The sequence below is a fragment of the Ziziphus jujuba genome, chromosome 3 (genome assembly GCF_031755915.1).
Source record: "Ziziphus jujuba cultivar Dongzao chromosome 3, ASM3175591v1".
Classification (NCBI taxonomy): Eukaryota; Viridiplantae; Streptophyta; class Magnoliopsida; order Rosales; family Rhamnaceae; genus Ziziphus; species Ziziphus jujuba.
In genome coordinates this window covers 6,004,084-6,076,172 of record NC_083381.1, presented here as the reverse complement: position 1 = coordinate 6,076,172, position 72,089 = coordinate 6,004,084, and the positions used below count along the sequence as shown (strand labels likewise).

At 31.3% G+C, this 72,089-nt stretch overlaps 6 protein-coding genes and 1 long non-coding RNA gene across 14 annotated transcripts; 5 read left to right on the top strand and 2 right to left on the bottom strand.

Annotated features, from left to right (window-relative positions):
• The first annotated feature begins 5,949 nt into the window (after positions 1 to 5,949).
• LOC107422018 (pentatricopeptide repeat-containing protein At5g16860) lies at positions 5,950 to 10,609 on the top strand. Its single transcript, XM_060816068.1, has 3 exons — positions 5,950 to 9,415; positions 9,575 to 9,690; positions 9,775 to 10,609. Exon 1 carries the CDS (start codon positions 5,957 to 5,959, stop codon positions 8,540 to 8,542), a length of 2,586 nt encoding a protein of 861 aa, XP_060672051.1. The 5' UTR covers positions 5,950 to 5,956; the 3' UTR covers positions 8,543 to 9,415; positions 9,575 to 9,690; positions 9,775 to 10,609.
• A 5,250-nt stretch (positions 10,610 to 15,859) lies between these two features.
• Positions 15,860 to 19,182, top strand: LOC125423154 (uncharacterized). 6 transcript variants are annotated; one of them, XR_009638158.1, is made up of 6 exons: positions 15,860 to 16,174; positions 16,252 to 16,332; positions 16,444 to 16,501; positions 16,775 to 16,981; positions 17,284 to 18,689; positions 18,887 to 19,182. It is a non-coding gene; the product is annotated as an uncharacterized LOC125423154 (long non-coding RNA). The 6 variants fall into 6 exon arrangements; XR_009638156.1 differs by adding an exon at positions 16,605 to 16,636 and having other exon boundaries at positions 15,872 to 16,174; positions 17,284 to 19,182; XR_009638159.1 differs by having other exon boundaries at positions 15,872 to 16,174; positions 17,284 to 17,358; positions 17,993 to 19,179.
• A 4,857-nt stretch (positions 19,183 to 24,039) lies between these two features.
• On the bottom strand, positions 24,040 to 28,440 carry LOC107422028 (putative disease resistance protein At3g14460). 3 transcript variants are annotated; one of them, XM_060815891.1, is made up of 4 exons: positions 25,672 to 28,440; positions 25,058 to 25,149; positions 24,864 to 24,981; positions 24,040 to 24,543 (listed from the first exon to the last, which is right to left on the bottom strand). In XM_060815891.1, exon 1 carries the CDS (start codon positions 28,381 to 28,383, stop codon positions 26,584 to 26,586), a length of 1,800 nt encoding a protein of 599 aa, XP_060671874.1. In that variant the 5' UTR covers positions 28,384 to 28,440; the 3' UTR covers positions 24,040 to 24,543; positions 24,864 to 24,981; positions 25,058 to 25,149; positions 25,672 to 26,583. The 3 variants fall into 3 exon arrangements, with proteins under 3 accessions (XP_060671874.1, XP_060671873.1, XP_060671872.1); XM_060815890.1 differs by having other exon boundaries at positions 25,081 to 25,149; XM_060815889.1 differs by having other exon boundaries at positions 24,864 to 25,149.
• On the bottom strand, positions 24,040 to 29,448 carry LOC132803279 (putative disease resistance RPP13-like protein 1). Its single transcript, XM_060815892.1, has 3 exons — positions 28,965 to 29,448; positions 24,445 to 24,514; positions 24,040 to 24,339 (listed from the first exon to the last, which is right to left on the bottom strand). The coding sequence occupies exons 1-3, from the start codon at positions 29,283 to 29,285 to the stop codon at positions 24,239 to 24,241; spliced, it is 492 nt and encodes a 163-aa protein (XP_060671875.1). The 5' UTR covers positions 29,286 to 29,448; the 3' UTR covers positions 24,040 to 24,238.
• Positions 29,449 to 50,440: 20,992 nt separating this feature from the next.
• Positions 50,441 to 52,830, top strand: LOC107422016 (large ribosomal subunit protein eL8y). Its single transcript, XM_016031396.4, has 7 exons — positions 50,441 to 50,586; positions 51,018 to 51,065; positions 51,201 to 51,402; positions 51,568 to 51,737; positions 52,012 to 52,140; positions 52,257 to 52,349; positions 52,471 to 52,830. The coding sequence occupies exons 1-7, from the start codon at positions 50,584 to 50,586 to the stop codon at positions 52,600 to 52,602; spliced, it is 777 nt and encodes a 258-aa protein (XP_015886882.1). The 5' UTR covers positions 50,441 to 50,583; the 3' UTR covers positions 52,603 to 52,830.
• Positions 52,831 to 55,517: 2,687 nt separating this feature from the next.
• Positions 55,518 to 55,991, top strand: LOC125423158 (caltractin). The gene has a single exon (XM_048476767.2). It carries the CDS (start codon positions 55,518 to 55,520, stop codon positions 55,989 to 55,991), a length of 474 nt encoding a protein of 157 aa, XP_048332724.2.
• A 12,899-nt stretch (positions 55,992 to 68,890) lies between these two features.
• LOC107422020 (uncharacterized) lies at positions 68,891 to 70,791 on the top strand. Its single transcript, XM_048478066.2, has 2 exons — positions 68,891 to 69,421; positions 70,539 to 70,791. Exons 1-2 carry the CDS (start codon positions 68,966 to 68,968, stop codon positions 70,638 to 70,640), a joined length of 558 nt encoding a protein of 185 aa, XP_048334023.2. The 5' UTR covers positions 68,891 to 68,965; the 3' UTR covers positions 70,641 to 70,791.
• Positions 70,792 to 72,089: the final 1,298 nt, after the last annotated feature.

Here is a 72,089-nt window from a genome sequence, read left to right as displayed (position 1 = left end):
CAACATCGCTTTTGTCCATTCCAATAAGGTTCTATTCATCCATTCTGCTACTCCATTTTGTAGTAGAGTGTACACCATCATGAACTGCCTCTTGATACCTTCTTGTTCACAGAAGCTATCAAATTCTGCACTAGTATATTCTCCTCCATTGTCCGTCCTCAAACACTTGATTTTCTTCTCAGATTCAAGTTCCACTAGCGCTTTAAATATTTTGAAAACTGAAAATACATCCGCTTTCCTTTTGATTGGATACACCCAACATCTCTTAGAGTAATCATCAATAAAAGATACAAAGTATCTTGCACCTCCTAATGATAGAACTAGTGCTTACCAAACATCGGAGTGGATCAGCTCTAAGATAGCTTTGCTTCTAGCATTATTGCTATTAAACTTTAATCTATGCTGCTTACTAATAATACAATGCTCACAAAATGGTAATGAAACCTTTTTGAGCCCTGGAAAAAGCTTTTGTTCAGAAGGAATCTTCAAACCTCGTTCCGACATGTGGCCTACCTTACAGTGCCACATCATCATTGATTCTTCTGGAGAGCCTCCTGACGCTGTAGATGTTTCTCCTTCTTGTAGTGTTTCTCCTTTAAGCATGTCCAAATTTGCAGCTATCTTTTCCGCTTTCATCACCACAAGCACGCCTTTAACTATTTTCATGATTTCATCTTGAATATGGGTTTTGCACCCACTATTATCTAACTGTCCTAAAGACAATAGATTTTTCTTTAGGCCTTTCACGTGTCGTACCTTCTAAATGGTGCGAACTGTACTATCATACATCTTCAATTTGAAGGTACCAATACCAGCGATCGTCAAGGCATGATCGTCTCCCATGAACACAGATCCTCCTGAGATAGGTTCATATTGGTGGAACCATTCTTTACGGGTGGTCATATGCCATGTTGCTCCTAAGTCCATAAGCCAGACATCAGCAACATTTCTTCTACCTTAAGTAACTATTGTTGCTTCCCTATGTAAAATGACCATCATCCAAGGTACTCGCCATCAACCTTGTACTTTTGATAACTCAACACCTTTTATTTTGGCTTCTTCATTCTTCTTGAGATGCCAACACTCCCTTTTGTAGTGCCTTTTCTTGCCACAGTAATGACATTTGACATTCTTCTTACTTCTGGATTTTGATCTATTCTGATTTTGACTCCCACTGGAGCCACGTTTTGTTGATCTCCCTCTCGTCATCGTCAAAGCTTTAACTTGATGTGAGCTTTCCGATCTGTCTTCTTTACTTTTGCACCGAATTTCTTCTTCAAGAACCACAGCTGCAATATCATCGAAGACTAAAATTTCTACGTTGTTGGTTATGTTGACAATGAGTTGATCATATGAATTTGGTAGACTTTGAAGCAAAATTTTGGCACATTCACCAGTATCGATGTTATGTCCCATTGCTATGAGCTGTGAAAATAAAGTATTGAGGGTGTTGATGTGGTCTATCACAGTCATTGACTCCATCATCCGAATAGTGTAAAGCCTTCTCTTGAAGAAAATTTTGTTGTGCAGTGATTTGGCCTTGTATAATTTTGTGAGAGTGTCCCAAATTTCTTTTGTTGTCCCTTTCTCCGTCGCACTGGACAATACTTCATCAGCTAGTGCTAGATGCAGATTAGCAATAGCATTTCCTTCCATCTCGTTCCACTTGTCATCGTCAAGGAACTCGGCGGGCCTTTAACCAATTGCCGCCAAGCAGTTATATTTTCTTAAAACTGCTTTCATTCTCATTTTCCACAATGAGAAATTATTCTCATTGAAATTTTCTATTTTGTACTTCTCACCATTGTTGTAGATACCTATGAACCAAGCTCTGATACCATTGTTAGGAAATCGAGGTACAGACCACACAATTGCAGTTGAAGTGGAAATGAAAAAATGAAAAATTTGTGTGTAAAATATTCAACTAAAATACACACAAAATAATTGGCAATTGTAGAAAGATTTTATTATAGCAAAAGAATAAAATAATTTCTCTCTAAAATAAGAATAGCACAATTGATAATATCCTTTCTCTTTTAGTAGGAGAAAAAACACATTCTCTCTCATACAAAGGAAAGACACAAATATTTAGGAGAAAATCCCCTTAATAGTTCTCTCTTTAATACTCTCCTCTTTCTCTTTGTTTTCTATATTTCTTTCTCACCAAAATAGACTCACAGTCTATATGAGATGGAATCAATTGACAAGATATGGAAATACATATATATAGAGGTGCATTAGGAGGTTAAAGAGGATGAGGCGGTGCAATTGGTAGAATTCAATTTGAATTTTACTCTTATCATGACAGCTTATTAATTGGTGTCACTTTCACTTCCTTAGTCAAATATAGTGGCTTTAAAAGAGAAATGGCTTTACTACCATCTTAGAAAATCTAGAAAACTATTAATAATCTTGGCAACCAGTGTGGCTTCACAAGGAGAGTATCGAATGAGAGACTCCAAATTCATTTTTGCAATTGTCTGATCAAGTGTTTGAGGGCGAGCATTATATGAATGCTTCCTCTAGGCTAATTCTTTTACAAGCTCACTTTGATGATTTCCATCAAAATCTTTATAGACCACCACAAGTTAGAGTTTTCCTAGCCGCAATGTCTCAAATATACTTCCTGACCCTGCACCATATTTTACAGTCAAAATGCATCTTAGGACTTATAAACAATAATCAAGCCTTGGAAGAAGGTGGCTTTGAACCAACAAATTCTTTTTCACATATTTCATTTAGGGTTTAACAAGTTTTTTTCTATACTAATAAAATAACATTCTTTAAACAAAGAAGAAAATGAAATATCATTAAGATGAGAAATGGCCATGGAGAGAAATTTGAACCAGACTATTCAAATTAAGAACAATTGATAATATAGTGATTTACCTACAAAGGTTTACCTGCATGAGTGATTGCAAGTTTATGTCTGCATTGCTTGATGAAAAAGTAAAGTGGTCTGTTGCTATGGACCCATCTCCTCCTTCAGACTGCAAAAGAAATTAGTACAAGGGACAGAGCTTTAGATTATTCAATCTAATAGACCTGTTGAAATGCAAGCTAATCAGTTAAACTTGCAGATAATTTACAATGATAGGATTGCTTGGACAACAACTTTGATGGATAAATTTGACAAATTTTCACAATCATCCTTTTGCTATGTCCAATTTCTTCCAGAAAATATAATGAAAGAATCTATTTCTTAATGCTTTTTCCATAATAAAGTGTACAGGCAATTTTCTGAATTTGATCTAAGAAGCTAGATAGCTACCCTAGAGTTTTATTACTAGAAACTTCTCATTGTTTTAATAATTTTTAGCATCGCAACATTTGATTTGACTTGACAAATGCCTTATCTAAAATGACTTGATGGGGGGTTGTAGCATGTAACAATGTGCACTGTGCATGTATCCACAAAAACTAGATAGAATATAAATGACTTCCAGTTGATGCCTAAATTTATGATCATTTAATTTAAGATTAGACATGCCAAACTTTGATTCATGAATCTTAGTGTTTAATCCGACAGACCCTTAGGCACCCTTATGCCTTGACAATATCAAACAGTATAACACTTTTTTTGGCAATACAGACAGTAGAACCTGAAAAGGAACACAAACTAAGATTGAGAACTTTTTATAACTTGAAATATTTATGATGAGGACAAGACTAGGGCTATCCAATGGAACAAAAATCCATTAGAGTTTATTCAAGAACCTATCACAAGATCCCAAGCGAAGAGGTTCAAAGAGGTACTCAACCGGTTGGTACAAGAATTGTTTTCAATGGTTGTAAATCCTAACATCACTGTTGAAGGTGATCAAACCATGGTCAACTTACTTCAAGTATGTGACACAAACATGGAAGATACCATCGAGAACATGCCCGTATGATGTTCTGATGACACAAGAGAGAGAGAAAGACACCTACCATTTTTTGGTGAAATAGTTGGTGGAATGTATTCAATGTCAAATAGGACTAGAATCATTGTAGAAAAGCTGGTGGAATGTATTTAACATCAAATAGGATTAGATTCATCGAAATAGGTTGTGGAATGTATTTAATGTCAAATAGGACTAGATTCATTATCCTAGGTCAAATTTAACCATGCATAGCTTTCTTTGCATTTTTATTGTTTCCTTGTATTTTTCTAAGCCTATATATTGAACAAAATTCATACCTTGAATTTGAAGAAATATTGTTATTGTGAGAAAATTATTCTCTTTATTTTTTGTGAACATTTGTGGACTTATCAATTTTGGTTTGTGGTGTTCTTAGACTTATCAATTGGTTCTTTCATAACAACAACACAGCTTCTCAAGCTTTTCGCTTAAGGTTACAGGAACTTTTATACAAAAACCATGACATACAATGTCAGAAGTGCAAATCCAAGATGAAGAAATACCTTCAAGGAGCATAGGATCCACTGTGGGTCTAGCCTCTTCTGAATAATACTTCTTTTAACTGCTTGAGTGTCGACTGCTCCAACAAGAGCATCAAAACAAGTTGTTCCCACGATGACAAAAGCTATCTTCTTAGGCTTTATGTCATCCTCAGTATCTCCCCTTTACAGTTGGAGTGTTTCTTCAAAATCTTACAGCCTAATTCATTATTAATCACAAGCAATGAAAGTTATTATTAGGACAAAAAATAACTAGGTTTATTGTCAGTTCACAATAAAACAAAAAGCAGATTTCATTTAGACAACATCAAGTATGCCATTTAGACATTTTGCTACCACTTTTTTAAAATTCAACAATAAACCTCCCAAGGATTAAGTAATTCTATTATATTGCCCCTTACCATGTAAAAACAAACAGTTTTATCATGTTTAACTAATAAAAAGTCAAAGCTTGATGATTAAGAAGGAATGTGATACACTTCAATAATGAGAAGATAGATAACAGCAAAAGCCTATTAAAATAAAATAATAAAAAACTAAAATTTTTAAACCTTACGTATAAAAACATATAGACACCCACACAAACACACATACACATATAAATTAGATTATAACATTCACAAATCACAAATAAAGAAGAAACCAAATGATTTACCTGTAGAGTATAAAATTAAAAAATCTCATCAGTACTGTGCGTTTAAATGGCACAATTTAATTGGTGAAACTTGAAAATTCCATGTTCTAGCCATGTTATTTGCAATTAGTAGTTTAAAGTTCAATTCATTATGTGATCAGTTTTCTAGCTATCAAATACTGAACTGAATTTTTTTCAGTAAAGGAGATGTCTAAAAAATATCTCATTAACTCAACAACAAGCTGTTTATTTTTAATAATAATAAAACTTGATTTTATACATGTATTTGCTTTTGTTTTGGTATCTTTAATGTTGAAAAATGATATTATAATTGAGTACAGGTTCTACTTAAATTTATAAATAACACATTTAAGCGAATTATCAAACCCCCATTTCCAAATGCACCATCAAATGTAGACCAGAAACCAAACATTACCAAGTTCAAAACAAGTACATTGCCACAACCAAGCAGCAAAATCTGAGTAAATTTATAAATAAATAAAAACTGATAATGTAGGAGACAAAATGCGTACCCAGATCGACCTCGGAGGCTAGATTTTGTGGGTTCAAGATGTGAGTGAGTCCATGGGCCAAGTGGAAGCTCCAAGAAACAGAGAAAGAAAGAGATACAGGATGAGATAGATTTGCGAAGGACGAAAAGGGATGGCCAACGGGACTGAACCCAAAATTGATTTTTATAAGTTTGCGAACATGTCCCTGTAGTTTTTACATAGTTAGAAAAGACACCCTTATATTGTCATATATATATATAAGCATTGTATCAATGTCACACAACTAGGTGCTCAACTGCAGTGCTTAATTCTACTTTAAATTTGTTTGTGGTCCCAATTTTGGGATGTTTTTTCATTCAAAGTTTCAAAACATTTCCAACCAACGGGCATGTACGGTTCGTAACTAGCATGCCCATCTTCTTATTTCGTCTAAATTCAAACCATCAGCATTTCCTTAAACCACTCTCAGCTACCATCGGCAGTAACACTGCTTTCTTCTCTACTGCACCACCACCAACCACTATACCTCTCATCACAACCACACTCCTGAAACAATGCAAGTCCCTAATTCATGCCAAGACCATCCATCAACAAATCCTAGTCCAAGGCCTCACAAACTATATCACTCACCTTATTGGAACTTATATTGCTGCCAATGCTCCACAACATGCCATGTCATTGCTCGAAAGCCTCCAGCCATCTCCACCCACTGTGTTCTGGTGGAATGCGTTGATGAGGCAAGCTGTGCGTTCTGGGTTGCTTAAGGAAGTGCTCAATCTCTACCACCGGATGTTGGTACTTGGGTGGAAGCCTGATCACTACACCTTCCCTTTTGTTCTCAAAGCTTGCGGTGAGCTTCCCTCGTTTCGACGAGGCACGTCGTTCCATGGTGTTGTATGTTCAAATGGGTACGAGGAGAATGTGTTTGTTTGCAATGCAATTGTCACAATGTATGGTCGATGTGGTGCGTTGGATGATGCACGCAAAATGTTTGAGGAATCGTTTAAAAGAGGGATAAGTGATGTTGTTTCATGGAACTCCATCGTGGCTGCTTATGTCCAGAATGGTGATTCCAAGAATGCACTTGAAATGTTTGGTCAAATGACCAAGGACCTTAGTATATGTCCGGATGCTGTTAGTCTCGTGAATGTCCTTCCTGCTTGTGGTGCTACGGGCATGTGGAAGTGGGGTAAGCAGATTCATGGCTTTTCTGTTCGAAGTGGATTGTTTGAAGATGTGTTTGTGGGTAATGCTGTGGTGGACATGTATGCTAAGTGTGGGATGATGGATGATGCAAGCAAGGTTTTTGAGCGCATGAAAGTTAAGGATGTAGTATCTTGGAATGCCATGGTTACTGGGTTTTCTCAAATTGGCAGATTTGAGGATGTTTTTGATTTGTATAAAAGGATGCAGGTTGAGATGATTGAACTGAATGTTGTGACTTGGAGTGCTGTAATTGCAGGGTATGCTCAAAGGGCATATGGTTATGAAGCGTTGAATGTGTTTCGTAAAATGCAGGCTGGTGCATCCAAGCCTAATGTTGTCACCCTTGTGTCTCTTCTTTCAGGTTGTGCGTCTGTTGGAGCATTGCTTAATGGAAAAGAGACCCATTGTTATGCCATAAAATCAATCTTGAACCTGGATGGGGGAGATCCAGGGGAGAACCTAATGGTGATTAATGGTCTAATTGATATGTATGCTAAATGTAAAGGTATTGAAGTTGCAAGGAAGATGTTTGATTTAGTAGCTCTGAAGGAGAGGAATGTGGTGACTTGGACAGTCATGATTGGTGGATATGCTCAGCATGGGGAAGCCAATGACGCACTAGAACTTTTCTCCCAGATGGTTTCACACTACACAAAGCCAAATGCTTTTACTATATCTTGTGCCCTGATAGCATGTGCTCGTTTGGCTGCACTAAGGTTTGGTAAACAAATTCATGCATATGTAATGCGCAACCATTATGATTCCACGATGCTTTTTGTGTCTAATTGCTTTATTGATATGTACACCAAATCTGGAGACATTGATGCTGCTCGACTTGTGTTTGATAGCATGGAACAGCGAAATGCTGTATCTTGGACATCTTTAATGACTGGTTATGGAATGCATGGCCGTGGAAAAGAAGCTATTCAGGTTTTTGATGAGATGAGAAAGGTGGGTTTTGTGCCTGATGGTATAACCTTTGTCGTTGTCCTTTATGCTTGCAGCCATTCTGGAATGATTGATGAAGGAATGAAATACTTTAATGGCATGAGTACCGATTATGGAGTTCCTCCTGGGGTGGAACACTATGCTTGCATGGTTGACCTCCTGGGTCGTGCTGGTCGCCTGGGTGAAGCCTTGAATTTGATTAAAGGCATGCCTGTGGAACCAACTCCAATAATCTGGTTTGCACTACTTAGTGCTTGCAGGACCCATGCAAACATTGAACTTGGTGAATTTGCTGCAAATAAATTGTTAGAGTCGGAGTCGGTGAATGATGGATCATATACACTGCTATCAAACATATATGCCAATGCTAGACGTTGGAAAGATGTGGCCAGGATTAGATCTTTAATGAAACATACAGGGATCAAGAAGAGACCTGGTTGCAGTTGGGTGCAAGATAAAAAAGGCACAGTAAGCTTTTTCGTAGGCGATAGGAGGCATCCTCAGTCTCAACAAATATATGAATTACTTGCTAAGTTGATCGAACGCATCAAAGCCATTGGGTATGTTCCTGAGACAAAATTTGCACTCCATGATGTGGATGATGAGGAGAAAGGTGATCTTCTTTATGAACATAGTGAAAAGTTGGCTCTTGCCTATTGCATCCTAACATCTCCTCCAGGTGTACCAATCCGGATCACCAAGAACTTGCGTGTCTGCGGCGATTGCCACAGTGCCATCACCTACATATCCATGATTATTGAAAATGAAATCATCTTGAGAGACTCTAGTCGCTTCCATCATTTTAAGAATGGATCTTGCTCATGCCGAGGCTATTGGTAATATCATGTAATTATTCAACATAATTTATATTGAGAATCTGTAACATAACAATTTTAGCTCTTCAGAAAATTTGACAAAACATTTTGGGAACAATGCATTTGGTTTTATCATTATTTTATCTTTACTTTTGATCTCCATCCCTCTTAATTTGTGTGTCTATTCCTTCATACCCAATCTTTGAAGAATTTGAGATGCAATAGGTATTTTTAAGAGATAAAATTTAGAGATAAATTTTATTATAATTTAAAGAAAATTTTTCACTTTAAATGTGTTAAATAAAACCTTATTCGTAATTAGTCTACTTTCTAAAGGTTCAAAATTTTGAGTATTCTGAATAAAATTTTAAATTTTCTGATCAAACATTGAAAACGGTGGCAACTTAGCTAGCTGATATACTGGTTTATTTGTTTGAGTCTCAAGTTCAAGTGTATAATCAAATTCTGCATTTGCAATTTCCATGGGAGCTAATAAGTTATTTGCACAAAACATGAGACTGGAAGTGGGTTCAATCTCTCTCCTATAGTTGGGGGAACTGCTTACTAGGTACAAAGACAATATTCACTATCTTTTGCACATGATAGTGGCAGCCTTCAGATATACTCCAATGTCCCTGTGGGAGTTGATGCTGTTCCTAATATGACTGCTGAGAAAGTTAAAAAGTTGAATTCTGGTATCCTTAGCAATAAGGTTTATGCTTGTCTCAACCCAGAATTTCCACTATAATTTTTATAAGAAGACAGTCTGTGCATTAGCCTTACAGCAGATGTGAAATTGGGTGGTGATGCCATTAGAAATGGTGATTCTGAAGGAGCTGAGCAGAGCTTGGCATCTGAGGGTGGCATTTTAGAAAGCGCCAATCCATCAAGATTTAAGGTATTGTTGCTCAGTGGCTAGTTACTGCTTTTGCATTCTACTCTTTCTGGTCTAGCAGCTGGTCTTTTAATTCTTATTATCTATGGGGAATTTTGGATTTGGAATTTTTGAGCAGCCTGGTACTCAAAACTATGAACAACATCATTGTGTCCTCTGTAGGACGTGTTTATTGTTATGCTGACTATCTGGCTTACATGGAATGGATATGGAAAATACATTCTGTTGGTCCTGCTGTCGTATTATTTAATAGAACTTGTCTTCTCCCAATGAAGCAGGTAATTACATCTTTTTCTTCTGTATTGTAATTTTAAGAGTTCTGTTTTTCAGTCTTTTCTCTTTAACTCACATTCCTTTTCCAGCTTGGCTATATCTTCGAGGTTTGCTTCAGGTTCCGTTTCCAAAGCAAACAATGTTAGCTACGGATGATGCTGTAGAGAATGCAGTATCTGCTGGCTGTGGCGTCTGATTCAGCTGGTGGAAATGCTCAAGTCATGATTGAAGAAGATTCTATTACTTCACCCATGTAATACTGTTGTGATGGTTGCTCATTGCTCTGCTGTTTCTATACCCAGAAGGTGATGGCATTGTACTGTTTGTCCTAATTTTGATTTATGTAAGGCATGCTACGTAGTGCTGGAAGCAGACAGGCTTCGTCCACCATGCTCGAGAGATTATCCTTTTGAGAGCAGTTACAATTGAAAATTGAAATAGAATAATTAGAAGGAGATGGCAATGAGTTTCACTTCACACCCGATTATGCAAAATGATTCAAGCATGTTTCCTGCCATGTTTGATTATATGGTCCAAAATTCAGCTCCATCAATTCACATCCTAGACACAATGTATCCGGAGAGTTTTCTGGCTCGGCAAATGACACTTCCAGTTTCTGCTTCAGAACAGCAGATTCCTTACCTCAAACCCAGGACCAGGAAAGGATTTTAAAGAGAGGATTTTTCCAATTTTAAGCGAAGTAGGAAGTACATCCTTACATATAAAACATCAGAAAGCCAAGGAGGGCCTTCTTCAACCCAAATTAATATATTTTGGCAACGTAGAGCAAACTTGGCTAACTGGTCGGCCGAGCCATTGGCTTCTCTTGGACAGTGAACAGGAGTAACCATCAAGAACAAAGCAAGCAAATGCTGAAGATCTTCAATTTGGAAACAACCCTCGATAAGTGCAATTGTAGTTTGACAAAGCCATTGCAGAAGATGAATCACCTAAAAAAAGAAAATCATGGAAACCCATGTTAACGCCTAACTCCAAACCCACCCCCGTAGTCAACTTACCATTCCTAATAATCACGCCGACCTCCAAAACCTTTGCATCATTGTCAAAAGCAGCACTATTAACATTGACAATAATAGTCTCTTGCCATTGCTGCAACCACCTGATTATAATTTGTAAATTTAGTTTAGAAATTCATATAAAAAAGAAAACGCCACGAAATGCATATATAAATAGAATTGCCTTCTGATATTTAATTTGCAAAGAAACAAAAGCAGAGAAAAAAATTAATTTTTCGAATGGGGGGATGGTGCCTCCTGCATTGCTCCACAAATGTTCCACTTTTTTAAATTTTTTTACTAAAAAAAAAAAAAAAAAAAAAAAAAAAAAAAAAAAAAAAAAACCCAGATGGCAAGATTTTTAAAAATTAAGGTGGCAAAAAGTGTTTAGATGACAATTTTTTGGTCCAGTTGGCAAAGTTTAAATTGGGTGGCAAATAAGCTAGGTGGTACTAAATCATTGACCAAAGTGGAAAAAAAAATGTAAAAATGCTTGTAAAAGTTTTAGAAAACTCAGAAAAATAATTTTAAATTCCAAAAATCAATTTATCAAGAAAAAGCACAATACGAGGATGTCAAAAAAAAGCCAAACAAGCAAAGTTTTCTTTAAAAAAAAAAGATTTTAAAAGCTTAGATGGCAAAAGGGTTTACGGGCATTTTTCAGTCTAGTTGGCAAATTTTAAATTAAGGGGAACTAAATCATGGGACAAAGTGGAAAAATGAGGAAAATGCTTGGAAAAAAATCTAGGAAAAATAATTTTAAGAACCCAAAATTAAATAACCCAAGAAAAGTAAATATTGGTTTAAACAAAAATAATTCTGGTTGTTACACTTATCGTGCAATACATTGAAGTTTAGGAGTTTAAGTGTCAAAAAAAAATAATAAAAAAATAAGGGATCAAAATGAAATGATACAATATTATTTTGGCATCTCATGCTAAATACCCTAATTTTATTGGAGATGAAATTTTTGAACTCAGGATTGTTAACCCGATAAAATAGTAGATTCGCCATAATTTAGGCGTGTCTCATGCTAATTATAGTAATTTTTATATTTTACGTCTGGAATTTTGAATATAAGATCATTGTTTAATAAAACAATAGATTTACACATAACTATCTCAAACGGCAAAAATTAATAATTTAGCATAAAGCATTTAAGTCAAAGAATGCATGTATATCTACTTTAGGGTATGTTTGGTAACCGGGACAAAGGAGAACAGAATTAAAATTTAGCTCGTGCTTGGTTTTTCAATTTCATGGGATTTAGAAATTCCACTTACCAAAATAATTTGGTGCATGCCGAATAATTATCTGATCCAAGATTTAAAATTTTGATATTTATAAAAATATCAAAGATTTAAAATATCAAAATATTTATGAAAATATCAAATATTAATAAAATTTTATAAAAAATATAGAATTGATGAATTTTTTTATTAAAACTTTATAATTAACTTATTTAGTCAATTACTTATCAAATTAACTATAAAAATTATTAAAATATTGAATGAATATTACATTTCTCTTAATTAATTTATTTATAATAAATATTAATGATTATAAATAAATTATTGTTAATAAAAATATGTATATATATATTTGATAAAATTATTATTAATTAATATATATAAAACAATCATTATAGTTACATAATATTTCACATATATTATTTTAATACTATATAAAACTTTTAAGCAGTTGAAAATTGTTATTATCTTTTTTATTTTTATTTTGAAACATAAAATGTAAAAAGTAATTATTCAATTATATATCATTTTAATAATTTTGTATGTTATTGTTAATATATTAACATATAAACTTTATATCAAACATAGTTGCCCTTGATGCTAATCACTATATGATATCAATAAAACAATATCAAGACGAAATCTTGTTAATATTGTTTCCATAATATTAATGAAAATAATATTAATTGAAATAATATTAATGATAATCATTAGGGTAAATATCACTATAGCCATCCTATTTTGCTATTTTTTCAACTCTACATTTCTATTACGATATCAATATATCGTCCTAACATTTAACTTTCCTTTCAATATAGCATTATTTTTTAAAACTTTTAATAATCAAGTTAAAATTTGACCAATTTACCCTTCATTTAATGAAGTTTTTTATTCATTTTTAAATACAAAGAATAATAGAAATTAATAGATAAAAATAATAAGATCAAACCCATAATTAACTTTTTTTTTTAATAAAAAAAATAAATAGTTTCAAATGTATTAGACTTAAGTTTTCAATTTGTATCTGAGATAATCATGCTTATTATATATAATTTGTTATTATTTATATGTTTTTTATAAACTAGGAAAATAAGATTTTAGCACCAGTATTTTAATTATTTAGCCATTTTACAAGAAATATTATACGAATTTGTGTGTGTGTGTGTGTGTTTTCAAAGTTCTTATAATATTTTTTAGAAAAACCATAGAAGTGAAAAAAAAAATAGAAAATAGAAAAAAAGTCAAAGAAAGGGTAAATGAGTCAAATTTTAATTTTATGAATAAGAGTTTTAAATAATAGTGTTATATCAAAACTAAAGCAAAATGTAAGAGGACTGTGATGATATTTTTTATAATAAAAATAGTATTGACAAAATAACAAAATAGGGGGTGCTATAATGATTTTTAACCTTATATTAATGAAAATATTATCAGCAGCGAATCTTTCATAATCTTATATTCTATGTTATTATATTTTATGTTTTTATTTTTTATTCTTGTATAATCAACTATTAATCAATAATTCTTTGCAAAAAAAATTGTAATTATAGAATTTTAATGAATTATTACCATACAAAATGTATAACAAAATTTGTAATTATTAATGAATAGATTATTTAATTCAATTTATTTTATTTATACATATATATATATACACTTATCAATGAATAGATTATTTAATTCAATTTATTCCATTTTACTTATATAACTAACTAAAAAGCCATTAAAATATTAAAAAAACAAAAAAAAAACAACCTATCAATTAAGTTATTTTAGCAAAAAATCTAACCATCAATAATATTTTAAAATTTCTTAATAATTTTTTTAAAAAAATAAATTTCATTGATAAATTTCGAATTTTAAAAAAAAATTAAAAAATTTGATGAATATTATAAAATATTTAACTAAATTTTTAAGAATTTAATTTAGATATTTTAATGGAATTTTAGTAGAAAATATGAAAAAATATTAGTGGATGTTATAAAAATTTTATCCATTTTTCTACACATTCTAAATTTCTTTTTCATATGTTAAAAAAAAAAAAATTTATGCAAAAGTTTAAATTTAAATTTATGATATTTTTTCAAACCATGGTCTGACCCATCCGATCCATGTCTCCACATGGGTCACTAGTTGAAAACGAGCACCCTTGGTTTACGTTTTCAAAGAAGACTAGATTTGGCCACGTGCGTTGCACGTGCACCAAATTTATTAATATTCTATATACTTTTTCATTTTTATAACTATATATATATATATATAAAAAGCGGAATGTACAGCACTGTTACAAATTTTCGGATCCTCTTAAAATTACCAAAATACCCATTACTTGTGTATTTGCATTAGTCACTGCTCTCTCTCTCTCTCTCTCTCTTTCTCTTGCTTGAGGTCTATGTTATCCGTGAATAGGGATGTCAACGGGGCGGAACGGGATCGGTTTTTAAAATCCCGTCCCCATCCCCGTATGGAATTTTTCATCCCATCCCCGTAATTTTCTCTGTTTTTTTAGAAACGGGGCAGGGACGGGGATTCCCCAATCGATGGCGGTGCGGGGACGGTTTCCCCATTTGTTTTTTTTCATATAATTAATATAAATTTTTTTGATAAATTTATATTAAAAAAATTTCTTCTATAAGCAAAATATAAATAAAATGACCAAAAATATAATAAAAATACAATAAAAGATATTAAAGTTCAAATTTATAATTTTAATAACATACATTCTCAAAAAATACAATATAATATAATCCAAATACATAAACATAAAATTTATAAAAATACACATGCACACATAATAAAGTTTTACTTCTCATTTCCTTAAGTCTCCATGAAAGAATGCTCCGTAAGAGTTGATTGCTACAAAAATAGACAAAAATATTAAATAATATCAAAAAATTTTAAACAATTTAATATAAACATTTTTTGTAATAAATAAATTCAATTTACCTCCTCATCAATTTCTATGTCACTCATAGTAGAAAAACAAGCTCCAACATACGGTGAAGAAGATGAAGCTAACAAAAATGAGATTAATTAGTTAACAATAAATACAAAAATTATTAAACACAAAAAAAATATAAAATTTAATTTTTCATACCATTAATTTCAACTCATAACCAATCGAATAAGTTTAATTTTAATTTTCAAAATATTAAAAAAATATTAAAAAAAAAGGTAATATATACGGGCCGGGTTCGGGCCGGGGTCTTTAATACCCAGTCCCGGCCCATCCCCGCTTCGGGTCTAAGAGAGTAAGCCCAAGCCCGCCCCGTCACCCCGTTTTTGCAGGGAAAAATCGCCCCGTTAGGGGCGGTGCACCGCGGTTTCGGGGATGGGCGGGGCAAATTGACATCCCTATTCGTGAAATCTCTCTCTCTCTCTCTCTTGCTTCAGATGTGTGCTTCTCCATGAAAATGAAGAAAAAGTCTCCTACACAATATACACACACACACTCTCTCTCTCTATTTTTTATTCCTATAATACTGTATATGATAGGATTCTCCTATGCTTTGTTTCTGAAAATAGATAATTTTATCACTCTGTTCTTTGTTTCCTTTCTGGTTTACATTTTATATTATTTTTTTTAAAAAAAAAAAAAAAAAGAAACATTAGAATGGGCATTTGATTTTTTTGAGTGCATTATTTTGCTCATTTAATTATACTAAAAACATGGGATACTGTAATGTGCCTCTCATCACTAAATTAACGTAACAAATTAATAGCTTTAACCACTATTGAATCTTTAATAAAGTGGTAATAATTATTCAATTTCTAACAATTACTTAGCATATATAAACGTCCATGAGTGCCATAAAAAAAAAGGGAAAAATTACTTTAAGTTATAATACCCAAAAAAATAAAATGAAGAAACATGAAGATTTGGCGAAAATAGAAAAAGAGGTCTGTTACGGAAACAGAAAGAAAGAAAGAAAGTATTGATAGTAGAACTATTGAAGGCTACGGAAATAAAAAAAATAAATAAATAAATAAAGAGATAAGACCGGGTTACAAAAGGAAGGCTGAACAAGGTATGGCTTCTGGTGAGATTGGTCCACCTACCACCATGATGAGTTTTCAGAATTAGACTTGTACTCTCAGTATGGTTAGAATTTCTGATTTTTGGGTATGGCTATCAGAAGGCCATATTTGGGCTGATTTTTGGGGATTTTTCTGTCCTCTCAATGGTTTAGTTTGAATTTTTTTTTTTTTTTTTTTTCCTCAAGGTGCTTTTTCATTTTTTGGTAATTACTTTCTGTTTCATCTTCTACACACACATATATTGAAATTGATTGTTGTGCAGTGCTCAACCGTATTTGGTCGTTTTGAGGAGTAGTTCTAATAAAACGAGTGTAATGGGCATTGCATTACCACATATGTATAGGTATTTTTCCTTTTGAATTTTTTTTTTTTTTTTCCTTTTTGGCAAAGTTTGTTACGACATTGATATTATCCTGGAAAATATGATGGTTATGAATTTGTTGATAATGTTAAGGAATACTTGTTCTCTGTTGGGGAAGAGACACAAGGAATTGCTATGCTGTTATTCCGAGGTTCGTGCTTTTCTTTCCTTTTTATTTTTTTGTTGAAAATAAAATAAAATATATATATATATATATATATATTGGATTGATTTTATGATCTTCATGTGTGAAGAGTATGGTGATGAGAGCCGCGTTCCTAAAACGGTATTGAGAAGTGCAATTTTATTTATTCTCTTGTTTGATAAAATGGTGCATATATATATATATATATATATTTCTTTTTTTGAGCATTTTGATTCTCTGATAATTGAAGTTTACTTCTGTCCAACTACAAAAATTCAGCACAGCAGAAGATGAATATAGAAGGGATCTAACAATTGACAGGTAGGTTTTGAAATGGGATTTGAGTTGGCGAAATAGGACAACCGAAAATCACTTCCAAATGCTAAGAAAAAGATGATGACCATTGCTTTTAGCATCAATCATAGTCCTCTAAATATCAACCAAGAAGAATCTCTACAACTTCTTCAATTAAATGTACAAGAAAAGGTATATTTGTTCTGTCGAAGTTATTGATTTTTCCCTGCTTTGCGTTTCTTTCTTCTTGATTGGAACCGTGATTTTCATTATTAATTTGTGTAGGACTAAATTTTGATAAGAAACCGTTTCTGTTAGATCTAAAAGAGAGAGTTTAACTATTTTTTAAAACTCCCATATCTTTATGATTTTGAGAGCCTTTTAGGTTCGTTTTTTGAAATAACGATTCTTTTTTACTGGAAAAGTAATACTATGAACGTGTAATCATCCATGTAGACTGTCATTAGTCTTATATTGTATTTTGTTTACTACAGGGGAAAGCCCTGTGTCTTGCTGCTGCCTGCTAAGTTTGCCAAGGGGCTATGGGAGAATTAAGCATAGACATCTAGGTAAGTACTCCATTGCTTATGCTCGTGTTTATCCTTTTATTTGGGTGTGAAACATATTTCATAATGTGTTGCTATTGTTGTGAGAAGTTCATTCACCATGTCTTATTTTGTATTTTTTTTTTTTCTCGTATAATTTCTTCCTCCTCTTTTTATTTTTTATTGTCATTTTATTTTTATTTTCTTTTCCTTCTTAGTGCTGTATATTATTAAGCAAGCATAAGGCATGCTAGGTATTAATATCAACCAAAAAAATTTTTTTCTTGGTATTTTAAAATATTCTCTTGACTTTTTTTACCCTTCTACAAAAGAAACTTGCATTTTTTAAGTTAAATAAATTAGTATTTTCAATACTATAAGTGTTAATTAGATTTCAAAAATCTGTAACATGAAGAGGTGCTTGGATGAACTATTTCTAAAATAAATTTGGAATTTTTGACACTACTCATGAAGTAGTGCAAGTTAGTACTTTTTATTTAAAATTATGCTTGAAGGATCGGGGTTTAGATAATGAGTGGAAGGATTTATAAATTAGTTTAATTAAATTTAACTTTTGAAATTAGATTTGTCAAAATAAGGCTCAAAAATAGGAAATTAGATTTTTTGTTATCGTTGAAGCTCTAACAACAATTGTTAGATTATTATTTTTGCTAGCATGTGGGGATGCAGACTTGAGAATTGGCAGACAACTAACATTCACGAGCTTGTGGATTTTTGTATCAATCCGAAGAGAGAAGTTTGCCTGCAACTTAAGGATGAGAGATCTTTCACCATTTTTGTTGTTACACTGATGTAGTTCACGTGAAGATGTAGAAATGAAAAAAATTTCACTGACCTCAACCAAAGCCAAGATATGATACGTCGATTCAATACGTTAGTTAATGATTTTTTTGATGGAAGACGTGAACAGTGACCAAAAGGTTCGGGCAAAGGAGCGATGGACTGCCCCTCCTAAGGGTTGGTGGAAAGCTAACACTGATGCGGCGTTTTGTAATGGGAAAGCTGGGATTGCTTTCATTGTTAGAGATTGGAAAGGAGAGGTCAAGTATCTTGATTACAAGCGTATCTGCTGCGGTTCACCCTTGGAAGCTGAGGTGATCTTGGGCAGCTGACCTGGCCAATAGGAGGGAATGGAAAAATATTTTTTGGTCTTCAGATTGCAGAGAAGTGGTAAACGGCATTCTATCTCCAGAAGAACCTGTGGGATGGGAAACAAGATACGATTTTATTTCCCTTAGAACTTTTTTTGAAAAGGATAACTGGTGCTTGTCTTGAAACTCAAGAAACTCCAACAGGGTGGCATACTTACTTGCCAAGAAAGCTCTTCGGTCAGGGTGTTTATCTGTCCCTTTTTGTTGTTTTTCTGGTTCTCTTCCAAGGGATGTCTTGGGCTTGATAGCCTCGGACGTTCTTGGAAATAATCTGTTGTTGTACCTCCCTCCCTCCCGGCTTTCGGGAGGTTTTTTGTGCCTTATGCAATGAATCTTTAGATTATCATGTTCCATTTCTTGATGTTTGGTTATTTGAACAGAATGAGAGATGCTGATCAAGCAAAGGAACGAGACAAGCGAGGGTGGTTCATCGCATCATCAAAAATGCATATTTTTAATTCATGTCAAATATTTTTTATATGAAACAAGCTAGATGTAAACCAAAAATTGGTATTATGTTATGTGGCTTTTCGTTTGGTAAGGAAATACAATGTTCCTGACCAAAAAACAGAAGCAGTACAACATTGTTTTAGTTGTCTAAAAATTTATTTAGAAATTATGTGAGGTTGCTAGCTCATCTACCGATATTGTCATCCCAAAAAAAAAAAAAAATCCATTCTATAGATATAAATTTTATTTGTGTCCGTACAATGAATTCTCTCGTATTATTAAAAAATCTCAAGTTGAATAATTAATTTATTTGTCAAAGGAAATAGTAGAGTTGATTATGGAGTTATATATTGGATTCTTAAATTAGTATATATTTTGCTAATATATTTTACACCGCACAAAAAATAAAATAAATTTGCATTGAGAAGTCCGTTGTAGTAGATTATTTTTGTTATAAAATTGGACAATGTTATGATATTAAAATTTTTTATGAAACTGATTTTATTCTAATATTTACTTTAAAATTGTAAAATAAGGGGGATGTATTCAATTTAGAATTTGAAGGATTTTAAAAGTCTTTTAAAATTTTGAGGTATTCGATTTAGATTTTAAAGGAGTCCATACAAGTCTAATGATATTCAATTCAGATTTTGATGGATTTTATAAAAGTCTATTAAAATCTAGATGTATTCAGTTATGACTTTATAGAATTCTTTTAAAATCTGATGGTATTTAAAAAGTCATTAATTTTAAAAGACTTTAAAAAATGATGGATTTTAATGGATTTGAAAAGATTTTAACAGGAAAATTGTGAAGAAAATTGTCAATATGAAATCCAGCTTTAAATCCAAAGATTTCATTGGATTCTTATAAAATCTTTATGGAGTCTGTAGAATTCCATAACAATCCATCAAATCCTTTAAAGTCTATAATTTATTCTAAATCCATCAAACTCTAAATTAAATACATCCCTCTTAGAGTTTGATGGATTTAGAATAAATTATAGACTTTAAAGGATTTGATGGATTGTTATGGAATTCTACAGACTCCATAAAGATTTTATAAGAATCCAATGAAATCTTTGGATTTAAAGCTGGATTTCATATTGACAATTTTCTTCACAATTTTCCTGTTAAAATCCTTTCAAATCCATTAAAATCCATCATTTTTTAAAGTCTTTTAAAATCAATGACTTTTTAAATACCACCATATTTTAAAAGAATTCTATAAAGTCATAATTGAATACATCTAGATTTTAATGGACTTTTATAAAATCCATCAAAATCTGAATTGAATATCATTAGACTTGTATGTACTCCTTTAAAATCTAAATCGAATACCTCAAAACTTTAAAAGACTTTTAAAATCCTTCAAATTCTAAATTGAATACATCCCTCTAAGGTTATTTCTAAATTGAAATATGTGACAAACAATTTTTTAAATTTTATTTCTAAATTGAAATATGTGATGAACACATATTTAAATTTTGAATTTAAGAAAGCTATTTTCTTTTTGTTGATAAAACAAATTAATCCTTTTCTTTTTTTAAAAAAAAAAAGGTTATGGAATTGATTTTATTTATTTTTTCAAAACTGATATTTTACTTAAAAATTTATCATCCTGGATAAATAAAAAAATTTGGCTATGTAAACATAAAATTTTTTATGAACAAATATTTTCACCTCATATTTATTATTCTTTGACGCAACTTTTAAATATTTAACTCTATTATATCATGGTCACGTGCAATAAATTTCGGACCATGCTTTTATATATACAGATAAAAATGCTCAACTATTAGTAAAGTTATCCACTTCGTCCTATGTCTCTTGCTTGATCCCTCTTTTTTTTGTTTTGACGGCCTAAAGCTTACTATCGTTCTATATAATATCTATAATATATACTTCTTAGTCAATTTTTTTTAAAAAATATATATATATATATATATATTAAAAAATACAAATAGAGTTGCTGATTCCCATCTCAATAGTCTCATTCATTATAAAAGAAAGGTCGAAATTGTTTTATCCTATTCCAAATAAAAATGTTTAAAATTTGTCAAAAAAAAAAAAAAGAATATTAATACATACATAGATTTGTACATATTAATTCTAATTCTTTATGCTATTTTCTTTTTTTAGATAAAACATTTTTGAAATTGATAGTATCATTTGTAATATCTTAGATGTTTATTATAACTTAACCCAACAAATTTTTAATTTTATATATAACAAAAAATTAATAAAAACAATATTAAACACTATTAACTAGCGGTCCACATGCAATGCATGTGGCCATACCTAACAATCTACAAATATAACAAAGATAACAGTATAAGATTTTAGTTCTAAATGGTTTATCAAACATATATTAGACATATGCATCAACATATATAATTATATATAAATGATAGTACAAAAATTTTAAATGAATTTTAAATAAATACGGGTAATGAATAATTATTATAAAATTTAACCTCTATAGATTAAAATTAAATAATGTCAATCGGTGAAAGCTGTTATAACACAAGTCAAATAGTGGTACAGAGAAGCCATACCATAAGATCCGAAAATTTTAAATCGGAGTTATGTATGATAAAATGTAAAATTTCTATTTTATACTTGGTATAATTGCACTATACAACTGGAAAACTAAAAAATAAAAAATAAAAAATAAAAAGTGCTAATTACATTCATTTGGATACCCACTCATACAATCTGCCCTTTCCTACATCTGCCAGATGTCTCTTACTTTCTACAAAACCAAAGCATATTTTAATTAAAACAAAAGCCATGGAATTTAGTTTATATTATGAAACTGCCATTCCTCTCTTTTAAAAAATGCAAATCCAGTTCTAAATTTTTTTAACTAATGCTGATTTGTGTCTACATATCGACTTCTTGTAAATGAGGCCACCAGCCATTGACAACATGTGATCTCAAGATTTTTCAAAAAATGGAAGATAATAAGGCAAGACAAATGGCTAAGCTAGATTCTAAAAGGTTTATGAATGAAAACGTGGTCTTTTGGGAAATCTAGTCAAAAAAAGACCAAATAACAAGGACAGTGGTTTTAAGTAGGGAAGCAAATGTCGTCGACATCGGCGAAAAGTCGCCAATAATGTCGATTGTCATCTACCACCGACACCGAAAGGGAGGGAAGAGTTTCCGTCATGATTCCCGGAGGAATTTCACTGGAATTGACGAGTTTTGACTAGAAATGCAGATGTTGGTGGGGATTTCATTTTTTGGGTGGATACGGTGGAAAATCGGTGGAGAAATCGATGGATTGTCGTCGAGTGTCGATGGAATTTTCGGGGAGATGTCGGCCGGCATGTGTGTGTGGTTGTGATTTTGAGATATGATCTGGTTTGTGTGTGTGTGTTTGTGATCTGCTGCGGTTTGGTTTGTGTGTTTGTATGTTGTGAATTTGTTTCCCTACTAGTTGTGATGTGAGTGTGATCGGCCGAGAAGAGACTGGCCGGTTGTGATCTGGCCAAGAAGAGAGGAAAAGAGACGGCTGAAGGGAAAGAGAGGGATGGGAAAAAGAAGAGGAAGAGATTGCTGAAGGGAAAGGGGATACAAGGAGATGGCTGAAGAGAACAAACAGGAATTTTTTTTTTTTTTTTTTGGCTATTGATTTATTTATTTATTTATTTATTTTTAAGAATGTGCATGAAAGTGTAAAATGTGAATGAAATCTTTTGATCGTTCTCTTTCTCATACCCATATGGTTGCTGTGGAAGATGAAAACTAGCCATGTAGAACCCTCACCCAGTTGAACGTGAAACACCCAAATGAACGTGAAACACCCAGACGCAGTTGAACGTGAAACACCAAGATCCAGACCCAGTTGAAACCCCCTTTGTACCTCCTCATTTTTTAATTCATTTTTTTTGTTTTTCTAATATTGCTTTAAATTGGAATTGGTAGAAATAAATACGTTTGGTATATCTGCTATTATATAGAAAAATTTTCTAATATAATGAATTAAAAGGACTATTATTATACACTTAAAACATCTAGATATAATCATCAATTTAAAGCACCAACGAATTTTTTTTTAATATTGATAATGTATTATGTACTATATTTGAAAATTTCATATATCTTAGTATTATTTGTTAAATTTTCTATATTGTAGTGCTAATAAAAATTGTATTTGCTTTACTTATAATAATTTTTCCCGTTTGTGAATTATTTTATTATTATTATATTTTAATTATTATATATTTTACATTAATTTTACTATATTAATTATCTTATATACAAAAATCCGTATTATAAATTAAATATTATAATTTTTATAATTTTATCGATATTTCCATTGATATTGACATTTCCATCGATATTTCCATAAAATCATACTCTCCACATTTCCATCGATACCGATATTTTCATCACTGGTTTTTTAAGAAAGGTTATGTTAGATAAATTCAAGAATCAAGATTATGATTAGTCTTATCCCCAAAAATAAAACCATATGGTTAATTAAAATATAATAGACTAACCTTGAAAATGGAAACTCAAATTCTGAAACTCTGTTCATAAACTCCATTGTTTGTCCACCTTAATTAGTCAAGAAGTATCCTAAATGTTTTGCCGCTGGTGGATTCTCATTCTGCTTTAGCTGTTATCTTAACAAAGATTTTTCAAGCTTACTTAAATTCTACTTAAAACTTGAGTGAAAAGGAAGCAACTTCATTTAGAGCAGAAATTAAATGCGCCACCGGAATGATGCAGATTATGTAGAAAGGTCTGACCAAAGAGAACACAGTAACTTGTATAGTGTCAGTGTCTTAGTGGACTGCAAAGAAATCGGTTCTGTGTTCTGAAACTTCTGATTGAGTCATAAATGGTACACACTGGATACAAAGTTTAGTAATGCTATGTGTGGTTTTACACTCTAAACATGTCCGCTCTTGTCCCTAAAGGCAGTGGTTGTGTTTGATGATTTTAGCTACTTGTTATTTTGCTTTTCAAACTAATAGTCACATTTTAAACTCTTTCAGTGGAAGAAAATTTTAATAAAGACTCAGAGGTGAAACTTTTGCTATCAAGGTGCTGTAATACTTTCAAGCATGTAAAGGAAAATGCAAGTTTACAGATAGAACTGAATTACAATATCTTCTGCTACAAGGAATGCAATAACAAAATTTAACAAAAGAGTGATAAAAGCCATCATGAAAGATTTATTATATAATTGGATATGATTAGTTATTCAATCAGATTAGCGTTTTTTGCTGGTATGCTGCAGATACTCCAATAATCAAAATTTAATAATCAAGAAAGTGCACTGTAAGTCAAGGTTCTACCAGTTGTTGATATCACCATAATGAAATCAGGTAGATGACAAAACAGTTCAAAAGAGGACTGGTCAAGCCCTGTCAAGATTCATTGAAGTAGCGTATTAACTCCATAAGGAGATGCTACATAAGTGTAATACAAGATAGATAGATTGGTGCAACTTAAAAAGAAGCAGATCTTACAAACAGCAGCAGATATGTGACAATTGGCAGTACCCCTGCTGTCATATGCATGAAAACATCCTGTAATTTCCTGCAAAAAAATTCCGTCTTGGGTTGAAGCTGGTATAAAATACATAAATATCGTTTCATTAATGTGTAATATGGAGTTTTTATTACCTTTATAAACTTTAAAAAAAAAAAAAACATCTTTGGGAATTCAAACATCTAAAATACAACCAGTTATGCAGGGGATGGTAACTGCAACAGACAAGAGCCACATGTTGAATAGCAATGAAAAGTAGGGAGCACAAGAACACCAGCAATCATGTGTTGGAATTACAGAAAAAATGAATTTTCAAAGTTTGATAATGACTCAAATCCCAGTTCCCAAAACCACTTTGAAACAATCAAAGAGTCTGTGGTAGCAGGTATTTAATTACCTTAAGACATAAATGGTGAAGAAGAGCTAGAACTGTGTTTCAAAACAGCAAAGAGTAAGGTTTTTGAATCAGCTATTCAGCTTCTGTGAATGACAACAGTTTGCTTCCAAAATTATAACTACAAATGAGGGAAGTTAGAAATGAGACCCTATCGCAAGTTAGTTAAAATAGGGAAGAAAAGAGTGCGCAAATACCAAGATCAGAATAAGAAATTCACCGCATTCTCTATTTTTTCTACCCAGGCCGTCAGAGGCAGATGATAGAGGGATATATTTCAGGAAATGGACTGCATTTAAGATGAGTATTGAACATTAAATTAGGTATAACTACATGTATGTTAAAGCAAAATAGAAGCGAGAACATGTATATTATATGACAGGTTGAAAAACAAAAGCTTCAAAGAGAAAATAGTTTGAATTGGAAAATCCAAGTTGAAGACCTTCCTTGCTAAAGGAAAACATTATATCAGAAGCATGTTTTGATCATATGAGTTGTAGTTAAAAAATTAAAAAAATAAAAAAGGAAGTGGGAAGACTCTTCTTATGACAAGCACTGCAGGTGATAGCAGGAAGATGGATGTTTTAGAATGTAGAAACTTAGAAGGAAATCCCTTATCCCATTGTGCGAAATAGCTCCAGGTTTTGGCCCATTGCACGAAATAAGTAATCATGACTATTGCAAAATAAATATAAACATCAAGATTTCATTAGCCAAAAAAAAAAAAAAAAAAAAAAAAAAAATCAGAAATAGAAAAAAAATAAATAAATAATAAAAGTACTATATGACAGAGATGGTAGAAAAGAAATACGTGTATAGAGAAGGCAGACATATATAGGACATGGTTGTAATCATATGGCTAATCAACGTATGCTTATGTTTAGGATGTGATGGATTTTGGGCCAATCCTCCCCTGCTTCTCTCTGGCACCGTGGTGTTAGCAATGGACAACCTATGATCCACAACTCAGAAATAGACGCGGGCAGTCTTTCTTCTGGCAAGCACTCGAGCTGTTTGCACCATTCAATCGAGAAGTTTCGAAGGGAGGTGAGCTGTTGGAAAGCCTTTCCATGTAGGGATTTAAGGTTTGGTATTTGAATTAGGCGAAGAGAAGTGAGAGAGGTGGGAAGCTGGCCTTCCTTCTCCGGAAATGTATCCACCACTTCATCTATTCCTTTGATATGTAAGGATGTAAGAGAGGTGAGCATTCCCAGATTCCACTGCATGATGTTGCTCCGTGCGAAGAGCTTCGAACAATCATCAATTTTAAGTGATTTTAAATTGGAAGGCCATCCCTCTTCTGAAAGTGACGCCAGTTCCTTGCAATACCCAATTTCAATTGATTGTATATCAAAGGGCAACCTCCCTTCAGGGAATGTCTTCATTTTTTGACAACTCCATATTGGCAATTCAAGGAGCGATGGGTATTGCTGCCCTGAGAGTGAGGCCGCCAGGTCACTTGCACATATTGAAAGATATTTCAAAGATGGAAGATAATCTGGTAAGCACTCCCCTTTTAGCTTCGGACAGTTTGACAAATGAAGCTCCTTAAGGTTTGAGAAAACTCCACAACCTTTTTCTCTGTTACCTTCAACTTCCACCACTGACCACTCCCTCCACTCTGCCATATCTGAAAATTTCAAGTTTTTTAACGACTTGAATGGTTTAGCGATCGAAGAAGAAGAAGAAACAGAACCATCACTATCACTATAAAATTCATTGCCTATCTTCTCCAACATATTAAATCTAGATATGAAGAGGGATTCCAAGGAAGGTAGCTGTCCCAGTGGAGGCAACCAACAACAGTTTTAAAATCAGACAGCCTTACAGATCTTATACAGAAAAATGAATGGTGTCCAACCCAAGGCAGGAAGCTTGTACCTCCATAGCTGCGAATATATAATTCCTTCAGATTTGTATGCGGCTGGAGTCTGTCCAAAGCCTCTCGTGCTGGCTGCGAATCATCATTATCACCCATCCACAACAAACCCAGTCGAGTAATACGCTTCTTATCCTCCAATTTGGCCCCTGAAGCATCTTCCTCATTTAGTACATTCTCAAGTCCTTTGATAAGAAGATCAGGTCCCTGCAGATGTTGAAGCTCACCCAGCTCTTTAATATTGGATCCGCTATCTTTTCCTACGACAAACACTGGTAATGTTTGCAGATTTTTCAACTTGCACATTTGGGGTGGCATCTCTCTCAATCCTGTCCCGCAGAACATATGGCGGAAGAAATTTTCATCATGGGAAATATTGAGATGGCGCAAGTTGAATAGCGTTGTGATGCTATTTGGCAAACGTTTAAGATTATAACAACTGTACAACTTCATTGTATGCAACTCATGCAAATTACACACCGTGTCAGGTATCTCTTCAATCGATGAATGACTTAAGTCCAAATACCTTAAATGTTTCAAATTGCCAATTGGATCTGGTATCTTTCCAATTGAAGAACGACCTAAGTCCAAATAAATTAGCTGTTTTAAATTGCCGATTGAATCTGGCAACCTAGTAATGCCACGTTGTCTTAGTATTAATGTCTGTAAATTGTACAAAGTACAAATTGAATTAGGTATTTCGTTAATTCCAGCATGATCGAACTTCAGATATCGTAACAGCTTCAAATTGGCAGTTGAGTTGAGCAACTTTGTCATGAGAGGCCTTTCCTGCATTGAGACACCTCCACCTACGTCGAGCACCCTCAAGTATCGCATTGATGGCAACTGTTCAAGAAGATGCGTCAAGTCCTTTTCTACAAATGGCCAAGTCAATTTCCTGAACAGCAGAGTGCGCAATGTCTTTGTATCACAAAAATCCTCTAAATTCTTGATATAGTCGGATTTGTATTGCAAATATGACAAATGACAAGTACTCTGCTTGCTTGAGACTTCTGATACATTGTCCTGTAAGCTAAAGTAAGATTCACCTGACACACACTTAGCCAAGTCATATACAAGGTCATGCATTGTAAAATAACAATGCTCCACAGAATGGTAGTCGAACTGGAACAATGATCTTGATAACAAATCGTTGAAGTACTCCTCTCCAACTTCTTCTGCGGTCATACTTTTATGGGTCTCCAAAAGATTCTCTCCCATCCATAATAAAATTAGTTCTTGTTTGTTCAATTCGTCACCCTTTGGAAATATTGAGCAGTAGGCAAAACATCTTTTAAGATGTCCAGGTAAATAATAATAGCTCAACCAAAGGGCCGGAAGAATATGTTCTTTCCTAGATGAATCCCATACATCATTCTTCAGAATCTTTTTCCATTCTTGTGGATTTTGTTCAGAACGCAAGAGACCACCAAGTGCTTTTACTGCTAATGGTATACCTTTACACTTTCTAACAACAAGTCTACCAATCTCTTCCAAATCAGGACGTGCACCTAGCTTTTTATTACCAAAGGCATGTTTAGCAAATAACGACCAACAATCATCTTCTGACATTATTTGTAGCCTATAATTCCGAACATCTCCCATCATATTTGCAATTTTTTCACAATAATTTTGCGCCCACATGCTCCAACTTCAAAAGGACTTTTCAATTTATCCCACTCCATATAATCCTCATTCCAAACATCATCTAAAACGAAGAAAAAATTTCTTTCCTGACAACTCTTTCTTTAACTTCTCTTGAAGTAGATTCCAGTCAGTTATACCACAGTTTGTAGATGTGACCGACTCAAAAATTACTTTTGTGATTCTAAAAAGATCAAAATCACCTGAGACACTAACCCATGCTTTCTTCTCAAAATGTTTCTTTACATTAACATTATTGTAAATGTGCTGAGCAAGGGTGGTCTTGCCAATACCGCCCATACCCACTATGGGAATCACAGAGATCTTATTCCCATCAACTTCATCTGATAGCAACAAATCAAGGATGACTTTTTGTCATCATCCCTGCCATACACAGCAGATTCTTCTACTACAGAAGTTGAAGGTGTTGTTTGTGAAGGTGTTTTTAGCACACCTTCTTTGAGGCTAATTATATCCTTTTCTTGCAATATGAATTCCAATCTATTAAGGATTTCCTCTATCCTCGACTCTACTTCCTGTTTGTCAAATGCAGTAAATGGATTTGTGATGAAATTGAGTACCTGATATGAGGTGCTTCCAGATCCACCTTCAATCTCGCATCGCAAAGCTTCAACATTGATCTCATCCACCAAGTCATCTGCATCATCGATTACTTCCTTGAGCTCAGCAAGCCACTTCCTCACAGCTAGGTTTTTCATTTGCTTCTCCTCGGCATCATTCAGCACCGACTCAGCTGACAGCAACTTAATCTTCAACTTCTTGAGCAGTCCGTTGTTGAGTTTCTTTCTCCCGATGAAGTTAAGGACATCCTTGGAAGTCATCCTGTCAAACAACACCTGAAGGAAAGCAGAGAGTAAAGCTTCTCCTACTACTGCAGCCATAGGGTTTTTTGGTATAGTAGAGATTAAGGAATTCAAAAACGAGGGGAAAGTTCTTTGTTTTGCAAACAACAAAGAAGAAGAAGTGTTTGGATAATATGCTGTGTATTTATATATTCAAAAACGAGGGGAAAGTTCTTTGTTTTGCAAACAACAAAGAAGAAGCGTTTGGATGATATGTTGTGTATTGATATATATAAATAATATATATACCCTTTATCGTTTTTCTTTTTTTTTTTTAATAATTTACTTAAATTATAATATATCCAAAAATTTCTTTTTTATACTATTCGAACTCATATTTTGGTACAAATAAAAATATCAAATCACTGAAATTAATCCTCTTCGTCATATCTTATCCTTTTATCTTTTTTTATCTTCTTTTCCACTTTATCCTTGATATCATTTTTCTTTATTTATCTCTCTATGCTATAAACGAGAAGTTCTGATGAGTTTTGGTTTTTTTTTTACTGTTTAAAATTGTTAAAAAATGACTGCATCTTCTGTGTTTTTTTGTTTTATTTTGTTTTGGATTTTTTTTTAATTTTATTTACTTTTAAAATGATGCCGTTTATAGTGAAAATACCTAACTCTATCATTTTTCTCATTTTCCTTCCAAGATGGTATGCCAAGAATACAATGGTAATTTCATGTATACTAGATACGGATCCCTTGTCTGAGATTTTTGGGATTGCGCAATATGATTATTGATTGTGCGGCAACTACTCTTTTAACACACAAAAAAAAAAAAAAACAAAAAAAAAAAAACCTTTTCATTTGGATTGCGCAGTACGGTTATTGATTGTGCTCCAACTACTCTTTTCACACACAGGCGCGAAAAAAAAAATTACTTTTCATTTTCTTCTTTGGACCAGAGACTTTGGTTCTCCTGTGAAGAATCTCATAAGGCAATTTTTTTCATAACAGATTTTTCGCTTTTGGTTTCCTTCTTTTAATATCACATATAGGGTTTTTCTTCTTTTTCTTCTCATATCGAAAACCAACAACATCTCCCCCTTACAAATTCTTTGCTAATGCTTGCACATCTTTTAAATCTACAGAAAAATTCATATGATTCATAAAGTAGATGGAGAAACGTTGCCATCGCCAGCAGCAATAGCATTAGCACATTAATGGGACTTCTGATAATCGGCCATTGCTAGAACTTGCTAATTGATGTGTCCAAGTTGGTTTGTTTTCTTTTCTTTTATGAATTTGCCCATGTGGATCTACCTAATTGAAACGTGTATTCATATTTGCCTGTGAGTGAAACCCGGTTCTATATACTTTTATTTTATCTCTTTTTGTTCGTTTGCCCCATTACTTTGTCAACGAATTAAGCATTTTGGGTGTAAAAAATGATGTTGAGTTTTAATGTTCATTTAGTAAGGAGTATAAAAGGGATGTGAAACTGTCAATTTTCGCTTACGATTGTGATATTATTTTATAATTTCTATTTACTAAATTTTTGTGTGGTTTGTCATATTTCTATTCTTCTCATGCCTGGCTTTTGAATGAAAAAATTAAAACCAGGACAAAAAAAAAATAAAAAATGTTATCACGTAGTGAGGACTAGGAGGATGAGAAAAAAGTGAAAATTTTGAAGTTAAAATCCTTTTCTTGGGTGATCAAGAAAATTGAATGGAGTATTTCCTTTCTTTTTTTGTGGTAATGGGAGTATTTTCTGTTTTGTTTGTTCGAATGGGTTACAATTATCGAATAGAATGCAATGTTGAGATTTATCCTTATCTGCTGAGGAATGTACGGGTAAAATAATTCAATAGGAACACATCACAAGACACGTCAGCAAAGTTCGTCTAGTAAGCAGCCACATCAGTGGCAATATCCTAATAGTTACAATATCTTGGTTAAGAAAGGGATGGCATAGATCAAAAGCCCAATAAATCCGAGATAATTAACTTTGGACTTATTAGTCGAGACAAATTGTTCGAAGGAAAGATATGATAATGCGGGATCCGATGTAAAAAACAGAACTACCTGAAACCCGAGAGAAGCGTAGAAACAAAACAATGCATGAGAAAATACCGAGATTTCTGAATCCTAAAAGAAAAAAGAATCCAACCAAGATGGGTCAAGATCTCGCAAAATCATTTCAAACAGCATCTAGATAGGGATCAAAGCGGGTCAACAGAACCCACAAAATTCTCCTAAGAATATGCTTCAAATTGGTTCGAAACATATAAAAATTGTTATAAAGGTAACCAGGGCACCCCCATTCAAGGTACGCTAAAAATAATACTATCAATTATAGTTGTTCAAACATCAATTGTGAGTTCATAATCTAACTTGAGCTTCGGAGTACCTTTGGCCGGTACCGCACCAGTGCCAAGGTTTCTTTTGTTCTTCTATCCCTTATTTTGCAGCTTCATATTGTACATTCCAGTTGCCACTTCAGCTTTTTACCTAACTAGAAGCTATTCAAATTTTAGCATCAACAGTTTGGCGTGCCAGGTAGGGGGAGAAAATAGTAAACAAAAAGACATGTTGAGGATTTTGGCAATGGCTTCCCAAGATAATCCCACCCAAGGCAAGCAAATTTTTGTTTTATAGACCGAAGTGGAATCGCTCCAATCAAAAGTCCAGGAAATGGCAACTATGTACGAACAAACACAGAAAGTGAACCAAGAGTTGATGCAACAACTACAACAATTACTTCCCCTTACAGTAGTAAGGAGAGAAGAAGTACAAAAAGAACAGCAGCGAGATGTAAGTCGAGACAAGTCACGTGAAAATAGACTATCAAAATCTCAACCACTTTGCAGCATCGCCATAAATAGTCATAACGATAAAGAACGAAAAAGGAGACACGACCAGAATGAAGGGACTTCAAAAATGAAGAAACCAAATCAGGAAGAAAAAGAAGATTTGAGAGAAATAGTACAAGAAGAAGTCAAGAGACCGAAAGGTGTGGCCCAGTTTGACCAACGATGGGTCTCAAACCTGGTGCATACTCCATTTGTCAGATGGATAGCCGAGACAAATCTACCATCTCGATTCGTTCCTCCAAAATTCGATCTTTATGATGGTACGTCTGACCCATTAGAGCATTTGACACAGTATCATCATGCTATGTTCCCGCTCGGGTTACCCCATGATAGAAGAGAATCCATAATGTGTAAAAATTTTGCTACAAGTCTCAAGGGAGCTGTGCTGACCTGGTTTGATAGTCTCAAACCAGAGTCGATTCATTCTTTTGTAGAACTCGTCAACCATTTTGGGGCACAATTTACTTCAAGCATGAAGGTAAAGAAAGAAACAAACCATCTTTTCATAATAACCCAGGGAAGAAATGAATCCTTGAAGGCTTACACACAAAGATTCAACAAAGAAAATGTCAGTATATTAGACTGTAATGAATCAATTGCAATAGAAGCTTTCAGGAAAGTTCTTTTAAGAGAAAATCATATGTACGAATCGCTCATAAAAAGGGTACCCGAAACAATAATCGAAGTAATGTCTCGGATGGCGAAGTACTAACTTAGAAGAAGACCGAAAGATGGAGAAATGAGATAGGACTTGAAATTTGAGAAAGAAGAACCCGTGATGGAGGTAGATCAGACTTTGTCTCAGGAGAAACCAACTCAACCCCCTTGACTCCAAGTAAAGGCAACAAGAGTTGAAAGAAGAAGGCAAGACAAAGATAGTGATCCTTTTAAATACTACTCTTTGACAGTCATTCCTGAACGACTGGTTGAACACTTAGAAGGAAAGAAGTACGTGAAATGGCTAAAGAAAATTACAACAGATCCTCGACTCTGAGACATAGGAAAATTTTGCGCTTTTCACAATAACTACGGTCATCTTACTATAGAGTGCAAACAACTGAAGTGGGAAATTGAAGCCCTCATCAAGAGAGGATACTTGAAGGAATTCATGTCAAAAGGAAAGAAGCAAGACGTGGAAGATGAAGAATCTCAGAAAAAATATGATAACATTAGCAATACCATCCACGGTGGCTTTGATGAAAGAAAGAGAGCAGCATATCAAGCAGGCAGAAGTGGCATTGGTGAGCTCACCTAGCCGAAAAACTCCCAAACTAGAATCATCACCCTTGATCATTTTCTCGGATCACGACATGAAAGGTCTGCACACGCCACATGATGATCCGCTGATCATTAAAATAGACATAGCAAACAACTTGGTCTCCAGAATCTTAGTAGATGCAGGTAGTCCAGTCAACATCATTTTCCTATCAACATTAAACAAAATGAAGTGGAAAAGCGACAACATAGAAAAGGTCGATGACATGAACTTGGTCGAATTCAATAGGGAGACGAGCCGAGTTATGGGGAAAGTGACTATACCCATTCTCAACAAGGGTAAGACGGTGCTATAAAAAATGATAGTAATTGATTCGGATTCAGCATACAACACTATTTTAGGGAGGCCTTGGATCCATTCAATGGAGGCCGTACCATCTTCTTATCATCAAGTGGTGAAGTTCCATCTTGGAGACCAAATTGTGTCCGTGAAAAGTGACAAAGTCAGCACCCGAAATTGCTATGTAGCCACCATGAAGGGAAAAACTTATGGAGATAAATAGCAACCATGAAACCTCAAAATTTCGACAGAAGAAGTGAATGAAGTTGAGAATCCCAAGACAATCCTAGAAGTGGCCCTGGAAGAGACAAAGCCGAGTCAAAAGGTCAGAGTCGGAGCAAGTCTATCTGAAGAGATAAAAGGATGACTTTTGAATTTCCTAAAAGAGATAAGACACTGTTTCACTTGGGATGTTTCAGACATAGAAGGAATTGATCCAGAATTAATCACGCATAAGCTGAATGTAGATCCGAATCACAAGCCATTGAAATAGAAGAGAAGGAAATTCACCCCTGAAAGAAGTCGGATCATCAATGAAGAAATTCAAAAGCTGGAAGATAATGGACTCATCCAAACAATCCATTATCTGAAATGGTAGCAAAGGTGGTGGTAGTAATGAAAAAGAACAAAAAGCCGCGAGCCTGCATTGACTTTACTAACCTGAATAAGGCTTATCTAAAAGACAGTTTTCCTCTCCCGATGTTTGAAACCTTGGTAGATGCAATGGCTGGCCATGAGATGCTAAGTTTCTTAGATGCTTATTTAGGGTATAATCAAATCCTAATGCACCCAGAGGATCAAGAGAAGACTTCATTCATGACAAACTGAGGAATATACTGTTATAAGGTAATGCCTTTTGGACTTAACAATGCAGGTGCGACTTATCAGAGACTGGTGAATAAGATGTTCAAATATCAAATTGGAAAAACGATGGAGGTGTACATAGATGATATGCTTGTAAAGTTGGCCAAAGTCGAAAATCATTTAGATCATTTAAGGCAAACATTTAATGTATTAGAGAAATACAGGATGAAGTTAAACCCGACGAAGTGCACCTTCGGAGTCCCAGGAGGAATGTTTCTCGGACATATTGTTACCCAAAGAGGGATCAAGGCAAATCCGAAACAAATCAAAGCTCTGATTGACATGCCTTCATCTTGGACCAAAAAGAAGTGATGAAACTGAATGGTAGAATCACAGCTCTAAGCCAATTCATATCAAGGTCCTCAGACAGAAGTTATAAATTTTTCAGCGTCCTGAAAGGATGTAAAGATTTTGTTTGAATCGACGAATGCAAAACAACATTTCAACAATTGAAGGAATATCTCAGTTCGCCTCCCCTTTTGGTGAACCCAAATCCCAAAGACGTGCTTCAATTGTACCTTACAGTATCAGACAAAGTAGTTAGTTTGGTATTAACAAAAACTGAAGGCAGAAAACAATATCCAATTTTCTACGTCAGCAAAATTTTGTCACCCGATACACGAACGTGGAGAAACTAGTACTAGCATTAGTAATGACGGTCCGAAAGATCAAGCTGTACTTCTAAAGCAACAAAGTGGAGGTCGTATCAACATACCCTATACGGTCTCTGCTAAATAAGCCTAATCTAGCAGGACAAATTGCAATATGGGCAGTGGAACATGCAGATCACGGGATCGAGTATGTTCCAAAATTGGCTATTAAATCTCAAATATTAGCCAATTTTATAGCTGAATTTGCAATATCCAAAGTAGAGTCACAAGAAGGGCCCAAGTAAAGAAGCTTTGAATTATGGAACCTGTTCGTAGATGGATCTTCAAACAAAAAGGGTTGGGAGTAGGAATGCTACTGAAAACACCAACCAGAGAGCTCATTGAACATTCTTTCCATTTTAGATTTCGAGCCTCAAATAATGAGGCAGAGTATGAGGCTTTGATTGCAGCGTTGAATTTGGCTCATAAGTTTGGAGCACGGAGATTGAAGATACATAGTGACTAGGCATTAGTGGTAAATCAAGTAAATGGAAATTTCTCGGCTACTAACCCTGTTATGGCAGCGTACTTACAAAAGGTTAAACAACTGATCGAAAAATTTAAGGATATCGAGATAAAGCAACTACCGAGAGATGAAAAAAACCATGCGGATGCTCTAACAAATATAGCATCTTCAGTTTAAACCAATCGTAAGAGAATTATCCCCATAGAATATCTTTCGAAAAAAAATATATCCAAGAAATAAAATCTCTCGGTAACTAATCAGATGGAAGAAAAAAGTTGGTGACGTCAATCTTTGAATATATTGATAGTTAATACCATCAGATAAATCCAAAGTAAGGAAATTAAGAATGAGATTAGCCAAGTATTATATCCTCAGAGGAGAACTTTACAGAAGATCATACTTCTTAGGTCTAAAATATTGATGATTTTATACCATATTTATAGCTTAATATTTATTAGTTTGTATTAATTTGTTATGGAAAGATACTTGATTATGTATTTTTCCTAATCTAGGTGAAAGAGGAAGAATTTTAAGAAAACAACCATAAAAGTGGATTCCTTGGAGCGAATTATGGTGGGAAGCAAGATTTGAGCTCGAACGGATCAAGTATTGAAAAGATTCCAAAAAGATTCTTTAAAGATTCCGTAAAGATTTTGTCGGGAATTTCATGATGGAAGTGGATGTCATATGAATCCTCACAATCTGACAATTTCAAATATCATATTAATTTTGAATTTTGAGGTGCGAGTAAAGAGTTATCGTTATTGAAAGTTTTGAATTTATAAAAAAAAAATATTCTAGTTAAATCTCCACCATTGATCAAAAGAGGAAATTAAGACAATTTGAGGGCTAAGATAAAGACAAGTGGCAATAATTGGTTAATTTATCATTAATGAGGCATATGTCATGTCACATGCTTCATTAAGGGTAAATTAGACTAATTAACTATTTTTTTTAGAAAGAATTAGAGAAAAGGAAAGTATTAGAGAGCAAGTAATATCAAGTTTCCTTTTTACACATGAAATTCGTCAAACCCTCTTGATGACCTAAAAAATGTATCTTCCAAAACTCCTACATTGAAAATAAAGAGAAAAAAAAGATTCCCAAGGTCCTATATATATAGCATCTATCACATTGAAGGAAGATATACAAGTTTAGAGAGTTATTTAAGAGCTTTTAGGAGGCTTAAATAGAAACAAATCAAATTTTGGGAGTTTCTAAGGATCTCTTAAGGGTTCTAAGGTTTTAAAGTTTTAGAAGATCAATTGAAGAATTTGGAGGGAGCATAGAGACGTGGGTTTGCTTGTAGAAGAAGGCTACGACTTGGAGAGCTTTTGGAGGAGGATTTCTTCAATAGTTTTTATTCTCTTCTCTTTCTCTTTAATTGTGAACATTATTGTTTTTTTTCTTTATAACTATGGATGTTGAAATTACTTTTGCCATGAACTAATTTCATAGCTAGGATTATGATGTAGCCCTAACTATGAAGGTCTAATTATTTTAATATATGTTGAGTTTTATTTAATTAGTAATATGTTTTGTTAATAAATTATTGGTATGCTTAATGCTTTCATAGGCTGGAAGGAAGGAATGATTTTAATAATATTTCAGCTTGGAAAAGGATAATATTATGGATCTCCAATGATTTACATGAATGCCTAATTGATTGGAAAATAGTTATGTCTCAACCATATTATTTGCTTAATCTATGCTTAATGAATTTGCATGATTTAATTTATTGACCGGAAGGAATAAATTAGGTTATGTGAATATTATCAATTGTGAGTGAAAACTACTTTTGATTAATTTTGTAATTAAGTGTGGTTAACAAAATTACTAGTTAATTAAATTCACATATTTAAGTAATTAAATTGGAATGGTTAGTGGTGAAATCAAATGCCCTAGTGTTCATAATTATTAAACTCACTCTCTTACTTGAAATTGATCTAATTTTAATTTCTTGTTTTTGTTTAATTTAGTTTATTTAATTTTCAATTACTATCTTAATTGCTAGTTCAAATATTACCAAAATCTAATTATCTTTGGTACTTAATTCTTAATCCCTTGGGTACGACAACCTTATTTTTCCACTTTATTACTTGAAAACGATTTGTGCACTTGCGAGTTGATTTTACACATCAATACTTAGGGCCACTACTGAAATGTTTGGGACCAAGGGTAGCGTTAAAAGTTATGGGCGAAGTACATGAAGGCCATTGTGGCATTCACTCAAGGGGAAGAGCACTGGGAAGAAAAATAAGGCTACATAGTTTCTATTGGCTGACCATGATGAAAGATTATGAAAGGTACATGAAGAAGTGTGATAAATGTCAGAGGTTTGCTCCTTTACACAATGTACCAGCGAATGAACTTACACATGTGTCAAGTCCCTAGCCTTTCATCCAATGGGGACTTGATATAATGGGTCCCTTTTCCTTTGGCAACGAGACAATGGAAATTCATCTTGGTAGCAATTGATTATTTCTCAAAATGGATCGAAGCTGAAGCCTACCCGAAAATCAAAGAGTCTCGTTTAATAAATTTTGTATGGAAATTTATCATATGCAGGTTTGGTTTACTGAAGGTGTTAATTTCTGACAATGGGTCCCGATTTATCAGCAAAGGGTTTAGAAATTTCTGCAAGGAATGGAAGATAAAGCTCCGACACTCCTTACCAAGACATCCACAAGGAAATGGCCAGGCAAAAGCATCAAATAAAAGTATACTGAATACTCCAAAAAAGCGACTAGAGGATTCGAAAGGACTATGGGCCAAAAAACTCCCAGGAGTCCTATGGGCTTATAGAACAACAGTCTAAACCCCGACAAATCAAACCCAATTTCTCTTGTCTATGGAACCGAAGCAGTCATTCCTGCCGAGATATCATAAAAGAATTTACGTACAAGTGGGAACCTCGGACAACATAATGATCAGTTAATGAGTTAGGTGCTTGATGAAACTGAATGAAACCTAAGAAATGAAAGAAGCTGCTTCTATTAGACTTTCACAGTATCAACAGATAGCAGCAAAACATTATAATTCGGCAGTCAAACCTCGGATCTTTCTAGAAGGGGACTTAGTCCTCAGGAAAGTTTTTCATGGGAATGAAGAGCCTAACGTTTGAAAGTTAGGGTCGAACTGGGAAGGACCCTACAAAATTACCTCGATCGTTCGGCCAGGAACATATAAAATTCAAAGTCTCAAAGGCAAAGTTATCCCTAGAGATTAGCATTCAGATAATTTGAGAATTTATCATTCAACGTCATTTTTCTGAAATTGAAAAGCTACAAAATGTAATCAATGTATTTGCATTCACTGGAAGTAATAAAATTGCAACAGAATTTATTCAAACAGAACAAAAGCAAAGAAAGAAGAAATTTTATTTATTCTCAAACGAAATTTACAAGAAAAGGCTGCAAAACCCAAAATGCTGGGCATACATTGGATAAACATATACATCGGATATATAAATTTTCATGTCTTCTACGACTTTTTACTTTAGACAAGGAAGAAAAAAAAGAAGTGCATATGTCATGTCTTCTACAGCTTTCATTCCGGACGGGTAGAAAGGATAAGAGAACCTCATTCCCAAAGAAATCCTTCAGAAGAGGAAAAACGCGAAGCCAAGGTTGACACCGCCTCTTTGTATGATCAAAAAATACCCCCTGCTGTTTTCGAAAGATGCGGGGACTACTTTTGATCTAAATTCTTTGAACTCCAGCAATAGTCATGCTGGCATTTAGGGAATAGATGGATGGTTTCCCAGAAGAAAAGTGCGATAAAACCATCCACACTCTCCACTAGAATAAATGCCCACCCGTAAAGACCAGAGACCTTGTTACAAGTCTCCGATCGTTGAGATCAACATTGCCAGTACCCAAAGGCATTCACTGAGGGAATAAGATCATCAGTGCCAGCATCCTTCGAACAACCCCACAACATAGTGAAGATGCAAAAGATACTGGCAATGATGATCTCATTACCTAGGCAAGCCAAGAAAACCCAGAATAACCGTTTTTCCCTCATTTTTTGAGATTAAGAAAATGAAAAGAAAAGAAAGCAAATTAGAAGGCGTGTTCAAAATGCGAGAAGTCACAACCTATTTATAATGGAAGGATGAACACTTCCATCCCACCTTTTGTGTGATTTTCTAATCTGCGGCTCAACACATACCTAGAACAAAGGGAGAAAAGATCTCCTCCGTGCACGTAAGTGATATCTTTCTCACACTATTAATAACGTATGTCTTTTTGTATCCGGATAAACATATCTATGGTCATGATTATCTGCCAATAGTGATAAATAAAAATTAAATGATCCTTGGAAAAATCATGACACTTCGATATTATCAAAAGAAGAAACTTAAAATGTCACGCACAAGGAGAGTTTGACTCAGAAGTGGGACACCTGCACAAGGGTTCCAAGTTTACAAAAACTACAAACTAGTCTCAGACTGGTATCATTGGGGAATAGAACAATACATATCAAACGAAAGATAATTCGGCTCCTAGCTCCCACCGAGCAATCGCAACAAATCAATCATAAGCTAACTCAACAAAGTAAGTTGGACACATACACACCAAATAAGAGATAACTCGGCCCACGACGAATTAGAGTTTCAAGCTAAGTTCGGATTAGCACGGTAAATAATAGTCCAGCTCATATGTGTCAGGCAAGAGATCATTCGGCCAAGATCGAAAAATAGCAACAAACTAGCCTTGGGGTTAGGTCGATCATAAATAACTTGGCAAATGCACATCGGTCGAACCATAGCTTGGTTACGCTTAAGGTGAATAACAAAAAGTCGCAGACTTGGCAATAGTCGGTGCAAGCTCGGTCCGGTGTTCAACCCAAAGGGTTTAACCAGACATAAATGAGCAACAAAAGAGTTACATCTAAAGTCCCACAGAAAGGATGAGTAACCAAGTCAAAACGCTACAAAATTTTATCATAACGTAAACCACTTGTCAAGTTTGAATGCATGGGTTCAACAAAATCGAAGATACAAGAACATCAGAGCAAAGTCGTATACGGTGAAAGTAAAATTTTATTCAATTTATGGATAAAGTTACAAGATTAGATCAGATGACATGATACTTCTTGAAAGCAACAAAAAAATATAGTGTAAAGACAAATTCCGAACAGAAAGGCTACAAGGTGGTAGAAATTTTGATGCCATACATTCTAAATCAACTACCCAAAGGAAATTGCGCAGGTCAAAAGTCAAAGTCTGCTATCCTAAATCGGATGGTCGGATCCACTCATCGGTTGGATCCTTTCTCTTCAAGAAACCTAAACACGTAGAACTTAGGTGCCTTCCCTAAAAGATGCTCGTGAAACCCAAAAAAGAACCATCTGAAATTGAAGCATTGATCTTCAACAGAACAATGTGATGATATTTTTATTATCCAATCAAGCTTTGGAAGTAAAAGAAATGCAGATCAAAAAATCTGGTTATCATTTTATTACCTAAACAAGCGCAAGAGCAAAAAGTGGAACTTTTTAAGTTCCATTGCATTTTTGCCAAACCAAAAGCTTGATTGAATAATAAAATGAAGAACAATATGTCATAGAAATACTGTATAATAACGATATGGAAATGAGGGTTATAAATATACCCCGAAGATAACAAACAATATTTATCCATGAACGATAAGAAGAGCAATAAAATCACGTATATCTACAAACATAAATGTTTATCCTTTAGCAAGAGTAACAAAATTATGTTTATCAACGAACATAATTGGAGGTGTCCACAAAATTTATATACATTATTTATCAAATTCAGAATTTTCAGCCGCAACATCAGGAATCTCATCTTCGTCTAAAGTTATGAGGGACTTTGAACCCTTAGACTCAAAAGGAACCAAGCTATGTTGCATGGTACGTACCTTCGGATCAGCAGCAAGTTCGGATCCCCTTTTGGTAGCAACGCTTAGACTCGGACCAAAGACTTCATCCTCATCCTCGATGTCCGAGAGTGTAAAAACAACATCACTCGACAAAGAGGTGGTAGGAGATGCAATTGAAGGATTTTCAACCGTGTACTTCTTCTTGCACTCATTCCAGCCATGACGATATCCTCTGTTCGAGCTATCAGCCTTGATAATACTTGCCAAAGCCATGGCACTCTTTAAATCCTTAGAAAGCTTAAGAGCTTTCGCAGTTTTCTCTTCTAAAGCTTTGGTGGCATCCCCAGATGCCGCCATTTTTTCTATCAGATATCTCTTCGTGACCTCAAGCTCAAATGTTAACTTGTACCTCTCCTCCTCCATCTTAGCAAGTTTCTCCTTGAATGCGAACAACGAAGTCTAAGTATCATGGTTCTTCTAGGTAAAAAGGTATTCAAGATAGTTAACCTCTTCACATTTTCTTCCAGGAGCTTAACCCTTTCAGCAACCACTACACAGTTCTAAGACATCAAATGCATATGGGCAGCAGCTTGCTTCATGAGCATCGAAGAGGAGTAGCTTGCTATTTTCTTCTCGTCTTTGGAAGGAAGCATAGCCGAACTAAAATTGAGCAAATCCTGATCCGATTTGCGAATCGAGAAACCTTCAGGAAAAGTAACCACCACCTTTCTTCCATTCGATGACTCAGACTGAAAGATCCTTCAGACATCGCCAACGCCTTCGGATCTCACCTTTTTTGTAAGTAGACTTCTTTCCCTTTGGTTTGCAGAAGAACTAGCCAAATTTATCGAGCTAACGGGAGGGTTAGAGGTGACAACCTGAGCCCCATCAGTGGTTAGAAAAATCGAGGGAATGGCTTGACTCTTCTCACGGGTAACTTGCTTGGCATGGGATGCTTCAGGAGCTTCTATTCTCTTCTAGGCCTTGGCTTTGTTGGCTTTTCTAATCTTTTGAACCTGTGATGCATTAATGTCAGCAACAATTCTCTCATTTGCCATATGAAGACCAGCTTTTTCAAAATTCTCGGCAGTTAGAATTTTGGGTAAAGAAAGAACTTCTATGGATGCAAGTTGAATTGAAGTTGCGATTTGATCATCGGAATACTCTGGAAGAGAGTTCAAGTTAGGATCTACAAAGAGAAACGTACACAATTAGAAACTAAAAGAGGGGAAAGTCGCATACCAAAGTGTAAAATGATAGAGAAGCTCACTAAAAAATAAATTCCAGTCTGTCCTAACAGGTCTCAAATTTGGGACCTCGCAACCCCATTCGTCCGAAACAAAGAAATGTTTTTTCTTCCAATACTTGTCACCATAAGAAGTATTGATGAACAATTTCTTATTTCGGCAGTCATGCAAAATGTATCAGTGATAGTCTCAGAAGTTCTCTTTTACTTCATACTAAAGTAGGAGAGTATTCGCAAGCAGGTTAATGTTATGAAGGTCAATCAAAATTTGAGTGGCTAGAAGAACACGCCATGTGTTGGGCATCAACTGGCCAAGAGAAAGATTGAAATAAGAAAGGAACTCGCGAATAAAAGGGGGAAGAGGAAGACGAAGACCTAAATCAAAAAAGTATTCATACATGCATACACATCCAGGACGATGTGAAGGTGAGCATTCTTCTTTTACGACCAGAGTTAACCTAATCGATTTAGGTATCCTATATCTAGTTCGGATATTGCTTAACTCCTCTACATCTCCTGTGCCTTCCTCGAGTTCATAAAAAAAGATTAGATCGTGTGTATGTTTCGTCCTAGTTTCAGCCCGAGAGGAGTATGAATCATCATTAGAAAAAGACATATCACTATTACTAACAAGCGAATCCCTATGTTCGCTAGAAGTTTCAACATTATCCCTTAGGGTCGACATCTAATGCGGATGAAAGAAAGCAGATACATAACAAAAAGAAAATCAAAATTAGAAGTTACGGCTAGAGAACTAACCAGAAAGGCAGAAGGAGCACCAAATGTGAAAGCAATTCGATGAAAAAGAGAAGTAAAAAGTTCAAAGGACCCACGCTAGATCTTCTTTGGTTCGCACAGTTTTTGAAAAGAAGTAATAAATTTCTGGTTACGGCTCCACTAGGCTCCATAAGATAACGAGTTACAAATTAAAGAGAAAGTTGCTTAATAATAACCTTAGGGAAACCTTACAACCGTTCGCTATGTATCTAACAGTTGGGATCGATAAGCGTCATTTCGGGGAAGATTGAAAAGACGGAGAAATCAAAAGGTGTCACACCTGATAAGGTTATAACTCTTCCAAGTGATATAACTCTACACTTGCAAGAGTTCCCGTGGGGGGTGGGGGGGGGGGGGGGGGGGGGCGCTAACTGTACGGGTAAAATAATTCGATAGGAACTCACCAGCAAAGTTCATCTGGTAAGCAGGCACATCAGCGGCAATATCCTAATAGTTACAATATCTCGGTTAAGAAGGGGACAGCATGGATCAAAAGCCTGATATATCTTAGATAATTAACTTTGGATTATTAGTCGAGACAACTTATCCAAAGGAAAGATATGATAATGCGGGATCCGATGTAAAAAACAGAACTACCTGAAACCTGAGAGAAGCATAGAAACAAAACAATACATGAGAAAATACTGGGATTTATGAATATTAAAAGAAAGAAAAATCCGACCAAGATGGGTCAAGATCTCGCAGAATCATTTCAAACAGAATCTAGATAGAGATCAAAGCAGGTCAACGGAACCCACAAAATTCTCCTAAGAATATGCTTCAAATTGGTTCAAAACATATTAAAACTGTTATAAAGGTAACTAGGGCACCCCCATTCAAGGTACGCTAAAAAATATACTATCAATTATAGTTGTTCAAACATCAATTGTGAGTTCATAATCTGACTTGAGCATCGAAGTGCCTTTGGCCGGTACCACACCGGTGCCAAAGTTTCTTTTGTTAATGGAAATAGATCTGCCGAAGTGTCTGCTCTCTTGCTTTACTAGGTTTAATATTCAAATAGAAAAGTATAAAAAAAAAACAAAAAAACAATACACAAAAACGAAAAAAACTATCTGCTTTCTTGCTTTACTAGGTTTGATATTCAAATGGAAAAGAATAAAAAACAAAAAAAACAAAACACAAAAGTGAAAAAACAAAGAAAAAGAAAAAAAAAAAAACAAAGAAAAAGAGTTGCTTTAGCCTTGTTTGGTAATATGTCTAAAAAATACGTCCTCATATTAAAAAAAAAAAAAAACAAAATAAGTCTCAAAAACCATTTCTTTGAAAAAGCACCATTCTGTAGTTTTTTGGTTTTTTATTTTACAATTATATTATTTATAAGTTGCATGACTATATATATAATTGACAGTGATAAAATATTTATTAATATTTTTACACATTTAAATTTTTTTAAGGTAGAATTATATCGAATTTAATATTTAAAATATTATTATATTTATATCTAACAGCATTTTGTTTCAACTCATTTTAGGAAAGAATTATTTCACTTTTATGCCATGTCTAATTGACAAAAACAATTTAATACATGGAGATATATATTTTTGGACTAGGAATCCTTAAACAATTAGATAGATTTTTATTTAGTGTGCTTAGTCATTTATATTACAACTTTCAAAATTTACTATGTTTGAAAATGAGAGAGGATTAGAATCAATAATATTTTATCGGGTTAACAATGACGATGAAGTCTAGTGAGGCAAAAATGGCTAGCAATTTAGACCTTTCACAACCAAATGATGCTGAAAACATACTGAAAGGAACTACAAAGTCCTCTCCTACAGTTGATGAGGGCAGCAAAAGAAAGTTTTTTTGGTTTTAAAAAGAATGTAATGTGTAGAAAAATATAAAATCAAAATATGAATGTGTTGAGTAAATTTGTTATTTATATGACAAAAAACAGCAATAACATATGACAATTTTTTACCAAACAAATCACCATTCATATTGTATCCCAAAAAAAAAAAAAAAAATCATAATCCATAAAATATTTTATATAATCATTTTGTTCAAATTTTCTCTTTACAATTAATATAAAATAAGTAAATAATTTATATTTTAGATTAAAATCTCATAAATTTATTAATTATTAAAGTACATAGACATACTTATGGAAATATTGTATCATAGTAATTTGAAAAATTATTTTAATTTGAACTATTCAAAATTAAAACAAACTACTATTAAATACCCTAATTTCAGATTAAGCCATGTGCATCGCATGTGAGCACACTTAGTTTATACTATAAGCGAGAAGATGAGTGGTTTTTGGTCCAATTTTTACTGTTTATTTTGGTTCAAAAACGACATTCTCCCATGCGTTTTGCCCTTTTCTTTTACCATGTGTCAAAAGTTGGTTGCACCCTTTCAACTATCCTGTTTTTCATCAAACTGCTGGTTTTGGCTTTATTATACAAATACCCTTGCCTTCAAAAATTTAACATGCCATTAAAATTTAATATTTAATACACAACCAAACACATATGCAACAACCAACCAAATGTAAAAAAAATAAAATAAAATAAAATTAAAGCAAACATTCTTAGCTTATAAATTGATATGTCGAAAAAAACTGCAGTTAATTTAAAAAACAAAATGCACAATACCTCACACAAAAATATAGAAAAAAATATTTAAAATATCAAAAATTGATAGGTAATCACCAAAAGCTGGAAAACTAACTAGAGTTTAGAATTAAACCTTGCCACTATCGGAGATAGGCTGGTGCTTCATGTTGAGTCGAGAGAGAAGGATGCCGATTGGGTTCGATGCTTCGTGGAGAAAGCGAATAAGGTATTGATCAGCATCGAGAGAGAGAAGCATATTTGAGATCGGCATTGAGAGAGAAGATTGGGTGCTTCGCGGAGAGAGCGAGAGAGAGAAGAAGGTATAAAAAAAAATTTAGAAAAAATTAAAGAAAAAAAAGGGTCAAAGCCAAAAAAAGGTCAAAGACAAAAAATAAAATTAAAAATTAAAAAGGTCACGTTTTATTTTTTAATTTTTATTGTTATTTTTTTTGTAAAGATTTTTTAATTTTTTTAATTCTTTTTTTTTTTTTACTTTAAAAGTATCATTTAAAATTACCAATTCAAACTTTTTTAATAAATATTACCAATTCAAACTTACTAAATAAAAAAAAAATGATCAAAGACAATTTTTTTGTATGTTAAAAAAGCCAAATGCTGATTTGCTTTATATTTATGTGAAAATTACCAAATTCAAACATATGTTAAAAAAATAAAAATTTTATTCAAATGTTTAAATTTAAATATCTGATTTTTTTTCAAACCATGCTCTGACTCATCCGACCCATGTCTCCACACGGGTCACCAGTTGAAAACGAGCACCGCTGTATTGCAACTTCTCGCTTTTAGCATTGACTAAGGAGAAAAAACGAGTGGTTAAATTTTCATTTTGATTGGTCTTCCACAATTATATATATCCAATTTAAAATCAAGATATTTTTATTTATTTTATTTTATGAATAAATAGAAGTACAGTTAATTTATTTTGTGATTTCTATTTTATCTTCCGTTTTTTTGTTTTTTTATTTTCTTCTATCTTCAGTTTTTCTCTTTCTTTTTTTTTTTTTGTGTCATTTAATCTTGATTTCTTGGTTATCTATTTTTCTTGTTTCCATTTATATTCCATTGGTTTTTCTTCTTCTTTTTTTCTTTGTGTTTATCTTTCATTCTTCCTCTCCCTCGCATCATTGTTTGAGTTAGTTTATTTTATTGATTATATTTTTCTCTCTCTTTTTTTTTTAAAGGAATATAATAATTTGGATAATTAAAATAATAATATAATAAGCTAATAAGATGAAAAAAATTTTAAAAATTATTAGATAAAGACTTAAATAATTTAAATTATTTTGTTTAATTAAAAAATAACATATTATGATAAATTATATATTTATTTTATTAATTATTATTAAAAAATAATTTAGTGTGATTATCATCGGACATAAAACTAGATTATTATTATTTTTTTTTTATCTCATCTCATTAGTCTAAAATAATTTTTATATATCAAACGGATCCCAAAGGACTGTTTGTGTTGCTTGCACGCATATGGGATCATATGAAAAAATATTCATATGGGTGACTGACTTATTTCTTTCCTAAGCAGAGCATATTTTTGATATTTTAGTTCCTAATCCAACTTTAAATACTTTATTACACACTGTCAAAATCATGGTTTTAAATATTCAAATTTTTTTTCAAAATTTTCATTTTTCAAAAGGGTCAAGATAAAATTTAGATTCAAAATGAAAATGGATAAAATTTCTATAATATTCATTGAAATTTTATCGAAATTTCGCCAAAATTTTCATGAAAATTTTCGTAAAATATACATATCAAATCCTTAATAATTTAGTTAAAAAATCTCTAAAATTTCCATGAATTTTTTACTGAAATTTCCAAAATATCCATGGAATTTTTATAAAAAATTCATAAATATTATTGATATTTAGTAAAAAAATTTATCAAATTAATTTCATTGATAATTTTTTTACCCTTTAATTGCCTTTTAAACATTTAGTGATATAAGTAAAATAGAATGAATTAAATTGAATAACATTAATAAGTTCTACTTATTGAATATTGATAAAGCAAAAATATAAAAATTATGGATTATATTTTTTAACCTGGAAAATCTTATTACTGAGTATATCTGTTTTATAAATGTGGGTAAATAGATAATGAAACATATATATGGAGATGTCACAACAAGAAGATGATTCGATTTTTATAAATTTTGGATCAATAAGGGTTGAAAGTCATTTTCATAACCCTTATTCAATGGATATTTATGGAATGTCATTAACTAGTAACTCATTGGGTATCATCTTAAACTTAAACATAAGAGAATAGTAGTTATGCACATAGTCAACCAATAATGCAAGATCCATATGGTTGGTATATTAATAATTATATGCAAAATTATCAGGAAGATACATTTTTTCATAACTACTTCTCATATTTTATATTTCAAAATGAAAATAAAGATGAAACTAATGATTTTCAACCACCTAGAAATTCTATGTGGTATTAATATAACATTTATGAACTATAATGTAATTGTAATAATCGTTTTATATATTTTAGTTAATAAATAATTTTATCATATATGTATTTTTTGATATATTTTTATTAATAATAATTTATCTATTGTCATTAGTGCTTATTATAAATCAATCCATTAAGAAGAATATAACATCCATTCAATATTTTAGCAAGTTTTATAATCAATTTGATAATAGGTGGATTTAAAAAGCTAATTCTACAGTTTAAATAAAAATTTTTATTTTTTAAAATAAATTTCTATCATTTTTTATAATTTTGTATCGATATTTGATATTTCCATCGATACCGATTTTTTGAACCTTGGTCAATATACTTTTAGAGTTTAAATGCAATTTTTTTTTTTAATTTGAGAAAAAGATATCTTTCATGATTTTTTATTTATTTATTTTTATTTTTTACAAATAACTTTCACCATTTAAACTTTTTATACAGCATAAAAGAGAAAAAAAAATAAATCAATTTCTTGTTAGATATTATTTCTATTATAACTATTTCATTATTTTATATCACTACACCATAATAATTGAATAGAAAATATAAAGTATTAATTATGTACTTATTCATGAATAAATAATTTTTAGATTTATAATCGATAATTATATTATAATTTCTTAAAAAGAATTGTTTTTAGTTCTTAACCACATAGGGCAAAATACATATATAGAGACTATGGTAATTGCGTGGCTTGTACTTTACATTACCAAATGCGTGCCATGAAAGTCGCAATAGTCATCCCATATCGCCCCTCAAACTGTACGGGAAGAACTTCATGTTCAGTTTATCCCTCATATGTAAAAACGAATAGTTGATAGAATCCTAGTGTAGTTATCTGCAAGCTGATGAGTAGTAGGAACATATTTAACTTCAAGAGTTTGAGATTTAAAGCTAAATTCCCTGCACTTAAATTATCACACCACAAAATCAGAATTAGATGGCAACATAACTTGGCTCAATTAGGACATGGCTGAGGATCACATGACATATTTGGTCTGTCTTTTGCTTTAATACTATGAAAACTCAATAAAGAAATATTTTTGAGAAATATATTAAAGCACTTTGTATGAATAGTGAGGTACAATATGTATATATAATAATGCATAGAAACCTTAAGGGTATATACCACATCCATAGCCACCCTAAGGTGACGATCACACAAGGTAATACAAAACAGAAATTTTAGGAAATTATAGAGAGACTATCGTAATAGTATGGCTTGCACTCTCTACTGCCATATGCTCGCTTGCCGCAATAGTCATCTAACAAACTCAAATTTTGCTTGTACAAATGGTTTTTAAATTAAATTTTACTTGTATAAATAGCTTTTAAATTGAATTTCACTTATAGAATAATCTTTAAACTGATTATGTTTTGACACATTAAATATAAAAATTTCAAAAGAAATTTGATTTCAAATACCAAAATGCCAAAAAAAAAGTTTACTAACTAAAGTGCCAAAACATTTTCAATTCAGAAGATAAACGCATCAATTACACTATTTATATATGTATTAAAATAATAATTTAATAAAATAATAAAGTATTACATATAATGTTGATAATGTTAATATATATATATATGTGTTTTATCCCGACTTCGCATAATGAAATCTGCCTTTGGCTTGCCTATTATTTCTTTTTATTTCTTTCTTGGTAATTAATAAGTCCATTGCAAGTTTTTTACCAATATATATATATATATATAGATAGATATATTTTCCTCGAGTGTACATGCATCTGTAAATAAATAAATATACGCGAATTATCTTGCTGTAGTGGGCTTTTTGCATTCTAATCTTTCAGGTCTAGCGAAGGCTGAGGCCCAAGTCCTAAGACCCACAAGGACTTGTTTTGCAAAGTGAAGTTGAGATTTTAGGTCTACTTCGCTTAGTGAATAAAACCCTAGCTTGGCGCACTGACTCCGATTCTCGGTACGCGGCCTCCATCTACATCTCCACAGCTAGGGTTCCTCTCTGAACCTCCAAACATTTCTGCACGACGATGGTATTCATTACTTTCTTTGTGTATTCATGTAGCAGCATTTCTGATCTCTGATTTCTGATTTCGTTCCCTTAAATTTTTTTTAAAAAACAATTGCAATTAGTTCACCTAAATAACATTGATCTGCATTCTTACGTGTTTAACATCTAGCTATTTCTTTTGAAATATTAAATTCCTGCTCGGATATGAATAATTGTTAGGAAATGTTGTACATATGTGCTTAGAAATCATGGGTTGGGTTGATTATGTTGCTAAGAATGTGGGTTAGTGTGGACATTTGTAATTTTTTTTTTTTTTTAATTTTTGGCCACACATTGGCTTGGTTCGGTTTGAAGGTTTTTTCTTCCAAATTCCTTTGTAGATCCTCTAATGTATTCTTAAATTTAATTTTTTTTTTGGGGCTTTTATTAACTTGCGGTTCTGTTCTTTCATAGGCTCCCAAACGAGGTGGGAAGGTCACTGTAGCTGCAAAGAAGCGGCCTGTAAGAAGTGTCTCTATATTAGCCTTATCCTTTTTGTTTGCTTTTTCAAAGTGGCTTCTGGAATTTTTACATTGCAAGTGTGCCGTTTTCACATACTGGTAGCTTGTTTTCTTAATGGGCTCCTTTTAATTACAGGAAAAAATTGTAAATCCCCTGTTTGAGAAGCGACCAAAGCAGTTTGGGATTGGTGGTGCATTGCCACCAAAGAAGGATTTGACTAGATTCGTCAAATGGCCTCATGTTGTTCAAATTCAGAGGAAAAGGAGGATTCTGAAACAACGTTTGAAGGTTCCTCCTGCTATAAATCAGTTCACAAAAACACTTGACAAGAATACTGGTAGGGATTTTCTATTTTTCATGTTTCTGGTTGCTGTAATTGGTTTATTTCAAGGGGTTGCATTGGTAGATTCTGTAGAACTAACTAGTGTCATAGGGTCTTGAGTAATGCAAAGGTATATACATGAAACGTAGTATCCAACTCATTTGTTCATTTGTCTTGCAGCCACAAACCTTTTCAAGTTGTTGCTTAAATATAGACCTGAGGACAAGGCTGCTAAGAAGGAAAGACTTTTAAAAAGAGCGCAAGCTGAAGCTGATGGGAAAAGTGTAGAGGCAAAGAAACCCATTGTGGTTAAATACGGTCTTAATCATGTCACATACCTCATTGAGCAGGTTGTCACGTGCATTGTTATCTCTTCTTTAGAAAGTTCGCAGATGATTGGTATATAATGTTCCTAAGGCAAAAATAATTTTATCTGTTTATGCTTTGCTTCTGCTTGTGGGTTTAGTACTTACTATACTTGTCAAAATTGTATATATATAATTTGGTTCCAACCTTTATTTTCATCTTTTATTGGATACTTAGATGTGTTTTGCATATGGCCTTTTTAAATGGTCTTATGGCAATTGTAGCTTTATTCATAAATGGTCTAATTTATTTATGTAGAACAAGGCACAGTTGGTGGTTATTGCACATGATGTTGACCCGATTGAGCTTGTTGTTTGGTTGCCTGCTCTATGCCGAAAAATGGAGGTCCCTTATGCGATTGTGAAGGGCAAGTCTCGTCTTGGATCGGTATTTTTCCTGTCCTTTTTCTGAATATATCAACCTTTTGATTTGAATCTAGAATGATATTTAAATTTCAAGGGTTGAAAATGACTCAACTAGCATGTTTGCGTGATATGTAATAGATTGTCCACAAGAAGACAGCTGCTGCTTTGTGCCTTACATCGGTTAAGAATGAAGATAAATTGGAATTTAGTAGGATTCTGGAGGCAGTTAAGGTAATGATCTACCAATAACAGTACCTGCTTGACTTCAACCACTTATTTAACTTTTTATCTTTCATTCAAAGGTTATGTCATGGTGCTCAATCTCTCATTTATATCTTTTAACGAATTTCAGGCCAACTTCAATGACAAGTTTGATGAACATCGTAAGAAATGGGGAGGTGGCATCATGGGTTCCAAATCTCTGGCCAAGACCAAAGCAAGGGAGAGAGTGCTGGCCAAGGAGGCTGCCCAAAGAATGTCTTGAGCTCCAACATCGAAGTAGGAGGAGTAACTACCTTTGCATTTCTTTCTACTGTTTTTGTTTGTCAATTCTAGACAGTTTTGTATTTGATTGGATAGTTTGGATTTTCACTGTTATATTTATATCAAGATATGTTTTTTTCCATTGGAAGACTGATATTGAATCCACCGAGAGCTTGTGATAGACGGATTGCTTTTACTCGGGCGTTATGATGATTCTCATATTTCTTTATATTAATGGCTCATAGTGTAAGACGAGTTACTTACTGTAGCTAATTGTTTAATCAATCTACTTAGGAAAATAAAGTGTCAATTGCTTTGTGCACTGCAGCTCTTCTTGTCCATGTTATATGGCTTTCTTGGTTTCTCTATGCACATTGAAGCAAGATAATCGTTATCAAATAAGATAAGTAAAAACTATTGGCCTTTCACCCAGATATTGTTTCAAAACTTGTTTTCGACAATTCTACTTCTGCGCCAACCCTTACAGCTCAAGAGCTAACTGGGCCAAAACCAAATCTAGAATACCTAGATAACCTATGAAAATCCTCTCAAAATTGGGAAAGCAAAATTCGTTTTGGAAATAGTAAGGTCGTCTATGTGAACTTGTAGAAATTCCTTTCATAATATAATTCTCTTTTTCAGCAAATATATATATATATATATATATCTCACTCTCTCTATATATATATCTATATAAAATTCTTTTTATCAATTTATTGTTTCTTCTCTAATTCTTCAAGATTGTCATTGTTTGTTGCCTTGGTCTGTAAGGTATTCTATATAGCTGGCATTCTCTGACCATTCTGTTCCTCTTTCTCTTAAATTTTCGATAACATTTTGTTATTACCCTTGATTAATTATGAGGTTTCAGAATTGGCATTCTTTGTTGCTGGAATTCTTTGGCCAATCAGTTCCTCTTTCTTTTGAATTTTCAATAAGATTTTGTTGTTGTCCTTGATTAATAGAGGGTTCAAACTTTTGTCTATGTCCTGTTTTTGTTAAATTTGTATTTTATTTTGGCTATGCTTTCTTTCGACATATAAAAATGCAATATTTTTGCGTTGTTTTTTTGTTATTAATTAATTGTATGCAACGGCTATACTTGTATAAAAATATTTTTTGGTAATATTATTTAAAATATTAATTATATAAGTATTATAGTGTTAAATATTATAGATAAATATCATAACTACAAGAGAGATAAATAAAATATATATAGATGTGAGAAAAAAAAAAAAAAAAAGAATCAAGACAAAAAAGAAATTGCATAAAGATAGAAGGAACGGAGGGGCACTTTTCACAAATGTGAGAATAAAACGGTATGATTAGATAAAATAAATACTGAATTTTTAAAAAATCAAAAATATCTAGGGGCCACGTGCCGTTGGGCTAAACATGTGTCCGCCCCTGCTTACACTATTAATTTGACAAACAACCAGTCGAACACAATTTCTAACAAATTGGTCAAAATTGGATTCCCTTCAAGGTTTCTTCACTGTATAATATCTGTAAGGATAATAAATAAGATCTAAATAATATATTTTTGATACAAAACAATAATATATGTGCCATTGTACTTTAGATTGTTAAGATCCATTTGCAATGCTGAACTAAATTTTACTGAATTATTTTAATTTTTTTTGTACTAAATTTAAAATAATGAAGTTTCTAATGAAAAAAAAAGAAGGAAAAAAAAAAAAAAAGGAAGTTCAATATCCAATACCAGTTTTTGACTTCAATTATTTTCTATCAATAATCCTTTCTCTCTTATGAGTTTTAAGTATAAAATGTGTTCTGTAATTTATTCCAAAAAAGGGGGGGGAAAAAAAAAAGTGAGAAAAGGAACAAAAGGTCAAACGGTGACAAAAGGAAAATCAACAAGTAATTTGAGTTTTCTTTTCATTACCTTTTTTTTGAAAAACAAAAAAAGAAAAAAAAAAGAAAGAAAGAAATTATCCATACCGTTAGTTTAGCTTGTTATTTATTTCTTTTTCGAATTATATATATATATATATATTTATAAGTTTTTGGAACTGGTTTAGTTTTTTTGGTCCACCAACTGTTTTAATTAATTTGTTTTGAAACAATATATATAAGCTTTGAAGAAAAATTTTGGTAATAACACATTTTGAAGAAAAATTACAATAATGTATTTTCGTTTAGACTGATAAAATGGGAAACTGAAATGATATGGATATATATATACATATATGTTTTATTTATAATATAGATATCCGTAAATTTTTATTATTTGGATATTGCTATATCAAACCTGTATATATATATATTTGTAAGATTTTGGAACTAATTTAGCTTTTTTGGTCTACTAACTAGTTTAATTAAATGTTTCGAAACAGTATATATATATATATATATACAAGCTTTGAAGAAAATTTTTGGTAATGACACGCTTTCAAAAAGATTACAACAATGTACTTTCGTAGAGAATGACAAAATGGGAAACGACAATGATAGGGATACGTATATATAATGACAAAATGGGAAACGACAATGATACGGAAATGTATATATATATATATATATATTTCTTTTTCGACCTGGACAATGATATGGACAATTTATTGTTTCATAAAATACCATTACCTATGCCATGACCAATCTTCTATTTGCATTATATAATCTCAATACATACAAGAAGTAATTAATACTCGATCAATTCAATGCGAGCTGGTGCTTTGACAAAGTCAATTATATATGATATACTTTAGTTAATTATTCCACGTTAATTTCCAGTCACAATCGCGTATATAATTTTTTATATACATTATATAATTAATTAATGTTTGCTTAAATTTTTTAATTATGACTCATGATTCGGCCTTATTTATGAGATAACTGCTTGTCCATATATTTAATACAGGAAATTAAAGTGAGGAAGAGAAAAGAGAGATCTCCATGGAAGAAATTCATGAAACTGCAAAAGCTTATTACAACAATCTAACAGAAGACCAAAAGGATGGTGCCAATAAAATGTTCCAATCAATGGATTTGAATGGAGATGGGAGTGTAAGCCTGAGTGAGTACCTTGAGATATTGGGGAAGAAGGGCTATAAATCCTGCAACAACCCCAACTTCTTCATGGAGCTTGACAGAAATGGTGATGGAAATCTTGATTTCGAAGAGTTCCTGAGCTTATACTATCTTATTAAGAGTGAGAGACTGCTCTTCTGCGATGGCCATGGATGTGGAGCGTTTCTCAAAGGACTCTACTTCACTTGTGCTCGCTGTTTCCAACGCGAAATGAACTCTTTCGATCTCTGCTCTTCCTGCTTCAACGGCAAGAAATTTCGCCATAATCATGCTACCTTTCTGGATAATTTTGCCTTGCTGCGTTGCATGGCTACAGGATATAGAGTAAGAGCATTTTGACATAATTAATATCTGATTATTTTCAATTATTTAATTAATTTTTTATTTAAGTGCTTGTTTGGTAACTTGATCTTTACTAACACGGTTTGGTAACTTCATTTTGCCATTGTGAAATTTTAAAATAGTTGTGATTTATCATTTATGCAATTAGTTTAATCTTTAAAATTAACTATAAAATTCTTTTCCCATAAATTTATTCTGCCTAATCATTAATTGTAACAACTCATTGTTTTAGTAGATATGTTCTAAAAGTGCTAGTAAAATTTCTATTGTAATCTTAAATTTATATGTATATATATATATAGGGTGAGGCTATGGTACGGATTATCTGTATGCGGATCAGCACCAAAATCAATGTTTTTTAAAAAAAAAAAGCGTTGACTTTGTTGTTACATATACAGAGCAAAACTGATGCTTTTAAGAAAAAATATCGGTTTTGGTATGAATCCGCATGTGGATGGACTGCACCATAAAATTATCATATATATATATATATATCGATATATCTATAAGCAATGTAAATTATATTGTTAGTTCAATTAGAATATTTATATGGATTCTTATTTACTTAACATGGAAATTGACATCGTTTTAAATTTAGATGGCATAAATATAAATTTAATTTTAAAATTGTTCTATAATAATAATGCACATAAAATCTATATATGCTATTAATTAATTAAATATTTTAATAGCTTTTTTTTAAACAAAAAATTTGACTTTTAAAATTTTTTTTAGAATATTTGACAAACTCTTCACAAGTATAAAATCACTTTGACTGTAAATTATTTGACAGGACAGACCTACCACTTCAGCTATAGACATGTCCAATAAAAATTTTTCAACTCATTAAAATTTAATACATCACCACATCCATATAATCAATCTAATATTAGTAATTTTTTTACTAAAAAACCAATTCGTTTTATTCCAGTATATTTAGCATATTCAATTTCCTTTTAAGGAATATTTTTGTTTTAATTTAATTTTTTTTTTAAAGACAATTACATTAAAGCAAAAAGATGTAAAAAAAAAATGTTAAAAACAAAAATAAAAATAAATAATAGATAAACATATATTAGAAAACTTATTTTGCAAAACATAAACTAGTATAGATATGTATTTGGTATAACACCTGCTCATGCAAAATAAAATTAACTTGGGCCACTACATATATATAAAGGATAATTCTATGGTGCGATCGGTCCGCATGCCATCCCGTATCAAAGCCAATGCTTTTAAGAAAAAATATTGTTTTGCTCTGTATATGCAACATCAAAGCAAAAACGTAAGCTTTGGTGTCAGTTAGCACCGTAGTCTCCCCCTATATATAAATATAGATATATATGCATAGAGTTTTTCTACGATGCGGAAGGTCCGCATGCAGACGCACTTAAAGCCGACGCTTTTTAGATGAAAGCGTTGGCTTTGCTGTATACTGTACATATTAAAATCGACACTTTCATCCAAAAAAATCAGCTTTGAGTGCGGTTCTCATATAGACCATCTGCACCGTAAAATTCTCCTATATGCATATATGTATTACATGTAGGTATTATATATATCATACAAAAAGTTCCAGTATTATACAAAAAGGCATATACTTTATGCATGCAAAATATAATTTGATATATTTTTTTCTTTTACCTTTTTTTTTTTGTTTGTTGTTAAATGCTTAGGTTTTTTGGACAACAAAATGTTAAGATCAAAATAAAAGTATTCCTTATAAAAAAATATTCTTTTGAGTGAAAATTTTTTAGAAGGAAACTGAATACGTTAAAATACTATTAAAATACTGTAGAGTTAAGCAGATTGATTCGTTAGTAAAAGAATATTGCATAGATGATGTGTTAAATCTTATTGAATTGGCAACCTTTAATCGAATGGGCTTACCATCTCAGTTATACATCCATTCTACCGAAGAATTTCTCTACCTTGACAGTGCTACTTTTTTTCTATTATCATATCATATCATCTTGACATGATGTTTATGTTTAAAAAGTTTTTTTTTTTAAAATTGTATTTTTTATATGGTAAAAAAATTTAACAATAGACAGAGATATTGAAAATGCTTTTAATTAAGTAAATCAATGAGAATCAATATTAATACAATAACTTAAATAAAAATGGTGAATGTTAATATTAATTCAAGGTTGCATGATTATTTCACCCAAAATAAAAAAATAAAAATTTGATGGTTGACTTTTGATACGTGACTTTTTTTATTGGCTTTCTGGCTACATGTTGTTTTCAGAACAAAACCGAGGGAGCAAGTCAAGCCATTGAGACGGGATTCGACATTGTAGAATTCATTGTCAGCATCAGCACTAATAACGAATGTAGCATATTGTAGTATCTTTTATATAAATTTTTATGAAAAATATGTATACATTCAAATGTATCTAGCTAAAGTCAATATATTCAACCAAAAAAAAAAAAAATACTGCATGATATAGGAAAAAGACTTTTTTATATATATTTTTTCTACCTTAATGTTATTCTCATTTGAGTCATTTTTATAATTCTATGAATAAAGTAAACTAAAGACGAATTATTGTTATTGTTATTATTTTTGGGATATCAAAAGACTACTTCAAAAAAAAAAAAAATGTTGAGCCAAAAAAAAAAAAAAAAAAAAGCTCAACTTAAATAACAATTATAACAAAATGGCAATTTTAACCTTTTCTTTTTTTTTCTTTTATCTTTTGAGCATAATAAGGCTTAACTCAAATACTTGACTTCCAACAACACACAGACATACACATACAATTACCATACGCAGACACGGTAAATATTTATTTTTTTCAATATTTGATATCAAACAACAAATATAATTCTCATACAAAAACATTGTTAAAATGAATGGATAATAGTTGATGAAAATATTAAAAAATTACGATTGGTATCAGAAAATGGATTTTTTTAAACATATGGATAAAAAAAGGTAAAAATTGTCATTTTGAGAAAAATATATAAGTTGAATAAAGTTTTAAGGGTGGTTCTATAAAAACTAATAGCCATACCACATTTTGCAAATTCTCAGATCTAATTAAATTTTTACTTCTTTTACAAATAAATATATCTATTTTTCCTTACAGTAAAATAAAATAAAATTATTCATATTATATTAATTTTACCCTAATTCCAATTGAAATCGGTTGACTATCTTCAACAGTCCTAATTCCCGTTGAAATTAGTTGGCTCCCATCAAAATCAGTCGGCTCTATTCAATAGCCTTGGTCATCTTAAGACTCTTACACATAATTCCTACATGACTCTTCGCATACATATTAATCTTTAATGATACTTGAATAAGAATGAATCATTGAATTTATGTTCGGTTTATATAAAATCTAAATGGTTTCAAATGTCTAAACTATGTATATTGAATAACATAGCCTATAAATCAATTTCTGTTAGATTTATATAAATCGGATCCAATTGTCTTCTTCTAAATAGATAACCTGAACAAATTCAAAACATTTACGTTATACATATCGAACGACTTCACTTATCATTAAATTTTTGTTTGATTTATATAAATTAAATCACGTAATATTCTTTTGGAATATATAACCTAGACAAGTTCAAAACTTTCAAGTTATGAATATAAAATAATTTTATTTATTATTAAATTTTTATTCGACTATATATGTATATTGGATTCCATTAGCTATTTCAAATTACAAAACCTTGATGGCTTATAAACGTCTGGATTATATATAGTGAAAAACTTCACTTTATATAAATATGGTAATACATAAATAATAGTTTTTTTTATTTTTTTTTATTTTTTTTAATTTGAAAGAAACTTGGTGCAAACGACAAAATGAATATTATAAAAAGAAAAACATAAAAAGAAAAAAAATAAATCATAAAAAAAATTCAAAGTTGAAATGGATAATTTGCCAATCATTCTTGTCTATCTTTTCAATGATTAGTGATCACAAATGTATTCTAGTTGTAGATAAAATGACATTAAATGGATTTTACTTGTCTAAAGGGTGGTTATAATAGTCTTTTTTACTTCAAAATTTTGGGTAACTATCACTCTTAGTCCCTGAATTATAAAGGATTTAGATCACTTTGCTCTATAAACTTTTACTTATTTATTTATTTTTGCTTCATTTTGGTTCTCAAATGCATGAAAAGGTTTTGCATTAGTTCTTATACGATTTTCCGTCCATTTTCCTAACAACAATCTGCCAGGGTGTTATGCTTAATTTACATGGACCAAAGTGAGATTTTGAACAGTTTACAGACCAAAATGAAACATTTTGTATAGTTTAGGGATGTAAAGGAAACAAATTTTTTTTTTTAAAAAAAAAAATAATAAAAGCTTGGAAAATCTATATAAATATTTAAAAATTTAAAGAAATATTTATAAATCCAAATAAAAAAAATATTTGGAACAATAAATAAAAGAAATAGGAAAACAAATACTTGTATCACATTTTATTTATTATATAGATTATTTTTTCCAAAATAACTACTTTTTTTATATAAATTTAAAAATATTGTACTATTGGAAATTTTTTTAAAAAAATTTGAAAAAAAAAATCAAATTTATAAATAACAGATGATAGGACTCGATGCACTGGTTCCTGAACACAAAACCGAATACCAACAAAGGAACTTATAAAACGCACTACATCAACATAAGGCAGGGGATTGAAAGACAAACGGGGTTCATACAAACCAAAGAATAGCAGTCCGTAGATAGTTCCGAATACATCCATAAATATGAAATATATAACAATAGATCAAAAGGAACCCGAGGCTCCACAAAAATATTATTTTATTAATTAATTAATTAATTGTATGCAACGGTTACACTTGTACAAAATATTTTTCGGTAATAACATTTAAAATATTAATTAAATAAGTATAATAGTGTTAAATATTATAGATAAATATCATAACTACATTAAATAACTATTTGACTGTATATAAGAGATATAACTAAATAAATAAATAAATATATATATATATATATAGATGTGAAAAAAAAAATAAAGCAAAAAAAAAAAAAAAAAAAAAAACTGCATAGAGATAGAAGGAAAGGAGGGGGCACTTTTCATATATGTGATAATAAAACGGTATAATTAGATAAAATGAATACTGAATTTTTAAAAAATGGAAATATCTAAGGGGGCACGTGGCCTTGGGCCAAACATGTGTCCGCCCCTGCTTACACTTTTAATTTGACAAACAATCAATCGAACACAATTTCTAACAATTTGGTTAAAATTGGATTCCATAGCCTTTCTTCAGTATATAATATCTGTAAGGATATTCATAATAAATAAGATCTAACTAATATATTTTTGATACAAAACTAAAAACAATACTATATGCATGTGTCATTGTCCTTTAGATTGTTAAGATCCATTTGCAATGCTGAACTGAATTTTACTGAATCATTTTAATTTTTTATTGGAATAAATTTAAATAATTAAGTTTATAATGAAAAAAAAAAGAGATAAAAAAAATAAGGGAGTTCAACATCCAATACCAGGTTTTGACTTCAATTATGTTTTATCAATAATCCTTTCTCTCTAATGAGTTTTCTTTTCATTACCCTTTTTTTTTTTTAAGAAAGAAATAAATTATCCATAGAATTAGTATAGCATGTTATTTATTTCTTTTTCGAATTAGTATCTATTAGAGAGGCTCTAATATAGTATTTTTGGATTTTACTAATATCCAAGATAATAATATTAATCGTTAGATCTTACCAACGATCAAAATCTGATTGGGATTTAAAATATCATAGAAGTTTTTTTTTTTTTCTTCGTTTTCCTCTTCTCGTGCTCCGTGTGAAAATATCAGGTGGCTTCTTCCTTCAATTAAAACTCTATAAATTTGGATTACAGAAAAGATCAAGAGCTCCATAGATTTAGATTGTAGATGAAATCTAAAACCGAATTCTCTGTCTTTCCTATTTTACCCAAACATAAATTTCTCTATCTTCCCGTTATTGTTTGAGATATGTATTTTATTTGATTTTGATCTTTTTTTTTTCAATAGTTTGTTAAGAGTATTCCTTCATAATATAATTTGTCTCTATTTAACTTTAATACAAATTGATTACCAAGCACTAGCAATCTCTGAAAATGTGGAAAACTTTGCAAGTAAATTATGATTTTTTTGTTTTTTTTTGTTTTTTGTGTTTTATGTATTTGAGTTTGATCAAAATAGAGTTTCTATGTATAGTTGTAGAATAATGGAAGAGGAAAATGAAAGGAAGAAGGTACCTGATATTTTAATGTGGGCTCTAGAAGAGGCAAAACAAAAAGATGGAAAGGATTAAAGTGGAGTGAAATGAAGCAAAAAAAATAAAATAATAAATAAATAAATAAATCACATGATATCTTAAAGCCCAATTAGATCTTAACCGCTAGTAAGATCTAATAGTCAATATTATAAATCTAGATGTTAGTAAAATTCAAAAATCCTGGATAAAAATATCAATATATATATATATATATTTATAAGTTTTTGGAATTGGTTTAGCTTTTTTGGTCCACTAACTAGTTTAATTAATTTGTTTTGAAATAGTACATATACGCTTTCAAGAAAATTGCAACAATGTATTTTCGTATAAAGTGATAAAATGGGAAGCGGCAATGATATGAATATATAAATATATATATATATATATATAGGGTCCATTTATGGTGTATACATTTGTATGTTTTATCATACAAATTTCAATATTATGATGATTTTTAAAAAATTATCATCAATATTATCATACAGAAACAAATATTGATGATGATTTTTTCAAAAATCGTTATACTGTCCATTTTCTCTATATATATATATATATATATTTCTTTTTTGACCTATTGACAATGATACGAACAATTAATTGGTTGATAAAATATCATTACCTATGCCATGACCCATCTTCTATTTGTATTATAAAATCTCAATACATATATGAAGTAATTAATGCTCGATCAATTCAATGCGAGCTGGTGCTTATGACAGTCAATTATATATGATATTTAATTATTCCGCTTTAATTTCCGATCACAATCCCATATATAATTATATATACATTATATAATTAATTAAAGTTGTGCTTAAATTTTTTAATTATAACTCATGATTCGGCTTATTTTCTTGTTATAGATTTTGTATTTAATTTCGGCTGTGCTGTCTTTCGGCAGCCAAAATTTATACTTGTTGCCTATAGAAATGGCATTAGATGGATTATGGTTGTCTAAATAGCTGTTGTCCTGGTCCAGTTTCCTGCAAATTTTTGAGTGGTTATCATTATGAGTCCTTGAACGTCAGAGTTCACACTTTGCTCCATAAACTTTTTTTTTTTCTTTTTTTTTTTAACATCATTTTTTTTGTTTTTTTTTTATTTATTTTGCCTCATTTTGGTCCTTAAATGTGTAAAAAGTTCAGCTTTAGTGCTTTGATGATTTTCTGCCCATTTGGCCAATGAAAATGCCACATGCATGTCACATTTAATGACCATAGTGAGATCTTGTATAGTTTAGTGATGTAAATGGAACAATTTTAAAATTTATTTTTGAAATGATAAAAAATTAAAATAATCTGTATAAATATTTAAAAATTTTAAGAAATATTTATCCATGTAACTAAAAAAGAAATTTATTTCAAGCAATAGATAAAGGACCTATCCAAAAAACAAATAGCAATGTAAACGGAACGAGTCGGCATTGGTTTTTTAAATCCCATCCTCATCTCTGTGATTTTCTCCTCATCTCGTCCTCATGGTTTTTTCTGCTTCTTTGGAGGTGGGGCAGGGCAAATCCATTCCCCACACCACCACCTTTTTTTCTTTTTTGGATAATTGGTAAGAATTTCCCTAACATGACCCATTTATGATATAATTTTTGTGTTTCTTTTTTGAAAAATTTATATACAAATACTTTCATTTGTAAATAAAGTGTCTAAATGTAATAAAAGTACAGTAAAATATATCATGGTCAAAATATATAATTACAACATATTTAAAAATACAATGCAATAGTCCAAAACTTTAAATACATAAATATAACGTATGTAAAGGTACAAATATGATAAAGTTATATATTTATATTCGTTTATTTAATAATTTGATAAATTAAAAATATAAAAAAATTAAATAAACAAGTATATAGATTGTGTTGGGTTTGGGGTGGAGTTTTTATTTTCTGGCCCCGTCCTAACCTTGATCCAGGGTATAAAATTTTGGCCCCAACCTGCTTCGTCATCCCAACTTACAAGGGACAAACCACCCTTTTAAGGATGGTACACTGCGATTTTTGGATTGTATGGAACAAATTGCCACTCTTAGATTAGCCTCTCTTCTGACCTTAATCGAAATGACTTCCGCATGTTGACCTAGCTATGAGCCTTGCTCTCACACCGACAAATAGCTTTTCTATATCACTTTTTGGACTTCCTTGATGAGATGCCAGTGGATGCTCAATTGGACTATGTAGGTGCGAAGGAGAGCAATTCATAGTATAGGAGTTCTTCAAAGAAGTCAATTTTCTTCAATAACAAATTGTATTTTGCTATTGACATTTTCAAATTTTAATAGTGCTACATTCAGGGTGGAGCAAGGAATTTCGATTAGGCAGTGGGGCCATATTATAACCCAAAAAAATAAAAAATAAAAATATTTAAATACACGATATGAAAGAATTTTGTATCATTTTATTTTTTTAAAAAATGGTATTTTCTTATAATATTGATTTTAGTTTTGGATGGATTATTAAAAAAGAAATAACAATAACATTAGAGAATTTTTAATGTCATCTTAGAGAATCTATTTATTTTAATTAAACAGAAGATACCAACAAATATTAAAAATATTAAAAATACAAACAATACAATAAGAAAAAAAAAACATAGTTTTAATTAAAATAAAAACTCCACTAATAAGAAAATACAATAATTAATAACTAATTAGAAACTTCAAAACTTCAATAAATAAATGCCGAAAGTTATAGTAAATACTAAATAAAACAAATACTGAGTATTGAATTTAAAAACAAGAATTCTCACTTTTTTCTTAGATAAGAAATGCTCACCTAATGCATAATTATATTAATTTACTAATCAAATTAATTAAGTTTATAATTTAGAAATACTTAAAAAATTAATAATGTAGATAGAAAAAAACAACATTTTAGTTTTTTGGGGAGTGGGGTGCGCAATTATTTAATTATAGATTTATCTTCATAATTTATTAAAAAAGACTATGCATATCTAAAAAAAATAAAAATGCTTAGAGGAGCATGGCTCCCACATTTTTAAACATGCCTTTGCCACTAGGTGTATCATATATAATGATCCATAACAATGTCAATATCAAATTTTGGCATAATTATTTAATGCCATATAGTAAAAAATAATATTGACAAATATATATTTTATTTAATCACATTATTTTATTTTATCTATCAAAAAAATTTTGGACTAAATCTTACTTTTCTAAGTTTACCAATTAAAAATTAAAAATTATATTATTTAATGATGTGTACCTCATAAATTTATTATGGTGAGGTTCACTATAAAAAAAATACCAATTACATTTTAAAATGCGATATCCCAATAGAGCATACAAAGAACACAACTATCCTATTTTTTTGACATTGCAATAAGAAAATGCAATGCCATTGTAGATACTCTTGAATCTCCTAGTCCAAATTGTATAATGAAGTTTTGAAAAATTTCAATTCACTCAAATGCCCTTAAAAAGGTCGTGAAAAAAAGTTCATGTGAGCTTCACATGTGTGCGTTAGGCTTTTTAATACCTTTTTTTACATATTACATCAAAGTGATACAAAAACAATAGAATAGGCGGCAATGCGTTAATTTTTAAAGTTTAGAAAGTCAAGTGTTAAACACATTAAAATTCAGGTGGCAAAATACATTTTACCCTTTTATTTATTATTATATAGATTTTTATTTCTTTCCAAAATAATATTTGAAAAATCTTAAATATTGTACAATCGAAAATTTTTAAAAAATAAGTTTCAAAAAGAATAAAATTAAATTCGTAACATTTACATGAATATTAAAGAAATGTTTCTTTTCATATAATAATAGAAAATTAAATTTGTTTCACACCATGAATTAAAGAACTAGAACAAAATATAACAATACACAATTTATTTATAACTGTGCGAATATATATTTTTAAAACAGTATTTATGGAAGGTATTATTCATTGAATTAATGCAAATATTATACTTTTTAACCTATTTTAAAAATAAAATCTTTAAAGAATAATTTTTTTCAAAAACTTTGAATGAGTTATTAAAAATAGAAGAAATATTTATGTTTGTAAATAAGGAAAGTGGAAAAAAAATAATATTTGTACGGTTTTAGACATATAAGTAATTTTGTTTTGAATATGTGTTAATCATTTTTGGCCATTCCCAAAATAATATGTTTTGATCCATGTTGTTATTTAAAAAAAAAAAAAAAAAACTATTCATGTCAATTGAAAATTAACATAATCACATTTTACAAGTTTATCAAAAACGAAAAGAAAAGAAAATAATAAAACAATAGATGACTGATTTATTTATTTTCTATACCAATTCTCAATTCTTTTATGATTTTCAAAAATTAAAATTTTGTTGAAGTATTATTATTATTTTTCTTTTTTCTATTTCCTTTGTATATAGTACTTAAAATTTTTTTAAAATGTTTTGACTAGTTATGAAAAGAAATCCAATTAAACTAATATTAAGATTTGGATAATTTATATTGTGATCCTTTTACTCCAGCGACTCATTTTGTAAAAATTGCAAGCCTTAGCACTCGGTGACGGATCCAAGAAATGTGTTTAATTAGAGTTTCCACTAGTAGTGGATTCAAAGAAAATTTCAAGCTGTCATTTTATAATAACAATTGCCTCTTTTTTTGTTTCCCTTTTTTTTTTTTTTTAAAAAATATTTATGGTGTTTACAAATACAAATACAAACACATACAAAAATGTTAAGTAAAATTAGCTTAATTGGTATGGCATTTACACTTATATCCATAGATCATGAATTTGATTTACTGAGATAGAAGAAAATTATTGTAATTGATCATATATCTATATATATATATATATATAAATGCAATATTTTTGCTATGTTCTTTTTTGTCCAATTGATTAGAATGTCTAATAAACTAAGGATTAAATCTTTTTTTAATTTTTCTCTATGTAGAAAAATATGATTTGCGGTGGTTCGGCAATACACAAGAAATTTATTGTGTACATTCATTATATAAAGAAAATAAAAGAAAATATACACATTAATGGACGCAAAATAAATTCAAAAGAAAAAAAAATTATTATATTAGGGTTTAAAAAACTAATGTAATAGAAAAATACAAAAAAATGTGTAATTAAGAAAAGTAATAGCTTAAAATTAAAACAAAATTTAAATAATAAATATTATAAATTGTTTTTTTGTTATTAATTAATTGTATGCGACGGTCATACTTGTATAAAATATTTTTAGTAATAATATTAAAAATGTTAATTAAATAATTATTCTATTGTTAAATACTATGTATAAATATCGTGACTACATTAAATAACTTTATGATTATATATAAGGGAGATAAATAAAACTATATATGGATGTGAGAAAAAAAAAAGGAATTAAAACAAAAAAAAAAAAAAAAAAAAAGAAAACGACTGCATAGAGGTAGAAGGAAAGGAGGGAGACACGTTTCATCTACGTGAGAAAGAAACGGTATAATTAGACAAAATAAATACTGAAATTTTAAAAAATTGAAAATATCTAGGGGGTACGTGTCAGGCCAATCATGTGTCCGCCCCTGCTTATACTTTTAATTTGACAAGCAATCAATCGAACACAATTCCTAACAAATTGGTCAAAATTGGATGCTTTTTGGTAAAAGGTCAAAATTGGATTTCCCTTCCAGCTTTCTTCAGTATATAATATTCGGAAGGATATTCGTAATAAATAAGGTCTAAATAATATATTTTTGATACAAAACTAAAAACAACAATATATGTGCAATTGTCCTTTAGATTGTTAAGATCCATTTGAAATGCTGAACTGAATTTTAATTAATTATTTTAAATTTTTGTTGAACGGAATTTAAATTAATGAAGTTTATAATGCAAAAAAAGGAAAAAAAAAAATTAGTGAAGTTCAACATCCAATATATTTAAAATAATGAAGTTTATAATGGTTCAACATCCAATACCAGGTTTTGACTTCAATTTCGTTTTATCAACAATCCTCTGTTTTAGGAATAAAAAGTTCTGTCTTATCTATTCCCAAATAACAAAAAGTGAGAAAAGGAATTGTCAAAATAAAAATCAACTAGTAATTTGAGTTTTCTTTTCTTTACCCTTTTTTGGTCCAAAAGGGGCAGAAAAAAAGAAAAAAGAAAAAAAAAGAAAAGTAAAGAAGGAAATTATCCACACAGTTAGTTTTGTCACCCAAAAAAAAAAAAAAAGGAAAAGAAAAAGGAAAAAAAGAAAGAAATTATCCAACACAGTTAGTTTAGCTTGTTATTTATTATGTTATTATTATTATTTTTTTGAATTAGTATATATATATATATATGTATATTTAAGTTTTTGGAACTAGTTTAGCTTTTTTAATCATCAGTTGCAGAGAATGATAAAATGGGAAATAACAATGGAATGGTCAATTAATCGGTCCAAAAAATACAATTATATTATATAATTAATAGCCATGACTCAGATACTATTGTATTATTAGTTTAATCTCAATACACATATAGGAAGCAAATTAATTTTTGGTCAATTCAATGCGAGCTGGTGCTCATGACAAAGTCAAAATTGAGTGTTTTACTTGATCAATTATACCGCGTTAATTTCTAATCACTATATAATAATATATCATCATATAATTTATCTAAATTGTGCTTAAAGTCTTGTCCAAAGACTATATAAAGGAAATTAAAGTGAGGAAGAGAAAGAGATAAGAGAGATCTCTATGGAAGAAATTCATGAAACTGCAAAAGCTTATTACAACAATCTAACAGAAGACCAAAAGGATGGTGCCAATAATATGTTCCAATCAATGGATTTGAATGGAGATGGGAGTGTAAGCCTGAGTGAGTACCTTGAGATATTGGGGAAGAAGGGCTATAAATTGTCCAACAACCCGAAATTCTTCACGGAGCTTGACAGGGACGGAGATGGAAATCTGGATTTCGAAGAGTTTCTAAGCTTATACTATCTGATTAGAAGTGAGAGGCTGCTCTTCTGCGACGGCCATGGATGTGGAGCTTTTCTCAAAGGAGTCTACTTCACTTGTGTTCACTGTTTCCAACGCGAAAAGAATTTCGATCTCTGCCCTTCCTGCTTCAGCGGCAAGAATTTTCTCCATAACCATGCTACCTTTCTGGATAATTTTGCCTTGCTGCATTTCATGGCTACAGCATACAGCGTAAGAGAATTTTGACATAATTAATATCTGATTAATTTCGATTGTTTAATTAATTGTTTATTTAAGTGCTTGTTTGGTAACTTGATCTTGACTAACACGCTCTTAATTTTGCCATTGTAAATTTTTAAAATAGTAGTGATTTTTCTGTTAGATAAATATTATGTAAAAATATAATATACAAAAAAAAAAAAATTAATAATAATAGTAAGGATTAGAGCATGAAAATATTACAAAATGTTAAGCTTAATAAAAATAACAATAAGCTTTAATTTAACATATAAAAACTAAATTACACATATCCCGGCCAAAATAAAAAATAATCACAATATCAACATAATAATAAAAAATCTTAATATAAAACCTGTTAGGATAATAGATTTAAATTTAGGATACTTTTAGACAAATTTGTTATTCATTGGTGCTAAATTCAAATGCATTTGTCTCTTGTGATATAACGGACTGTAAAAATTTCAAATATTGTACCTTTGAACTTCTATTAGCGAAATTGAAATTGTTGTCCTCCTACCACACTAAGGATCCTAATAGTAAGGGAATTAAACTTGCCATTAAATTAGCAATTAAATTGATTGTTATAAAATCAAATTTATTTAAATTTTGCAACACCTGAATTAAAAACCTATTAAACAAGCCAATTAATATAGCTGTTACAATATTAAGGTTTTTAATATATTTAACAAGCCATTAGCATGACTGTTCCAAAATATTAATTTGGATTAATAACCAAAACATTTATGTAATTAGTTTAATTTTTAAAATTAGGTACATAATTCTTTTCCCATATATTTATTCTGGCCTAAACCACTGATTGCTTTAGTGGATATATTCCAAAAGTATTATTCAAATTACGGGAATCCTAAACTTATATACATATATGTATCTAAGTATCTATGACATAACCCGTTTTAGTTCAATTAAGTTAATAAGTCAAAGAGAATCAATATTAATGCAATAACTTAAATAAAATTGTGAATGTTAATATTAAGTCAAGGTTGCATGATTATTTCACCGAAAAAAAAAAAAAAAAAAAAAGGGGCTGCATGATTGATTCTTGATACATGACCTTTTTAATGACTCTCTGGCTACATGTTGTTTTCAGAACAACAAAAGGGAGGGAGCAAGTGAAGCCGCTGTGGTGGGACTAGATATTGCAAAATTCATAGTCGAGATTACCGCTAGTACTGCATGCAGCATAATGTAGTACTTTTATATAAATTTTTATGAAAAATATGTATATGGGAAAAATACATCTAGCTATATTCAATTTCGATTGTACGTCATGATATGGGAAAAATACTTTTATGTATTGTTTTTCTACTTTAATATCATGCTCGTTTGATTCATTTCTATAATTCTATTAATAAAAGTAAACTAAGGACTACTTATTATTATTATTATTTTAGGTTATCAGAAGACTAATTCCACACAAAAAAAAAAAAAAAAGGCAAGAGATAAAGCACAACTTACATAACAATTATAACAAAATGACAATTTTTTTTTAACCTTTGCTTTTTTCGGGCTGAATAAAGCTCAACTCAAATAATTGACTTCTAACAACACAAAGAAGTACACATATAAATATAATTACCAAACACAAACGCGGTCAATATTTATTATTTTTTTATATTTAATTTTAAACAACAATTATAATTCTTATACATACATATTGTTAGAATGAATGGATAACAGTCAACAAAAATATTAACAAACTATGATTGGTATTAGAAAATGGATTTTTTAAATATATGAATTAAAAAAAAAGTTAAAATTGTAATTTTGATAAAAATAAGTTGACTAAAGTTTAAAAATTGGTTGTATTCATACTTTAAAATATATATAATTCATCCTTGAAATAAAATAAAATTATATATCCTATATTAATTTTACCCCTAATTTCAGCCGAATCGATTTTTTTATCTTTGATAGTCCTAATTCACATTGAAATCAATTGGCTATTTTCAACACTCATGTCCATCTTCAACTCTAATGCCTAATTCCCCCATGACTCTAGGCATACACATTAATCATTAAAAGCCCTAAATAAGAATGAATCATTGAATTTTTGTTCGGTTATGGAAATCGAATCACTTTGTATTCTCCAGTATAGAAAACTCAAACAGCCTCAAAATGTCTAAACTATGTATACTAATAACTTACCTATAAATCAATTTCTGTTAAATTTATATAAACCAAATTCAACATTTGTGTTATGTATGCTCATTTATCATTAAATTTATGTTTGATTTATATGAATTGAGTGCCATGATATTCTCTGATGTACATAACTATATAACCCAGATGATTTCAAAATGTTCAAATTATGTATATTAAATGATTTTAATTATTATTAAATTTTATTTAGTTTATATAAATTAGATTCCATTAGCTACTTCAAATTACATAAACTCAGTAGCTTTAAAACATCTAGATTATACATATTAAACAACTTCACTATATAAAAATTTGGTAATATACATACAATAGAATTTTTATTTTATTTTATTTATTATTTTTTTTTTTAAGTTTGAAAGAAACTGGTGCGAAAACCAAATAAAATGAATATTATAAAAAGAAAAAAAAATAAAACATAAAATTTCAAAGTTAAAAAGGATAATTTGCCAGTCATTTTTGTCTATCTTTTCAATGATCA

Coding starts and splice junctions, on each gene's coding strand:
- LOC107422018 (XM_060816068.1), top strand. CDS start 5,957: ATGCCCATCTTCTTATTTCGTCTAAATTCAAACCATCAGCATTTCCTT.
- LOC107422028 (XM_060815889.1), bottom strand. CDS start 28,383: ATGTGGGCGCAAAATTATTGTGAAAAAATTGCAAATATGATGGGAGAT.
- LOC132803279 (XM_060815892.1), bottom strand. CDS start 29,285: ATGGCTGCAGTAGTAGGAGAAGCTTTACTCTCTGCTTTCCTTCAGGTG. Junction 24,515..28,964: donor CTGGAAGCACCTCATATCAG/GTACTCAATTTC, acceptor ATTTTTTTGCAG/GAAATTACAGGATGTTTTCA. Junction 24,340..24,444: donor TCACATATCTGCTGCTGTTT/GTAAGATCTGCT, acceptor GAATCTTGACAG/GGCTTGACCAGTCCTCTTTT.
- LOC107422016 (XM_016031396.4), top strand. Junction 51,738..52,011: donor TCACATACCTCATTGAGCAG/GTTGTCACGTGC, acceptor TTATTTATGTAG/AACAAGGCACAGTTGGTGGT. Junction 52,350..52,470: donor GGATTCTGGAGGCAGTTAAG/GTAATGATCTAC, acceptor AACGAATTTCAG/GCCAACTTCAATGACAAGTT.
- LOC125423158 (XM_048476767.2), top strand. CDS start 55,518: ATGGAAGAAATTCATGAAACTGCAAAAGCTTATTACAACAATCTAACA.
- LOC107422020 (XM_048478066.2), top strand. CDS start 68,966: ATGGAAGAAATTCATGAAACTGCAAAAGCTTATTACAACAATCTAACA. Junction 69,422..70,538: donor TCATGGCTACAGCATACAGC/GTAAGAGAATTT, acceptor TGTTGTTTTCAG/AACAACAAAAGGGAGGGAGC.